The sequence below is a fragment of the Littorina saxatilis genome, linkage group LG9, assembly GCF_037325665.1.
Source record: "Littorina saxatilis isolate snail1 linkage group LG9, US_GU_Lsax_2.0, whole genome shotgun sequence".
Taxonomy (NCBI): Eukaryota; Metazoa; Mollusca; class Gastropoda; order Littorinimorpha; family Littorinidae; genus Littorina; species Littorina saxatilis.
In genome coordinates this window covers 39,056,804-39,124,299 of record NC_090253.1, presented here as the reverse complement: position 1 = coordinate 39,124,299, position 67,496 = coordinate 39,056,804, and the positions used below count along the sequence as shown (strand labels likewise).

The 67,496-nt window shown below is 44.0% G+C and overlaps 1 protein-coding gene across 4 annotated transcripts; it reads right to left on the bottom strand.

Annotated features, from left to right (window-relative positions):
- Positions 1-9,694: 9,694 nt before the first annotated feature.
- On the bottom strand, positions 9,695-61,907 carry LOC138976026 (aldehyde dehydrogenase family 3 member B1-like). 4 transcript variants are annotated; one of them, XM_070348816.1, is made up of 15 exons: positions 61,797-61,907; positions 50,424-50,567; positions 47,216-47,311; positions 45,344-45,479; positions 43,314-43,399; positions 41,644-41,807; positions 38,608-38,734; positions 29,338-29,441; positions 28,143-28,269; positions 26,747-26,817; positions 25,724-25,839; positions 23,969-24,098; positions 23,091-23,226; positions 21,052-21,083; positions 9,695-16,976 (listed from the first exon to the last, which is right to left on the bottom strand). In XM_070348816.1, exons 1-15 carry the CDS (start codon positions 61,812-61,814, stop codon positions 16,958-16,960), a joined length of 1,506 nt encoding a protein of 501 aa, XP_070204917.1. In that variant the 5' UTR covers positions 61,815-61,907; the 3' UTR covers positions 9,695-16,957. The 4 variants fall into 4 exon arrangements, with proteins under 4 accessions (XP_070204917.1, XP_070204918.1, XP_070204921.1 ...); XM_070348817.1 differs by having other exon boundaries at positions 21,052-21,068; XM_070348820.1 differs by lacking the exon at positions 21,052-21,083 and adding an exon at positions 19,206-19,244.
- Positions 61,908-67,496: the final 5,589 nt, after the last annotated feature.

The following is a 67,496-nucleotide window of genomic DNA, read 5'->3' as shown; positions in this document are numbered from 1 at the left end:
GAAAAGTGTGCATGGGGTGGCGCAGTGGTACGTAATCTCAGTGCGCCCTTTGACGCACTGAAGGCAATTCCAATGAGACATTTTGAGATGATTGGCGCAAGGCGCACTAGTAAATGAAACCCTGTATCATACATAATTTATAATCAAAAAAGGGTTCAAGAAGACTCATTCTGTAATGTATGTTTGACAGCATGGCAATGTTGAACCATTTCGGAATATTTTTCTGCTGGGGAGTAATTCGGAATATTACCCAAGAAACAAACATAAATGTGACCCACTCCAACGAAAGGATAACAAAGTCGCTGAGGCCGAACAGAGATAACAGCAATAAACCTGAGCCATTGCCAAAATTTTGGATTTTGAGATATTTGCATTTCTGCACTCTACCAAATGTGTTATATCTATTCTGTAAATATGAATTTCAGATTCGCTTTGCAAATATGATAAAAATGAGTTTTTCTTGAACTGCGGATGCAAAATAAGCACCATTTTTACCCTCAAATTAGTGGTTCTTTCTCCGCTTTTTGTACTTAAAACAATTTAAATTTCATTTTCATTGATGCATATATTGAAAACAAGTTTACATCTAATCATTATTAGTCACTTTCAGCTTTATAAGTTTAACTTAAAACCTTGTTGCTAAGGATTTTTGCAAATTTACTCCTGTTACCTTCACACCTGCTTTTCTCAAAATGGCCGCTTGAGTTTGAGCAAACTTTAAATCGCTATATCTCATCAATGCTTAACAATAGACACTTGTAGTGAAGACCACCTGAAAGCTGGTTATCTTCACTTATAAGGGATACCAAAAAGTCCAAATGTCAAAAATGACACTTTGTTATCCTTTTGTGGGAGTGGGTCACAAATTTTAAATGATAAAGGCTTTCCTTAGGCAAAAAAAAAAAAAAGGTCTGTTTACGGTAACATAGGCCAAAAAAATAGGGTCGGTAGGTCGGGATTTTTTTTTTTTCCTCCCCAAAAACCATATTTTTACGTTATTTTGCAAAAAAACCCAAAAGATTATTATTTATTTTTTTTTTTCCCCAAATGCCAAAAAAAAGTCTAGGGTCGCGCGAAAAAAATAGGGTCGGTCGGGTTACCGTAAACAGACCCATTTTTTTTTGTGGCCTTATAGCTGAGCCTAATTTTGACTTCATCAGTTCATGAAGACCTTATAAAGTATTTTTACCGACAATTCAGTGCCAAAGCTTCGTGCAGCGAGCATCGTGAAGTAGACTTTGCGAAGTCAACTTCGCTCAAATAATATCAGGCTTTACAGCATGATGTTACTGACAAAATAAGGCCAAAAAAAAAAGAGTCTGTTTACGGTAACCAGACCGACCCTAGTTTTTAGGCCCGACCCTAATCTTTTTTTTGGATCGTCTGAAAAAAAAAAAAAACGCATCCAAAATAGAGCTGTTTGCGCTCATACAGCAGACGACAGAAGGGAGGTAAGCTCAAAGTACTGTTTATAGTTATGTTGGGCAAAAACAGGGATTGATGAGAAGAAATGAACTGTGAAACATCATAGAGAGGGGAGAAAAAAAAAAAAAAAAAAATGAAAAAAGCCGACCTACCGACCCTATTTTTTCACCCTATGTTACCGTAAACAGACCTATTTTTTTTTTTTGGCCTAATGAAAAATAAAAATGAAATAATAAAATTGACAACTCACTTTTTTCTCAGTGTCAGTGAAGAGAGGACCATGATGTTGTCACGTAAGTCCTGCCAGCCTCCCCTCTTGCTGCAGTGCTGGCAAACAAAGTGACCTGCAAGGGAACATGAAACAATGGATTATGCTTTTGCTACAAATAGTTGAAATACACCTTATTTTCGGGACTAACATACACTTTATAATACAAGACGCAACCCTGCTTTAAAAAAGATTTCCCTGCAATCAGAAAGTGTTTGTAGACATAGTAATTAGTATGATTACTATGATTGGTTCGTGTCTAGCCGATGAACAAATCATTTTTAACACTAACAGAACACCAAAAAACATCTTTTTCAAACTTGCAAATAGGTAAAGGTATATCATCATAAGTCCTGTGTCAAAGCAATGTCTTCCATAAGCCAACAGTAGTTTAAAATGAGCAGAAATAAAAGCAGAGGCACCTTTTCCAACCATCAGTGCATCAATGTTTTTACATTCTCATAAGGTAATATAAAAAATCTTACTTCAGTACAAATAAGCATCTTGCTAAGGCGTGAAAGGCAGTAAGTAAGGCAACAAAAAAAAACTGTGTTTACGGTAACATAGGCAAAAAAAATAGGGTCGGTAGGTCGGGATTTTTTTTTAATAATTTTTTCTCTCCAAAAAACATATTTTTAAGTTATTTTGCCAAAAAAACAGACTTTTTTAAAAAAATTTTTCCCCAAATGCAAAAAAAAAGCCTAGGGTTGCGCGAAAAAATAGGGTCGGTCGGGATACCGTAAACAGACTTTTTTTTTTGCCTAAAGTCCAGAGCTTTTTTCTCTACACCAGTCATGCACATACCTGTTGTCATGTTGACAAACATCTGGTTAGAATCAGTACTGCTTGTAGATCGCTTGTTGGTTTGTGGAAGACGAGGGCATTTTGTAAGGAAACAAGTAAACCCCTGAGTATACTTCATGTCCATCTCTGCCAAAGTCTTAGTGATGTCCTCTGTTGACACCATTTCTTCCTCTTTGACTCTCACTGATTTCACACACCTGCGCTGCTCAGAAAAAGGCACGTGAAATCTTGATAGTAGAAGTTGTTCCCTGTCTCCTCGATGTGGAAATGAATGCAGACAGTGTTTATGTACAGTATGTGTTGTCTTTGGCCTGAGAAATGCAGTGGGATAAATCGTTGTTATCCCTGGTGGTTTCTTTCCTGAACACTCAGTTTGACGCTGGTTACTATGGCCCATGTGTTGTAGTTGTACACACATTTTATCCTTTGTTTCCCGATGAAATAGTTTTGCATCAACAGCCTCCTTTTCCCTGTTGGAATGCAGCAGTGAATCAGAAGACAAACCTGAGTGGGAGATTGCACCACGTCTCCTGTCTGACGACGTGCTTTTCGGCAAACTTCCACAGACAGCTAGGACTCTACTGTTTTGATTCTTGTATGAGGCCAACAGCAGACGAATTCTTCGTAGTGTGAACAACACCTGGCATTCATTCCTCAGCAGCTGTAGCTGTAGCCTCAGATTCTTTCTTAAGGTGTACATCGTGTAACTGTCTCTGATGGTGACGTTCAAATTTCAATGTGTGTTGTGATGTAGAGAAAAAACAGCACACGATCATACCCGCTTTTTTGTTTTTTTCTGAACACAAATGCCTTGATCGAATGTCAGCTTAAGCCTTATAAGTCAATGTAAAGAAGCTTACAGTCATCTTCGTGAAAAACGTTATGATATGAACACAGTAGTTTGACTAGATCGTGAAATATTCGACGTTAATACCATCATCTGCTCTTTCAGTTTTTGTACAGAAGAGCATGGCAATGCGTACACGTGCAAAGTGCAATCCTTGTCGAGAACGCGCCAAATGAAATTAAACAACAAGAAATACTCTAAAAGCTGTGCAGTAGTATATCGAATATTCCTTTACAGTAGCTGTCACAACTCCGGTTTATGACCAAACATCTTAATCGAGCAGACAAATAAACCCTTGCAAGGTCTTTGCACAAATTCCCGCCATGTTGTTTTGTAATGTGCATGAGAGTTGCCTTACCTTGGATTTTCGTCTTCTTACTGGACTTTAACCTAATCGTTGTGAATAGAAGGCCGATCCTCAAATAAGTAACCTAACCCATCCTCCCCCTCCGAGTGTGTTTGTGCTTCTTTATGTGTGTGTACGCGGGCTGAGTGTGTGTGTGTGTGTGTGTGTGTGTGTGTGTGTGTGTGTGTGTGAATATTATTATGTTTCACACCTTCTTTACTTTATCTTGCAACAATTTATCATGCTTCATATGCATATCATAAACCGTAACTTTTAATCCTCCAATGAACAGAATGTTTTAGTGTACACAGGGGAATGACAGTGATCTGTGTTTAATTCTTTTACTTTGAAACCGACACATATATTTACATCACTTAAGATTTTAAAAGCAAAACAAAATACATTCTTCAGCATAGTTTTGAACAGGATGATATGACAAAAAAAATCAACACACTACCGCAATATTCTCCAATTGCGTAGTTCCTTCTTTGTTGTGCTAATGAAATAAGGCCACTTGAAATTCAAACACACACTTTTTTTAAATTGAATGTTTTTCCACACAAAACCATATTCATTCAACCAAATCGATCAGCAAGATAGTACTGCCGGACTCATATATATGTCGCTATATGTTACCTGTGGTGCTACATGTAATTTTAAATGAAGCATCCATGCACTTTTGTTTTTTAGAGAGAGAGAGACACACACACACACACACACACACACACAAAGAAAGTGCCCCCAGAGAGAGAGAGAGAATCACATTTCAGAACTGGAAAGGTTTTGCTTGTTTGTTGGCAGCTTTTTTGTTTGTTTGCTTGTGGTTTTTCAGAATCCATTGATTGGCTGTCATCTTAACGTTTTTTCATGTTTGTTTGGTCATTAGTTTACCTTTACTTGAAAAAGTTGAATTCAGCCGAGCATTTAGCAAAAAGTAACTTTTTACACTCGGACATCGACTCCAGAGGCCCGAGGTCCTCGACTAAGCTATTTATCTTCTCATAAAATGCCATTAAATGGGGTATCTTCAGCGTTTCAGATCGATCTCATAGAAGCTTTAATTATAGCGTTTGGGGCAGTCTTTTGCAAAAAGTACTTTACTGTCATGTTTGATGTGTCACAGGGGAATGCAGGTGTTTGTCTGATGTGAAATTGCTCAGAGTAACTGATAGTACATTAAGAATTAACACGCTATCATCAACATCACTGATTGTTTCAAATGGCCATCAACACAACAAAATTGAAAGAAACACATCACCATGATGACGCACAAGTTTATTTACACCTTTCCATATCCATATACAGAACATAACTTTTTGTTTAACAGTTTAAAATTTGTCTGTCTTTTGTAGAAATCCATACGCTAAAAATATTTATTCAGTTTCATAGAATTACCATACGTTATGTCCACACAAAGTTTTCAAACTCTGAGGATGCAGATTGCCCTTGGTTAATTGCTACAATACAAAACAGAAATTTAGCATATAACTAAAACAGTGCAACCAATTTTTTTTCAACATTACAAAAAATGAATATGGGCAATATGTGTGGATAGTTACTCAAGTGAAGATGTTCAAATTCAGAAGGCTGTACGTTAGTCCAAGGGGGGCAACCCATCGCCCCTGGTTGAGGTCTAATCGCAGTGTTTCAGAGAAGAACGTTGAGATGTGGCCAACATCACATTAAAAACACATGTTGCACTCAGTATGTATTTTCTACCAAGTCGTGACTTAATGTATACTCACGGAATAAAATAACTTAACATTGTTTAAAATTTAATATCTCAAAATCGAAAAAGGTTACAGGAGTGATTTTTGTACCAACGTAAAGTTTGTTCAATTGCTCATTATGGGCAAAAAACCGGAATAGTCTGGCTTGTTTCGTTTTTTTGCAATTTGAGCTCAAAGACGCATGGTGTCATTTTGGAGTTTACAAACTTAGCACTGTGTGTTTGACAGCGCTGTGCGTGCACTGGTTGATCGCAGCCGCAATTAAATTACACAGGAGCAGTGAAGGTTAGCCTCAATACGTTTATTAACAAAACAAATTTCATTTCACAGTAGCCGGGTGGAATCGATTACGCAGATGCTGCACCCTAATGAAGCGGTCTTGCTGAGGATTGGTGACACGGGGCCGTCCTTGGCGAGGCAGGTCTCGAACGTTACCGTTGTTTTGCTGGTACCTTCTTCGCCACAAGGCAACTGATTGCCTGGTCACTCCGAATCTCCTAGCAACATCAGTATAAGTCATCCCTCCTCTCAACATCCCTATTGCGACGAGTCTATCGTTCACACACGTTCGTGGCATGGTGAAAGAGAAAGACAGAGTGGACAGTTTTGGGCAAAGAGAAAGAAACATTTTAGTGAGTTGTTCTCACTCACAAACAAACGGACAAACCAAAGGCAGTACTTTCATGCAATATTCGTGGATCAGCAGCAGAACTTTTGCAGGTTTCAAGTAAGGGTAGACGTGCCCCGAGAGTCAAAGAGTGCAGGCCTACCTGTTTACAGCACACACAGCGTGCACTGGCTGTCGGCAGCGTCGGCAAGCTTAGGCGTCAGTCTAGTAAACTCCAAAATGACACCATGCGTCTTTGAGGACCAATTGTGAAAAAACTAAGCAACCGAGAACATTCCGTTTTTTTTCCTCTTCTCAGGAATTGATGGTTCTATGATCGTACCACCCCGCTCTCCTGCAACTTTTTCCGATTTTGAGATATTAAATTTTAAAACATGTTAAGTTATTTTATTCCGTGAGTATAGTTGTTTGGAATTTGAGACAAGCACAGGCTTAAAATCAGTTGTCACTATCAGCGTGGGTTCGACCCCTACATTCGGCAAGATATTTATTTCCCAGAGTCAACTTTGTGCAGACTCTCATCGGTGTCCGAACAACCCAGTGTGCACGCATGCCCACGATAAAGATCCCAAGTTCACAGCGACAGTCTGAGGGCTTGGAAACACGAATACACACATGCAGGAAAAAGAACAAAAATGCCTGAATGGGAACAGCGCCCTAGTGTATATTGGCAGCTCCCTTTCCTCAGGGAGAAAGCAGCCTGAATTTCCATGAGGGTAACCTCACAGGACTATAAATGAAACCAATACCAATGCAGTATACTAATACCAATACACAAAGCCACAAGATGCACAGACAAGAGGGAAGAAGGGATTGAAAGCAACCAGACCTGTGTGCCCCAAAACCTTGACAAGAGTAATGGTCAAGCCAAAAATAGTAATCTCATGACCAAATAGTAACCCTGGAGTTACAAATGCCAACATTAGCAATATAAATCTAAGTTGAAGCACGTTTGGAAATCGTAATCCGGACTTAAATGGAGTATTTTTTCCCAAAATCCTACAAAAAATAGTAATAAATTACTCCAAAATAGTAAGGGTAAACAGGTCTGAGCAAGCCTCCTTGCCACCTACACAAGCAAGTTCACCGACACAGGACAGACCCACTACTGAACACGGTCGAAGTGACTCAGCAGAAGTGCAGTGTCATCTTCCGAGGGTAGCCCACCGCAGCGACCCGACATCCCTCCCTGGAGCGTCTGTAAAATCGGCAAGTCTGACAGCGGAACGAAATTCAGATGTGGGTGGAGCAGTGAGTGCAGGGACGGGGCGGTGTGAGAGCACAACGGGACAAAGGAACAGGTGTAAAGACGAAGAAAAAAAAAATAAAGAAAAAAAATTCACCGACACAGATCTGTCCAGGCTTTGACATCAAATCACAGCACCCCATTATGTCCACACATTTTGCCTACTGTGCAGAATGGGATGATTTTGCTGACTTTATTTAGGGACAAATTAAACCTGCGCAGTCAGCGGCACAGACGATGCACTGCAGATTATTCAGGTAAAAAAAAATTTCCCAGCCGGCTACACGTTGCGTGAAAAGAAAACAGGCCAAGTACTCGTCATAATCCCTATCGCAGCATGCAGCGCCGCTGACTCTGCGCAGGTATAATTTGCCCCTTGGCAGTTTGACATTTATATATATATATAAATAAAAGAGAGTGTCTGTCTGTCTGTGTGTGTGTGTGTGTGTCTGTCTGTCTGTGGTCGCCATACCTCAGAGATGGCAAAAGATAAGCACAAGATATTTTGCATGCACACTGCCCTGGACCCACAAATGTGCACCTGGGTTTTAGTTTCTCCAGACATTGTTTCCTTCCTCGGATAATTACCCTCCCCATCTATCAATACAGTCTATATAGTGCAAGGGAGGTAAGTCATGCTTTGTCACCCACGGAAGGGAGGTAACTCTCATCAAACCAGTATACCGTGTCATTCTCAAGGGTTACCCCCCGCCCGCTATCATCCCGCCGCCCCCCCCCCCCCCCACACACACACACACACTAACCCTGCCCCCTGCTCCCCCTCCCTGCCTTCCAGATCATCGCGAATAATGTTTACGAAACGATCGCCTCAGTGAAAGATCACGAGAATTTACAGATTTCTCTCCCCTGTTCAAAAAGGTATGACGCGCTCACTCATGAGGTATGTGTGCTTTGATCAGACGGTAACTACAGTGGGTGTGAGAAGGGGTAAACAAATCACGAAGAACACGTTGAACCAAATAGAAACTTGCCTTGCCTATACATCCAAATGTATGAGCTCACACTGTCATTTTTCTTATCCACATTGGAATAAGATTCGAGAGGTTTCTGAGAGAGGGGAGAGCAGAAACACCCGGGCAAAGCCGGGCCTGACTGCTAGTATATATATTTATTAGCCACACACACAAAAATAGTCTGTTTACGGTATCCCGACCGACCCTATTTTTTCGAGCGGCCCTAGACTTTGTTTGGCATTTGGGGGAGAAAAAAAAAAGACTTTGTTTTTTGGGCAAAATAACTTAAAAATATGGGGGTTTTTGAGAAAAAAATAACAATAAATAAAAAAATCCCGACCTACCGACCTTATTTTTTTGGCCTATGTTACCGCAAACAGACTATTTTTTTTTTGGCCTTAGGTGTCACTTAAAAAATTCATTCTACAACAAATTTCCACTCTGCAGAGCAAGTTAACTTTCTTTATTTGGTGTTTAACGTCGTTTTCAACCACGAAGGTTATATCGCGACGGGGAAAGGGGGGAGATGGGATAGAGCCACTTGTTCATTGTTTCTTGTTCACAAAAGCACTAATCAAAAAATTGCTCCAGGGGCTTGCAACGTAGTACAATATATGACCTTACTGGGAGAATGCAAGTTTCCAGTACAAAGGACTTAACATTTCTTACATACTGCTTGACTAAAATCTTTACAAACATTGACTATATTCTATACAAGAAACACTTAACAAGGGTAAAAGGAGAAATAGAATCCGTTAGTCGCCTCTTAAAACATGCTGGGGAGCATCGGGTAAATTCTTCCCCCTAACCCGCGGGGGGCTCTCCCAGTACCACAATGTATGTTAATAAATTATAAAATAATACACATTTTGCCGCCCAACTAAAAAAAATTTTTTTTTGAGAAACCGGATTTTCCAGTTTTAAAACTTTTCAAAAACCGTTTGTGGTGGTGAACATGAATCCTTATACGAGTAGGAATGTACCTCTAAAATGTAATATTTTCCCAAACATTTTGAAGTAATAAAGTCAATGAAAAGAGTTCTGATTGTCTGGTTTTATCAACAAAGTTTACCAATATCAACATATTCCACAATAAAGTGGCACGTTCTTCTTAAGTTTGACAAATGAAAAAAATTCTTAAAATCATTGAAACTGTGTGTTTATGTTAATAAATGCACAGAGTAGACAATCATGTATTCATTCATACACTGGTAAAGTACAGGTGTTGCTTTTTATACACATATTTACTGGCAGTAAAGAAGATTGAAATTAAATATCTGATTTGTTGTTGTTGCAGTACATGTTTGTTTTCTCCAAGAATTCATTCACAAAAAAACATGACAAAAGTAACTTTTCATTCTTAAAATCTAACGAAAGTCACAATTATCTTGTCATATTGACATGACAATACTCCAATGCACTCATATTATATTTAACATCCCATCAGTACATGTATGAACATTGTTTTGCACAGATGAAAGTGATTACAAAATGTATATAAAAAAAAGCTATGACTATGCTCTTGAATATTATGCACATATAACAAAATTCAACCTATTACATTTATACTGTAATACCAAATATCAAACAAATATGCACACACAATGTAATGTAATCGAAAATTTTTAATTAAATTTTCATTTGATTAATATACTTACCCGAGTCACATATTTAGCATTGACGCAGTCGAGATGCTAGGTAGACTGAAAAAACGCTATCCCGTCTATAGTATAAGGGAAGCAACCCAAGCAAAAAAGTAGCAAGCTTGCTACCCTGGGTTGCCTCCCGTAGCGTGCATCACGCCACAGCTCTCGTACCCAATACGAGACACCCTCATTCGACTTCTAGAATACAAAGAAACTAAAAGCGGGGAAGGTGGGAGGGAATTACCTATGTGACTCGGGTAAGTATATTAATCAAATGAAAATTTAATTAAAAATTTTCGATTAAATTACATATTCTTACTCCGAGTCACATATTTAGCAGATAACTCCAACAAGGTGGTGGGTAAGATCAAAAAGTTCAAACTCACTCTAAAGTTCTGGAGAGACAAAAGCCAGCTGCCGCCAAGGAAGGAATAGGCCGAGACCCATCCTGACAGAGGGCAGCAATGTCTGCAGAACCTGATAAGACAAAACCCTAGTGCCAGAAGCTGTGCGCAGGACATCATCCAAACCCCATAGGCCAAAAAGGCCAAGGAGGAGGCCCAGGCCCTGGAAAAGAGCTCGGGCCGAGCCGAGGGAAAGATAGCAAGAGCTATGACCAGGCGGAGGGCAAGAAAATCCCTTGCCAAGAAACTGGCCCACTGCCAAAAGTCAGGAAAGGATCCCGTGAGAAAGCAACCACTGACTCACTCTAAACCCTTGCCAGGAACTGGCCCACTGCCAAAGGACAGAAACGGACCGAGAACCACCCTGATTGACAGCCGAGATGTCTCTCAGGCAAGAAATGCGAAAGACACCTCAGAGAGCCAGTAAGCTGTGCCCAGCACTTCTTCCAATCTTCTGAACCGTAAAACAGTCCGGAAAAGGACCCCAGTCTTGGATAAACCCGACCAAGTAGAGGGAAGGACAAGCTGCCCCCCCCCCCCCCCCCCTTAAATGGAAGGAAATGCTAATGGCCTGGAAAAAATCCGTGCGTAAGGTTGCCGGCTAAGCCCTGAAAAGGACCGACCCTCACGGAGACCAAAAGGCAAACATGCCAAAGTAAGAAAACTTTGGGATGGAGTGAGGCCCAAAGGCCGTTGAGAGAACAGTCAGCTCCGGAAGAGTGACAAAACTCCAAACCGGAAAGAGAGAGACACCTGAGTATCAAGTACCAGGGTCCACCTCAAAACTCAAGGGAGACGGTCACCAGTCGTCCCCTGCCCATCCCTGCGCAAGCAGAGAGAGGGGTAAAAAAGGGGGACGAAGCGACCTAAGGTAGTGCCTAAGCACCGCAAATGCGGACCCGCAGTGGCCAAATCCTAATGTGACCGGAGACCGGAAACAAAATGACAAAAGCCAGCGTGATCGCAGAGCAGACTGCTTGTAGGTAATTGAAAATGAATCAAAAAAACCCGAAACAGAAAGGACGAAGCTGGTAAGAAAGACGGAAACCGTGAAGCGAACCAGCCGTCAGCATCCCAAGACCAGAGTTCTCAGTAATAGTCATAGTTGCAAGTGAAGAAGGGGTGACCAGGCCGGAAGCCCAACCCGGCAGAAATCGTCCCAACTCACATCATGCAAGCTTGATGGAGAAGAGGAAGAGACGAAATCCGCAGTCACAAGAACCAATTGCCAAAGTCGCAACACGACAGGCAGGAGACTATAACACAGGCTAAGGCCGAGAGCCTTGCTGCCCGTAGGCCGGCCATTGCACCGAAGTACTCAAAGTACACAGGCACAGTAAGCAACCAAAAGTTTCGGCCGCCGAAAAAGATGCTGGCCTAGAGGCCAGCACCGAGAAAACTGGAACATTAGCTGGACCTCTGCCCAAAAAGGGGAGGAGTAGCCAAAAACCTGAGAAAAAGTGACAAGCCAAGAATGACTTCTCAAACATGCATTGCCCAGACAATGCACCCTCAGGAAAATCTGAATGTTACTTCCGAGGCCAACTCAAGTGAACCTTAAGTTTGGACGAAACACCAGAACGCGTCTGATCGCTAGAGAAAGACAAAGTCAGACTCGGCGAAAGACAAACCTGGACCAAGTCCAGGAGCTCGTGGCAAGAGAAAACGGGGAAGCCCAAAGGCAGAAACCCCCCTTTAAACGGAAATCGACCTCTCAGCACCCATACGCTGGGCAAGAGAAAGAATGTCGAAGCCCGAAGCCACAAGCACAAGGAAAGCAACAACCGCCACCTCCAACGGATGAAATGGCTGTTGCTCCCGCCGAGGCTAAAAACCCCGAAGCCCTAAGGCCGGCTGTTGTTTCAGAAACCCAGCGTCCTATGACGGCTGTGAAAGAAACAATCTCACCTGAGCTGAGGACGTAGGCCGCTTAGGCTGAGTCCGCTTAGGTATAGCCTGCTTAGGAGCGGCCTGCTTTTGCTGCTTTCAAATTGAAGCTCAAAAGAAGGGAACCGCTGTTCTCTGTTGGTCTCAATCCCCTGCTTCTGGCATGAGAGGCCAGGCTGCCGGAGAGAGACCGTCCACCAAGGATGACGAACTGAGAATGTTCCTTGTCGACTCCTCAGAAAACCGGGAGTGGGCAAGAAACAAGTCCCTTCCGCACGAGACCGCATGGGAATAGTGCAGAGAGGACAGCCTCATCTGTGCCTCGTTCACCCTTGTAAGTGTGGAGAGGAGTGAGACGCTTCCTCCGCGTCCTGCCCTTTACTAAGGGGAAAGGGCGCCAAGGAATCTGCCAGAGCGCAAGGAAGCGCCCGCAGGAGAGCCTCGGAAATGGAACTGAGTTCCGAAAGTTGTCAGCCCCCTTCCTCAGAGAATAGGAGATTCTGCCCATAGAACGGCAGAACCGAATCCTTCCTCAACGGCTTCGTAAGAAGCGAAAGAAGTTCCGGCGTGACCGGAAACGGTGCACGCGGACGGGGAAAGGCCAACAGGCGGCGACGAGACGACCTTGGCCAAGGCAACTTCCTCTGGTCCGCTAAGGGCACGAAGGAGGAAGCCTGCGCAGGAGCGGCAAGGCATTCCGATGCCAGCTCCGAAGCAGAACCCTGAGGAACCAGCAACGAAACCGACGCCGGAGGCCACCCCCTGTCGAAGAGGGGGGCTCGGCGAAAAGGCAAAAAAGGCGAAAAGCTACTAAGGGCGATTCTTCAAACCAGAAGTAGCTGCTTCCTCTTTGCCAACCGAAGTCCTTCCTGTTGGCAATCGATTGTGCTCATTCCCTAACTGAGAGGAGGATGAGAGGGACCAAAAACCAAGGAAAGTGGGAGAGAGGAGCTAGCGGCCACCACCTGAGTGTGTGGATGCTGCTGTCCCAACAGAGGCAAGAAGCCTGTATGCCCATAGGGCAAGCCTTGTTCGAAATTCACCGGCGACCAAACGGAAGCAGCGGGAACTGAACCGGAAAATCCGGGAGGAGCCGGAAGTGCGGCAGCAACAGCAGCGCTATGCCAGAGCTGGTGCTGAGCCACCTACGAGCTGAAGCTCGGAACCCAAAGGTAGGCCGTAGGCCAGAACCGGAAGTGACAGTAACCTGTGCACTACCCGCTTGACCTACCCTCCTGCCAAGGCCGGAAGCGAAGCTGCCGGAAATGGCTGCCGTGCAAAGGGCAAAGCTCAAACCGGAAAGGGCCATGGGCTGCCCACACACCGATGAACTAACATTTCCAGCCGGAGCCGGAAGAGAAGCTGTCGCGGACGACTGCTTACGTATAGCGCAGCTCAAGCCGGATGGGATCATTATTTGTCCACGTTCCAACGAGGCACTACTTCCGTGAACCGGAAGTGCCGCTGTCGCGTACGACTGCCGACGTAAGGCAAGGCTCAAACCGGACGTGACAGTAGCCTGTGCACTAGCCAGTGAACCTACACTTCCGGTCGGAACCGGAAGAACAGCTGTCGCGGGCGACCGCTGTCATAGGACAAGGCTCGAACCAGACGTGACAGTAGTCTGTGCACTAGCAAGTGAACCTCTACTTCCGGCCGGAGCTGGAAGCGGCTGCCGCGAACGACTGCTGACGTAAATTCGGAAGCTGGCCAGAGCCGCCGAAGGCAGCTGCTCCTCGTACACGGACCCGAAGTCCGAAACGCCACCTGAAGGGGACGGCTCATAGCCAAAAGAACCCGACAAATGACGCTGCGAGGGAAGGCCGTAAGCCGAACGCCCATCCTGTTGGCCATCGATGAAACTCTCACCCCTGACTAAGAGGAAGATGAGAGTCACCAACGACCGAAGGCAGCTGAAGAGAGGAGCTAGCGGCCACCACCGAAGTGGGTGGCTGCTGCTGTCCCAACAGAGGCAAAAAGCCTGTATGCCCAGGAGAACCACCGTATTCGAAATTCACCGGCGACACAACGGAAGCAGCGGGAACCGAACCGGAAAAGCCGGGAGGAGCAGGGAGTGCAGACGCAACAGCAGAACTATGCCATAGCTGGTGCTGAGGAGTCTGCAAGCCACAACCCGGAAGCCCTAGGCCGGAACCGGAAGTGACAGATGACTGTGCACGACCCGTTTGACCTACATTTCCTGCCCAGGCAGGAAGAGCAGCTGCCGGAAACGGCTGCTGTAGCAGGGCAAGGCTCGAACCGGAAGGGACCATGGGCTGTCCGCGAACCAGTGAACCAACACTTCCGGCCGGAGCCGGAAGCGAAGCTGCCGCGGACGGCTGCTTACGTAATTCGTAGCTCAAACCGGCAGGGACCATGGTCTGTCCGCTGTCCAGTGAACCACTACTTCCGGCCGAAGCCGGAAGGGAAGCTGCCGCGGACGGCTGCTTACGTAATTCGTAGCTCAAACCGGCAGGGACCATGGTCTGTCCGCTGTCCAGTGAACCACTACTTCCGGCCGGAGCCGGAAGGGAAGCTGCCGCGGACGGCTGCTTACGTAATTCGTAGCTCAAACCGGCAGGGACCATGGTCTGTCCGCTGTCCAGTGAACCACTACTTCCGGCCGGAGCCGGAAGTGCAGCTGCCGCGGACGGCTGCTGCGAGCACATACCTTGTGACGACCGTATCCCAAAAGGGACCTGCTCAGGTGCACTCCCGCAAGCGGTAGCCACCGAGCGCCGGCCGAGAAGAGAAACGCCTCCCTGTTCACCGCCTCCAGCACCAACGCCGAAGCCAGCAGGCTGGACAGGTGATCCGGAAACAACAGGAACACAGGAAGCCAACGACCGAGGGTCGCACACCCCCGGGAGAGAGGCAGAGCTGGAAACAGGGTCCGTCCGCGCCATCTCAATTTTCTGGAAGCAAAGAGGACAAAAGGCTAGCCACAAGAGTGCCAGCCTCCGGCACAGGCGCCGGGTTCGAAACGGACGTGGTAGCGGTAATGCCCGCCGCCCGCGAGCCAGACGAAGTTTCCTCCGGCGCCGAAATGGGCACCGAAAAAACGAAGTTAGTCTTCGGGTCAGAAACGTGAACCGTGGGGTTCCTAGCCGAAGAAGTAGAAGCCGAGGGCTTAGGTTTGCCAGGGCCTTTGCCCTTACTCTCGGCCTTAGCTGCTCGCTTTTTTCTCACTATCAGACATGCTGTCACGCGAGAAAACAAACTACTGAAAATACACAAGTCTCTAGGACGTTAAAACTTCAGCAGAATAAACTAGCACAAAGTACAAGTTACAAGCAGGTAAAAGTGCTACTGGTCGACGCTAAAAGTCCGAGCACGGACCCAAACTAACCAGCAAAATACACCACGTGTAAGCGAAAAATGGCGACCAAAATGGCGGCCACAGCAACAAACTACCGAGCAAAATTCACAAGTCCGCGGACGAGAAAATTCTCAGCAGAATGGCAAAGCAAACAACAACAAAATGGAACAATCTCACCGCTAGAAACAGCTATGAGCAGACGGGGAGCCGAGGCTGGTGGGTGTCAAGCAGACAGCAAACAACAGCCTAGGAGCGAAATCAAGCACGACCTGTCTCTCTGGCTGAAAGATGTCGAATGAGGGTGTCTCGTATTGGGTACGAGAGCTGTGGCGTGATGCACGCTACGGGAGGCAACCCAGGGTAGCAAGCTTGCTACTTTTTTGCTTGGGTTGCTTCCCTTATACTATAGACGGGATAGCGTTTTTTCAGTCTACCTAGCATCTCGACTGCGTCAATGCTAAATATGTGACTCGGAGTAAGAATATGTAATTTAATGCATGTCATCGAGTTAATTTTGATTCTAACAATTCCATTCAAAACAAAAGCTCTTATAAGCATGTGTTATATACATTTTGTGTAGTGTGTGTGTGTGTGTGTGTGTGTGTGTGTGTGTGTGCGTGTGCGTGTGTGTTTGGATGTGCGAGTGCATGTGTGTGTGGATGTGTGAGTACAATGTGTGTGCGTTTGGATGTGTGTGTGTGTGTGTGTGTGTGTGTGTGTGTGTGTGTGTGTGTGTGTGTGTGTGTGTGTGTGTGTGTGTGTGTGTGTGTGTTTGGTTGGGTGGGTTAGCCTATGTCTGTCCAGTCTGTCTGTGACAGTACCCGTCGGCAATTGTTTACACATAGTGGAGTATCTGTGTAAAATATATCCTTGTTTGTGCTCTATGGAACTTACTGCCCTAAAACAACCATATCTGTGATAGGAGCTTGTAATACTTATTTTGTGAAATCCACTTCAATTTCCTTTTTTTTTTAAATTCTCCTTTATTCTCTAATCTTTCTTTATTGCTATTTTGATTTTTTTCCCTTTTTATAAAAGTGTTACTGATGCAAGATCAGGTGAGGAATGTGGGTTAAGGAATGTGCAACTATCCCAGTCGAAGTTTTGTCAAAGAGCATGCAAAGATGTCTTCTTTCTCATTCAATTGTGTCTTCATTTGTATGCCTTGATGTTTTTGTTCTGTCATGCCAGATTAAAGCCATGGGTGTGTGTCCTTGGCATGCAAGTACGTACATGTAATGCACCCTTTGACTGAATTTTTGTTCAAGTTTGCACCTGCCCCTGCCTATACCCTCTCACTGAATTTTTCTAAAAGTTTTGACTTTTCTTTCTTTCTGGATTTGTTCTTTCTTCACTGATGTTTATAGAACATGGTCATGGTAGTGCAGAAACAGGAGAAATATATTGCAGGCCGCATCATCGTAGGTTGAACTTCATTCAGACCACAACCACCTGCAACACATACAAATTATACAAATTGAATCTACAACAATAAATGTATATAATAATAATAATGATACAGCTGTAACATATGTAAATCTAGGCATATCATATTACTTATCACACCTATGCTCTAGCTTTGACCTTGTACCTCCTGATACCTCAGCCACTGAAGTTCATGTTTATTCACGAGAGCATCTCAAACGATGAACTGGTCGTTACATATATTTTGCATCTGGATGTAGAAAGGTCCATAACCTTTAACGTTCAGACGGGAGACACAAGTCATTTACAAAATGTGAAAATAAAAACAAATAACTTATGCAATGAAACATATAGTCCACATGCATGGACTATTCGATGAGCTGTCAAAGAAGAGAATGAAGAGAGAGAGAGAGAGAGAGAGAGAGAGAGAGAGAGAGAGAGAGAGAGAGAGAGAGAGAGAGAGAGAGAGAGAGAGAGAGAGAGAGAGAGAGAGAGAGAGAGAGATTAAATGTCAGAAGAGGAAGACACAATGGTTAAAAAGTGTGCATTCTTTCTTTCTTTATTTGGTGTTTAACGTCGTTTTCAACCACGAAGGTTATATCGCGACGGGGAAAGGGGGGAGATGGGATAGAGCCACTTGTCAATTGTTTCTTGTTCACAAAAGCACTAATCAAAAATTTGCTCCAGGGGCTTGCAACGTAGTACAATGTATTACCTTACTGGGAGAATGCAAGTTTCCAGTACAAAGGACTTAACATTTCTTACATACTGCTTGACTAAAATCTTTACAAAAATTGACTATATTCTATACAAGAAACACTTAACAAGGGTAAAAAGAGAAACAGAATCCATTAGTCGCCTCTTACGACATGCTGGGGAGCATCGGGTAAATTCTTCCCCCTAACCCGCGGGGGGTAAAAAGTGTGCATTAAATAATAATTTCTTTTGTCAGGGTGTGATAGTTTCCCTCAAACCAAAATGAGAATATAAAACTGAACTGACTTTCATTGTTAGAAATACATGTACTTCTACAAAGCAAAAAACAGTCAAGTTTGCATTCTCTGCGGGGTGCAATTTTACACAGCATATCCAATAAGTTATCATGCATGCAACAAGCAAACAAATAAAACATACAAGCAAACATACTACTACATAATGTTCCCAAAAAGCCATGCAGAAATGCAGCCCCACACAGTAAGAATGTCCGTGCTGACATAAACATATACAGTGGAGTCCGGGTACAACGAATCTCAAGGGAGATACATTTTAGTTCGTTATATCAGTAATTCGCTGTAGAGTTGTCAACCCTAAATGGCCTTAAGACAAGTTTTCCCACTCACCTTCAAATGATCGTCCCATCGATCTTTCCTTGGAGAGTACAATCTCTGCATGTTTTCAACAGCTTCATAATATAATCCAAGAGGCATAGTTCAAATGTTCACTTTACTGTCACAATTTTAGAAGTAAAATTTAAAAAGTCGAGTAAAAGCATGTACATGTACATTCTGATCAATCTCCGATTTCATGGTGTCCACCAGTTCCGGTGCATGTACTAGACCCTGGCCAAGTTTCCTCTCAAGACTTTTTAGAGCACAGTCATAGCTTAGCAGCTGATTGGAATAGTGAAAACACAGCGGCGGTGGCTGTTCCGTGCACCTCCCGCTGTTTGTTCAGAGTTCGCTCATCACGCGATGTGCACTTGTGTTTGTGTATTTTTGTCTTTGGAGACAATTATTGACATCAGTTCGTTGTAGCCTTGTGACTTTTAGAGACAAAACGGCTCTGGGGCGATGAAAACGTGTTTGTTATAAGAGGGGTTCGTTATGCAAATGAGTTCAAAAGGTTCGTTGTAGCCGGAAAGTAACAAGTAAGAAATAGAAGGCTGTCTGCCGGGAAATCAATGGCAGTTCGTTAAAAGCGGGATTTCGTTATACCCAGGTTCGTTATAGCTGGACTCCACTGTACACTGTTTCCTGTTTCTGTAAAACGCACTCACGCACGCACGCACGCATGCACACACACACACATACATACACACACACACACACACACACACACACAAACATATATATATACCAAATTCCTTCACCCAAATGTACAAACGTACAAATGAACATAGTGCTTTGAAAGAAATGCATTTCCAGGTTTGTTAGTATTCTAAAAAGCTACTCAGCACAGCTAAAATCAAGACACCAAGTTGTTTTCAAAAGTATATTAGGTGAAAAAGATATGTTAGGTCAATTGCGTCGCGGGTACCTGCATTCAAAGACTGTCTTCAAATTACCAATTTATTTTCTGAAACAAGGGAAATAAACAGCACATGAAACCTAGCCAATGCAAACCGACATGCAAAAATAAATCGTGCTCAAACAAGAAAAATAACACACTGAATCAGTACCACAAAGGAAAATAGACAGCTCACAAAACGTAGCTAATGCAAATGGGCATGCTAACCAAAACATGCTCTAATATGTCTGCAAATAGTAAAAAAAAGTCCCTTGTATGTAATGCATTAAAATTTGAAGATGAATTAGACTGTAATTAGTTGAAATGGACAACCAGATAAAGAAAACAAGTCGCGTAAGGCGAAAATACAACATTTAGTCAAGTAGCTGTCGAACTCACAGAATGAAACTGAACGCAACGCAACGCAGCAAGACCGTATACTCGTAGCATCGTCAGTCCACCGCGCACGGCAAAGGCAGTGAAATTGACAAGAAGAGCGGGGTAGTACTTGCGCTGAGAAGGATAGCACGCTTTTCTGTACCTCTCTTCGTTTTAACTTTCTGAGCGTGTTTTTAATCCAAACATATCATATCTATATGTTTTTGGAATCAGGAACCGACAAGGAATAAGATGAAGGTGTTTTTAAATTGATTTGGACAATTTAATTTTGATAATAATTTTTATATTTTTAATTTTCAGAGCTTGTTTTTAATCCAAATATAACATATTTATATATTTTTGGAATCAAAAAATGATAAAGAATGAGATGTACGTAAATTTGGATCGTTTTATACAAAAAATATTTTGTTTACAATTTTCAGATTTTTAATGACCAAACTCACTCATTAGTTTTTAAGCCACCAAGCTGAAATGCAATACCAAACCCCGGCCTTCGTCGAAGATTACTTGACCAAAATTTCAACCAATTTGGTTGAAAAATGAGAGCGTGACAGTGCCGCCTCAACTTTCACGAAAAGCCGGATATGACGTCATAAAAGACATTTATCAAAAAAATGAAAAAAACGTCTGGGGATTTCATACCCAGGAACTCTCATGTCAAATTTCATAAAGATCGGTCCAGTAGTTTGGTCTGAATCGCTCTACACGCACGCACACACGCACGCACACACGCACGCACACACATACACCACGACCCTCGTCTCGATTTCCCCCTCTACGTTAAAACATTTAGTCAAAACTTGACTAAATGTAATGACAGTAAAGGCCTTCCTCAACGTACTGAGCCTGAAGTTGACTTTGCAAAGTCTTTTCAGTTAGCGAAAACTCATGCAGTGGCAAAACACTGTGCAGTGTGCTTCGTGAAGTGAGCTTTGCAAGTCAACTTTGTTCTAGTTATATCAGGCTTTAGCTGCATTTACAGCATGCTGAATTCAGATAAATTCAGGATAGTGACAATGGGTCTTTTAAACAGGGCTAGTAGCAGTACACATGAGGATGTGAAACTGTACAGGCCCTCATGCACAGACAGGCATACACAAGTCCACACACACTCTCTCTCTCTCTCTCTCTCTTTTCCTCTCCCTCGATGCACTCAAGGAGCTAAAAAAAATAGATGATCCTATAGGTCCACAAACAAACCCAAACACAACAAAACAAAGTCAAATAAAACAAAACAAAACAAAATACAAGCCAGAAAACCCCGCGTATAGCTTGCACAGTATATTAACCAAATGTCACAGAAAATTCTTTTTTTTAGAAAACAAGCCACATCTTCAACAAGGCAACTGCATGTGGGAGTCAAATAAATCTGTACAATAAAGAATGAAGAAGGGGAATAACTTTCAACCCATGAATGTACAAAGAAGTTGGATCCAGAATAAATAATCCACAGGACAAACCCCCTCCACATAGTCACCTTGACAGCATATTCTTCTGTGGGTACAAGAGCTAGAGATGGAAAATAACAGATCAAAGATAGCAGCGGCTGACACATGTCAATAACCATTATGAGGGAATGCCTTGACAGGGGTATCAAAGTGGACAAAGTGACAGCTATCAGGCAAGTTACACTTCAACTAACTGCAGGTAACTGTGACCGTTACAAGCACTGTGTAACTCGCAAGACAAACACATGAAAGTGTGTTGCTACTGGACATAATAGCCCATGAGCTGCAGCACTGCACCCCCCCCCCCTCCCCCCTTTTAAGACCTCTGAAAATCTGACGAAATTGGGTCTCAAAAGGGAGGGAGTGTTAACTAGGAGGTAAATTTACATACATGAAGTACAGAAAATCAGAAAAGCAAGGCCTAAAAAAAGGGGGAAGTAGGTCTTCAAATTTGATTTCCACTGGATTTGTACACTAAAAACACACATGCACACTAAAGCAGCTAGTGCTCTCTTTTACCCGAGACAGGGGAAATATGGACCCTTTACCAGTAAAGACTTGTTCAACCTTGCTTACGAAATAATCTGTCCACATCTTTTAAAACAAGAAGGGCAAAGCCCATACGACTCACATGCTTGACCTTGACCTTTACATGACCTTGACCTTCAGAGTCAAGGTCAAATAACTAAACCTAGCAATGACATCATTCACTAAGAACTGCTTTACACATTTTTCCTACCAAAATACATGTGACCTTGACCCAAGGTCAAGGTCATCCAAGGTCATGCAACACAAAGCTGTTAATTCAAGACATAGGAAGTACAATGGTGCTTATTGGCTCTTTCTACCATGAGATATGGTCACGTTTAGTGGTTCACTACCTTATTTTGGTCACATTTCATAAGGGTCAAAGTGACCTTGACCTTGATCATATGTGACCAAATGTGTCTCATGATGAAAGCATAACATGTGCCCCACATAATTTTTAAGTTTGAAACAGTTATCTTCCATAGTTCAGGGTCAAGGTCACTTCAAAATATGTATACAATCCAACTTTGAAGAGCTCCTGTGACCTTGACCTTGAAGCAAGGTAAACCAAACTGGTATCAAAAGATGGGGCTTACTTTGCCCTATATATCATATATAGGTGAGGTATTCAATCTCAAAAACTTCAGAGAAAATGGGAAAAATGGGAAAAATAGCTGTTTTTTAGACAACATTTATGGCCCTTGTGACCTTGACCTTGAAGCAAGGTCAAGATGTTATGTATGTTTTTTGGGGCCTTGTCATCATACACCATCTTGCCAAATTTGGTACTGATAGACTGAATAGTGTCCAAGAAATATCCAACGTTAAAGTTTTCCGGACGGACGGACGGACGGACGGACGGACGGACAACTCGGGTGAGTACATAGACTCACTTTTGCTTCGCATGTGAGTCAAAAACTAAAGTCTGTGGCTAAGACTAATACTAATAGCTCACTGTGCTGTGTTCTTTATGTAGCTAATCTATTTGATCTTGTTTTTAAAGACCCATAAATTAACACCCTTTTGTTATATATATTATATTGAGAATCAAATTCAACGTCACATTCCCCAGTTAGTTCTCAAACAAAGCACGAGAAGACATAGAACACAAACAAGTTCAATTGCAAACACTTAAAACAGCAAATACATCAACCACAAAAGAGAAGCAACTTTAGAGGTATCCACTGAGGTATCCACATTTGATCATCATGGTACAGTGGAAATCACAAGACATCTCAGTTTCAACCAATCCAACACAGCGAGTGACTTTCTTTCTTTCTTTATTTGGTGTCGTTTTCAACCGTTCAATGTTATATCGCGACGGGGAAAGGGGGGGGATGGGATAGAGCCACTTGTTAATTGTTTCTTGTTCACAAAAGCACTAATCAAAAAATTGCTCCAGACTCCTGTTTGGGTGTCAACTTCCACGTGCACCCCAGCCCAGGACTCTATTGCTGCTAGCTTTCCATTGGGTGGAAAGCGACCCGAATTTCCCAGCGATGGGACCGTATAGTACTGAAATCAAATGAAATCAACTCACCTTCATAAAGATGGCGAGCAAAGCTCCGAGAATGAGGAAGGGGAAGAAGCCCAGAATGCCACCGCGGCGCGGTTTCTTGACCGTCAGCCACTGGATCCAGCTCAGCTTCTTGTCTGTGTACGGTGGGTAACGCAGGCTGAAAGTACAACATGTGATGATGCAGGAATGTTAGCAAACATTCTTCAGTTCAATTTCCAGGTCAGCTAAATTCAATTTACGACGGTTTGACAAAATAACCCCAAATGTATCGATTGAACATTGGATTGCCCTTCTTTGAGCCATGTGACGTCAGGGGCCGATAAAACTTCAAATTAAGGCGGCCAGCCGAGACTACTACATAGTGCATGTTTGTGTCCGTTTAAAAAGGAATTCTAACCAGAATCGATCAATACATAAATATTTTATGTAGTTTTGGTCATTCAGCACAGAGAAGCTGACAATACAGTGGAAGCTCCCTTTTAAGACCTAAAACAAAAATGAGAAAATTAGGTTCTTAAAAGGAGGGAGTCTTAACATGGAGGTAAATTTACAGGGGTGATATGAACAGAAAGTTTGTAGAAATAAGGTCTTAAAAGGGGGAGGTCTTAAATTTGGGGGGGGGGTGTCTTAAAAGGGGGCTTCCACTGAACAACCATGAGGAAAATTAGCACAAAGAGAAGCAAGCTTGAGCAGCCTTGCTCTAGAACTTCAACTTCTTGCATACTTCTGCAAAATGGCCGAAAAATTTACACTGTCCTCTTTCTACTTCTAATTTCCTTTCAGTGGCCCGATATACATACAAAACCCCTTAGTTTGTCACTGAAATTCTCTTTGGATACTTTAAAAAAATTCTCTGTCAACCACTGGCAGCAAGCAGGAAGACAAAACTAACAACTTACGCATTGACAGCCTCCATGCCAAGGCTCTTCTCCATGACGGCACGTTTGTGGCTGAACGCGTCAAAGCTAAACTTTCCATGGTAGGCACCCATCCCACTGTTGCCCACACCACCGAATGGCAGAGTGCACACTGAACACAAAACAAGAAAACTTTGCTATTGGAGCATTTAATCATTGACAAAACAAAACATTTCTGCTTTTCCATTTTTTATCAGTGGGTAGAGCACTGGACTTGTGATCCGAGGGTCACGGGTTCGAATCCAGGCCGGGACGGACAAGGGTCAACTTTATGTGCAGACTCAGATCCATGTCCCACCCCCTTGTCACCACAGTGGCACGTAAAAGACCTCAGTCACTCAGCCATACGTGCAGGTGGCTCTGTTTACACCTAAACAAGCAAACACCTGGGTAGCGTGGCTCTTGTTGCTGCTAGCTTTCTATGGGGAGGAAGCGACCTGAATTTCCCAGCAATGGAATAATAAAGTAAATGGAATTGAAATTTATTTTGGAACATTAGCAGCCTATCTGTTTTGGACTTGTTAAAGAATCACAAAGTAACTGAAGAGATCTCCACACAGGCAAGAAGACAAACATGCCTTCTGTGAATATATTTATGGTAAAAGGCATTGCCTGGGAGAAAAGGGCAATGGGACATTTGTCCCCCTCAACCAAATTCCGATGGGACATATAATCAAAGGCAAGAAGCACAAAAGAGGCCTGTACGCGTTTTGACCAAAGATGCAAAATGGTGCAACATGGTGCCATCTGAGAATTAGCCGCTATATCATGTTATCTCTGTATGTATGTGTGTGTGTGTGTGTGTGTGTGTGCGTGTGTGTGTAATCCGATGTAAAGTGTACATTCGGTGGCGCAGTGGTAAGTAATCTCAATGCGCCCTTTGACGCACTGAAGGGAATTGTGATGGGACATTTTCAGATTCAATGCGCCAATGGCGCAGGGCGCACTAGTAAATGAAATCCTGCATTGAAAATAAACTAATGTGATGCTTAATTGTTACTTTAAGACCAAGACTTACCGCAAAGTGCAAAAAATGCACTTTCGAACAACATGAAAGCACTGAAATGGCTCCATTTGCATTCCATTCCATTTGACGTTACTTAGCAAATCATGCAATTACGTACTCTGTCACTAAACAATAAGCACCTCCATGTGCATTCTGTTGCCTCTTTTTTCACTTTTTTTTTTTAATAATGGTTTCCGTGACTTACAACAGGCATCACTGCATTTTGTTCCAAGTTTTGTTTAAAAAAAAAACTTTGAAAAACATAAGCATGTTTTCTGTAACTTACAAGCATTCTCTTTTTGCATTCTGTTGCGATTTCACCTTATATTGTAAGATGCCAGACAGGCGCAGTGGCCAAGTGAATAAATCATCGGCCTCTTTATCAGAGGATCGTGAGTTCAAATCCTGGCCGCGGCCGCCTGCTGGATTAAGGGTGGAGATTTCTCCAATCTTCTAGGTCAACTAATGTGCAGACCTGCTATTGTCTTATTCCCCTTCGCAAGCACAAGACCAAGTGAGCACAGAAAAGATCATGTAATCCATGTCAGAGTTTGGTGGGTTATAGAAACATAAAAATACCAAGCATGTTTCCCCGGAAAGGAGCCTATGACTGCCTGAAACGGTCATAAACGTAAAAACCCTATCGTGCAAAACCATGAGTGAACTAGGGAGTTTCAGCCCATGAACGAAGAAGAAGAAGAAAAGATGCCAATAAAGTGCAATACACTTACACCCAGCCTGCACCACTGTGTCGTTCACCAACAGTGAGCCGCTGCTCGTGCCTTCCTTCAGGTCGCGAATCACGTCTTTGTCATTGGAAAAGATGTACATTGCAAGGGGCTTCTCCCTAAAAAAAAAAAAAAAGTTATTATTATATTATTAATATACATGTATGTGCTGTAAACAAGCACAAATGACAAAGTAAAAGAACCAACACACTATCACACAGATTCAGCTTAAACAGAATGATTTTTACAAATATTTTTAGTCAATCTGTCGGCGTGAAACTAAATTAAGGACACTCAAAAATTGGGATTAGTCATAGTCCAGGCTATTAAAACCTGGTTAGCCGAAACGGGTAAACCCAAACGGGTCAAGCTGGTCTCAGTGAAGTATGCCAATTAACATAAGACCTAATTTGCATAAACAGATTTTCTTTATTTCTGAGCACATTTTTAGAGTAAGCATATCATATCTATGCATTTTTGGATTAAGGAAATGGTAAGGAATACAATGCAATCTTTTTCAAATTTGTTTGTACAAAATTCAATAAATGACATCTTTAAAGAACAAACAAATTAATACATTTTCAGCTTCTAACCTGAAATGCAATACCATAGTCCAGACTCAGTAAAAGTTTCAATCAATTCACTTAAAAAAAATGAGGTCACCACAGTGCAGCCTTAACTTTTGCAAAAAGCCAAATATAATGTCATCAAAGACCATTATCGAAAAAATAAAAAAACATGTGCCTGGGTATTATCTGGAACAAGTTCTATGTACAGTTTCATGAGGATCTGTCCGGTAGTTTTCCTGGAATTGCTTTACACATACATACATACGTTCACCACCACCCTCGTCTCGATTCCTGGTACCTATCTGAAAACATTTAGTCAACACTTGACTGCATGTAACAAAACCACCATAACATACAGAAAACCACAGAAACAAACAACAGTAATGACACACTCGAAAAAAAGACTGACTGGTGCAAAACTTAGGAAAAACCAGTGTTATGTCTTCATTTCACTTACCGATCGTTGATAATGTTGAGGGCCTCGTTGTGGTCTCTCACTGTCACAATGGGCATCAGGGGACCAAACACCTGATATAGAATAACAAACACACAGAAGATTAAAGAATTCCTATAATGATGATACAGTTGAAACCCCTCCTCCCTCTCCCCTTTTAAGATGTCGAAAACCTGAGAAAATCAGGCCTTAAAAAGACAGAAGTCTTAAAATGGGGGTAAATTTACAGAGGTTATGAACCAAAAGTCTGAAAAAACAGGGTCCTTAAAGGGAGGAAGTCTTAATTTGGAGTATCTTAAAGGAAGTGTGGGGGGGGGGGGGGGGGTTCTGCTGTAATTATAGTAATCCTGTTATTTCAGTTATTAATATCACAATTGACTAAATGTAAAAAGCACATCCATGGGTTACAGCACTAGCTGACCTGTTTTCAAAGATTCGAAGTTTTTTTGCACAATATGACGTATCAATCTACTGTTATAAAAACGTACATGTTACGTGTGTAGCTTAAAGCTCCAGCATACTGTGACAACACAGAGAGAGAGAGAGAGAGAGAGAGAGAGAGAGAGAGAGAGAGAGAGAGAGAGAGAGAGAGAGAGAGAGAGAAAGAGAGAGACAGACAGACAGACAGAGAGAGAGAGAGAGACAGAGAGAGAGAGAGAGAGAGAGAGAGAGAGAGAGAGAGAGAGAGAGAGAGAGAGAGAGAGAGAGAGACAGAGAGAGAGAGAGAGACAAAGAGAGAGAGACAGAGAGAGAGAGAGAGAGAGAGAGAGACAGAGACAGAGAGACGGAGACAGAGACAGAGAGAAAGATTGTCAGTCACAAACAGACGGAGATGGACACCAGAGAAGACGCAACACCAACACCCAACAATTTGAACATATCTTCACTCAAATCCAATATGACATTTGACACAAACAGACAGTGAAAGAGAGAGAGAGAGAGAGAGAGAGAGAGAGAGAGAGAGAGAGAGAGAGAGAGAGAGAGTGTGTGGGAGAGAAAGAACAAGAGAGAAAGAGACTAAACTGAACTGAAGAGAGAGAGACAGAGAGAGAGAAAGAGAGAGTGAAAGTGAAAGAAAGAGAGAGATAGAGAGAGAAGAGAAGAGAGAGAGAAAGAGACTGAACTGAAGAGAGAAAGAGAAAGAGAGAGAGAGAAAGAGAGAGAGAAAGAGAGAAAGAGAGAGAGAGAGAGAGAGAGAGAGCTAAACTTAACTGAAGAGAGAGCGAGAGAAAGAGAGAGAGGGGACTTAACTTACCTGAAGAGAGAGAGAGAGAGAGAGAGAGAGAGAGAGAGAGAAAGAGAGAGAGAGAGAGAGAGAGAGAGAGAGAGAGAGAGAGAGAGAGAGAGAGAGAGAGAGAGAGAGAGAACGAGAGAGATCAACAAACAGGTCTTGGCTCACCTCTTCCTGCATGACAATGTCGGTCAGTTTGCAGTCCCTCAGTACGGTGGGCGCGATGTATTTCTCCCCCTCATCCACCTCACCCCCTACGGCCACTGTCGCCCCTTCCATCAGTTTCTTCACACGCCTGCAAATCAAACACCCCCAATTTCAGACTCCCTCCCTTTTAAGACCCTCATCTCAGACTTTCTCTTCATCAACTTTGTAAATTTACCCCCATCTTAAGACTCCCTCCTTTTCAAGACCCTCTTTTCTTTGACTTTCTCCTCATCAACGTTGTAAATTTACCCTCATCTTAAGACTCCCTTCTTTTTAAGACCCTCTTATCTCAGACTTTCTCTTCATCAACGTTGTAAATTTACCCCCATCTTAAGACTCCCTCCTTTTCAAGACCCTCTTTTCTTTGACTTTCTCCTCATAGTCTTTGAAAATGTACCCCCATTTTAAGACTCCTTCCTTTTTAAGACCTGATTATCTCAGATTGTTGGAGGTCTTAAAAGGGGGGTTCCACTGTAGTACAAATGCACATGCGGAGACAGAGACACAGAAAGATAGACAGAGAGACACACACACACACACACATACACAGAGACAGAATAACATAGACATACACACATACATAGATTGTGTAACAGTTTACGTATTAATTGAACATTCTGTTAGATTTCTTTTCTTTCACTTTGAACCATGTGACAACAGAGTCCAACTAAATCTCACATTTAGGCGGCTGACCGAGACCACAAAAGTTGCAAGTTGTCTGCGTTTAATCGTAAAGAAATAAAAGGAATTCTAAAATGGACTGACACATGTTATTTTTATTTTTGAATGATATTTGAATTTTTGACCAAAAAATGGCACAGATCTCGACAGCCATTGTTCACATCGACCATTAGCACAGTCTTGGATAACAACTGTCTCGATCTGTGTAAAGTGCAACAAATGTTGTCCTCCGCAGTGTTTGACTATGATCTTCATTGTCTTATATAATCCTAATTTGCAAAAGCATATAGCCATTTGAAATGTATCTGCAGAAAGTTGATCACACACACATACCCATTCCCCCCCACACACACACACCATCCCCCATCCCCCTCCCCCCCCCCCCCCCCCCATACACACACACAGGAGACGGACAGACAGATTAACAGATACTGATAGGAAAACGATGATCATCTTGAGAAAAACAACAACCAACTGGAAATGTCTTTCGTTGATGATGCGGCCATAGCTGTCTGAGGTTTTGGGGTTTTCCCCGAAGAATTCTTTGAGGACGTCCTTCACTTTTTCAATCAACTTTTCCTGTAACAAAGAGATAAATGTTCCACACTGAGCCACCCATTCTTAAATTCAACGTCTTCACAGATGAAAGGTAGTGTTGTTCCCAGCCTCAGATGACAAAAAGTGATTTGGACCTGTGTATACTGGTCACTGCCGGCTCCTAGCGCACATGCACAGAATGAAAATCTCCCACACGGATGAATGCCCGTGTGGAACAGGCACTCAGACTCCAGAGCATGTTCTCCAGACATGCCCAACTTTTGCGGGCCTGAGAAGTGAATTCTGGCCACAGATGGTTGACATACAGGAGAAACTGTGGGGCCCAGCGGAGTCCCTGCGGCGAACTGCAAACTTCGTCATGTCAACGAACCTGACAAGTGTAGCATGGCAACGGGAAACGCAGAAGAAGAAAGACCTGCGTTGAAAATATGTGTAGATCCAAATGTCCTGGCTTTGTCCGCGCTTGTTAGGAACATTGATTGTCAGAAGACCTCATACATATCAAAACTATCGGACGGTCAACCAGTACAGTGGAACCCCTTTTAAGACTCCCTCTCTTTTAAGACTCCCTCTCTTTTAAGACCTGATTTTCTCTAACTTTTGAAGGTCTTAGACGGGCGGGGATGTAGCTCAGTCGGCAGTGCGCTGGATTTGTATCCAGTTGGCCGCTGTCAGCGTGAGTTCGTCCCCACGTTCGGCGAGAGATTTATTTCTCAGAGTCAACTTTGTGTGCAGACTCTCCTCGGTGTCCGAACACCCCCCGTGTGTACACGCAAGCACAAGACCAAGTGCGCACGAAAAAGATCCTGTAATCCATGTCAGAGTTCGGTGGGTTATAGAAACACGAAAATACCCAGCATGCTTCCTCCGAAAACGGCGTATGGCTGCCTAAATGGCGGGGTAAAAAACGGTCATACACGTAAAATTCCACTCATGCAAAAAACACGAGTGTACGTGGGAGTTTCAGCCCACGAACGCAGAAGAAGAAGGTCTTAGAAGGGGGGTTCCACTGTATGAGGTCAGACCAATGCATCAGATCAAAAAAATATGCCCCAATGACCGCAGACCAAGGCCTGTGAACAACACTGGAAAGGGAAAAAGATTTATTGAGCTTCTGATCAACCCGTCAATGATGCCTCAATAGTTGAACAACAGTGTTAGTCGAAACTAGATATAAGACCTCTGATTATCTTAAATTATGTACACTGATGTGCATTTGCTTGTAAAACATTGTATGTTACACATTTTTTCACAGAACCCGCTTAAGCCTGCTACCAACTACAGCTGAACCAAGCCGAACTAGGTTCGGCGAATGTTACACCGTGCCTTGTTCGGTGTACTAACTAGCGGCAAATGTTCTGGTGACAACGGTCACATGATCAAGAAATATCACGTGAGAAGACTCGTGATCAGTTGACAGCGTTTCATTATTGTCACACTTCAAGGATGAAGATACACAAATATCCAACCAATGAAAAGTCAGTTCGTCTAAGGTTACAGTGACGCGCTGCAAGGTTTGCAGGAGTGAATCGGCGAACCTCGAACGTTGCAGCTGCAACCCAAAAATAGGGAAATCCCCTGATTTGATGGCGTTGTGCAACGTTCGCCGAACCTAGTTCGGCTTGGTTCGGCTGAAGTTAGTAGCGGGTTTTAACACTATTGTGACTAGCACTGCCACGGCGTTTACGTCCCGCCTGCCCAAGCTTGCCACCAAGAAACTTCCCAAAAATCAGTAACTGTAAAGAAATCTGTCTAGCAAGCTTGAATTAAGTCCAATCACCACCAAATTTTGTGTACTAATTCAAAAATGGATGCCCAGTTCAGTCGTGCTATTTATAAGTTTGTCACGCGATTTGTTTTAGCAAAGGGGGGTGAAAGGGGGGTGAAAGGGGGATAATGGAAAATTTCCTAGATAAATTTTCATTTAATTAATATACTTACCCGAATCACATTAGCATTGAGTCACCTGAGATGCTTATCACTGAAAAACGCTTACCCGGCTAAAAATTTTAAAGGGAAGCAACCCCATCACCAAAACGAAAGTGAAAGTAGCTTGGTAATGGGCCAGCACACTGGGAGTTACCTCCCATACGGGTGTGTGCCACGTCACTTCCTCTAGGAACACGTGCCTATTCTCATACGGCTTTAAAAATCTTAAAACCATACGCGGGGCAGGTGGGAGGGAATACAGTATGTGATTCGGGTAAGTATATTAATTAAATGAAAATTTATCTAGGAAATTTTCCATTAAATAACATATTCTTACTCCGAATCACATTAGCAGATAACATCAACAAGGCGGTGGGCTAGAAATGAATCAAAACTCACCATCAAGTTCTGGACAGGAACTGACCTGCTGCTATGAGAGCTGGAAGGCCTCTGGAGCCATCCTGTCGAAGAGCCGAGACGTCCCGAAGATAAAAGTTTATGAAAACATCTTCAGAACGCCAAAACGCAATTGTCAGCACCTCCTCTAGACATCTGGAGCGCAGTACTGCCAGAGAGGATGCCCACGCCCTCATTTCATGGGCTCGGGCCGAGTCAAGTGGCAAGGAGGGCATGACCCCCCCCCTCTTTGTGCGACTCCACTCATAAGCTTGCTTAATGAGCGAGGACACCCACCGGGCCAACGATACCTTCGACAAATCTTACTCGCGCCTAGAAAAGGGCGAGATAAACAGCAACTTCTGAGAACTAGACCGAAACGGCTGAGTCCGGGCTAAGTACAGACGAAGAGCCCTCACAGGGCAATTGACCGAATCAAGGTCATCCGGGGCCAACGCGCTGATCAGAGCCTTGACTCTAACCAGCGGAGAGGCCTGCCCCGGAGACTGATTCTTGGCCAGGAAATCGGGCCGGAAACGCAAAGATGCGGAACCGTCCGACTAAAAGGAGATATCTCCAGGCTGACCCGACAGGGCGTGGACCTCGCTACCCCGTCGGGCCGTTGCCAACAAAAGAAGAACCAGCGCTTTGCGAGTGACATTGAACAGAATGGCCTCGCTCAAAGGCTCAAAATCCGCAGAACGTAGGAATTCCAGGATTAAAAACAAGTCCCACTTGGGAGCGGGCAAACGAGCTTTCGCTTCCTTAAGAGCAGCCCTTTTAATGACTGCAGCTATAACGCCCCCGACTCGAACAGACCGACCGATCTGCTTAAGAGTCGCCGAGATAGCGAAGCGCCGGACCCTCAACGAGGAGCCTGAGGCGCCCTGCGAAGACATGAAAGAGAGGCGGTTGGCGACCTGAATAGAGCGCGGAGCCACCGAACTCACCCCTGTAGCTGAACACCAGGCAGTCCATGCCTTCCAGTGGGAAGCATAAACTGACGAGGTGGACGCTCTATGCGAGCGAGCCACCAAGTCCAGACGGATGGAAGCCATCAGGAGAGGCAAAGTGGAGCAAATCTGAGCTTGGAGCTTGTGCACCCTTCTCTGAGAAGGCTGGACCGTCCACGCGACCGTGTCGAAAGACATACCCAGATAAGTGAATGTCTGTGACGGGGTCAGCTCCGACTTTCCCTGGTTGATCGAGAACGCCAACAAGTTGGATTCTCGAAGAACCATCAGGGTATCTTGCGAACAGCCGCTCTGGGACTGGTTCATGATGAATCAGTCGTCCAGATAAGCCCGCAGGCGGATACCCTAGGACCTCACCAGTGCACAGACCTGTCTCACCACCATGGTGAAAATCCATGGTGCGAGAGACAGCCCGAAAGGGAGTGCGCGAAACTGGTAGATCTGATCTCCCCACCGGAAACAAAGCCATTTCCGGTCGGCCGGATGCATAAGAATGAAAGTATGCGTCCGTGAGATCGATCGAGGTCACCCAGTCTCCTGGGCGGAGAGAGTCTCGGACCGAGGCTGGCGTCTCCATCTTGTCTTTTATCTCACTCAAGAAAGTGTTGAGGAGAGATAAATCCAACACGGGACGCCGTCCTCCTGACGCTTTGGGAACGGCGAAAAGACGCCCTAAAATCCCAGGGAGCTATGGACCCGAACTCTCTCCACCGCGCCCTTCTGCTCCAGGGAGGCAATTTCCGACTGCAAGACGGAACATGCTTCCTGCGAGCAGATGGGCTTGAACCGCGGTGGCACTCGGGTAAGAGGCGCCTTTTCCTCCCGCCAGAGCAGGCGGAAGCCCGATCTCACCACTCCCACAATCCATTGGCTGTCTACTACCGACATCCAATGAGAAAGCGCACGGGAGGGGCCTCCCGCCATCACCAAGGTGGAAGGCGGGAGGGGGGTGAGATCGGGAGCGCTTCATTGGGGGTGTGGCTTACTCCCAGAGCCGCCACACCCCCTCCCCGATGCCGTCCTCTTCTTCCTGCCACGAGCGACCGGCAGAGCCTGCCGCTTCTGAGCTGGCTTGAGGTTCGACAATGTCTGAGCCTGCTTTTGCTTAGAAGGCTTAGACTGTTTCACCCCCTGCAGAGTGAAGTCGAGGAACTGACTGTCCTTGTTCGACTGAATCTCCTTCTGTCTGGCATCCATTGCCAGAGAACAGAAGCGAGATTCCTCTGAGACCGGGGAGACTCTCAAGGTCTCCCTAGTAGCCAGCTCCGTGAACTGGGACTGCGAGAGGAAGAGATCCCTCCTACAGAGGACCGCTTGGGTGTACTGTAGAGAGGAAAGACGCAATTGTTCCTCATTGACCTTGGCCATGGCGGTAAAAAGCGCAGAGACATCGTCCGCATTTTGTTCTTCACTGAGAGTGAAAGGAACCAGCGAATCGATCAATGCCCGATACAGAGTCCGAACAAGAGTCTCCGCAACGGAGGACAGTTCGATCTGCCGACGTCCAACCTCCTCAGCAGAGAGGAGGGAAGCCTCAGAAACCGGCAGAACCAGATCAAGCTTGATCGGTTTAGCCAGAAGAGGCAGCAATTCCCGGGGAACCGGAAGGGTAGCCCTAGGGAGTGCAAAAGACGCCAGCCAGCTCTGGCTCTGAGTGGGCAAGCTAAGCTTCCTATTGCCCGTAGGCACAAAGGAAGAGGCTTGAGAAGCCGACGCCACCCACTGCTGAGCTGATTCCGGAACTGGACCAAAAGGAAGCAGTAACGGAACAGGCACTGGCCGAATACCACTCCCCGCATGTGCTGGACGAACCAGCGAATGCGAAAGTTGGTAAACCACTGACGGAGACTCGGCGAACCGGAAGGAAGAAACATCTTCCTGTGCCGGCCGGAAGTCCGTCATGGCCGAAGGATCGAACGGAGCGGAAGAGTCCGCAGCCACCACCCCTTCGGGGAAAAAACGAGACGCTACTTCCGCCGCGATGTCAAGAACAGACTTGAGCTTCGACGGAAACACGCCCCGAGATTCCTCGTTGACCACTGATGGAGCATCAGAATAGTCACACATGGAACCATGACCAAAACCACCAGTTCCGGAAGCAGAAGCATGCCCTGGCAAACCGGAAACCGGAATGCCTGTGCACGAACATTATCCTGCAACCCAGAACCTTGTGAAGGTAAGGGTAGGCAGGACGACCATCCGAAAAAACCGGAGCTGGATGAGCTGACGTCACTCCCCCATCCGAGTGGAGTGATGCCTGCTCAAGCCTAGGCACTAAATGGCCGGAAGGCGTACGCTGGAATCCACCCTCTGATATCCGGAAGGAAGCACCAGAAGAGGAAGCAGCGTGTCCGGCCGAAACCGGAAGTGTAGACGACGAAACCGCGCAATGCGGAATTGAAGGCTGCACTGGTTGACTTCGTGATCCGGAAGGACCGGAAGTCAGTGAAAACTCCATACTGCCGCAGCCGCCGTAGCGTGCCTGCGTGGACGGATCATCACCTCCGGCGAGTGCCGGTAGTGCAGCCGACAGAACCGCGCAATGCGGAAGCGAAGGCTGCACTGAAACCAAAAACACCAGTTCCGGAAGCAGAAGCATGCCCTGGCAAACCGGAAACCGGAAATGCCTGTGCACGAACATCATCCTGCAGCCCAGAACCTTGTGAAGGTAAAGGGTAGGCAGGACGACTATCCGGAAAAACCGGAGCTGGATGAGCTGACGTCACTCCCCCATCAGAGTGGAGTGATGCCTGCTCAAGCCTAGGCACTAACAGGCCAGAAGGCGTACGCTGGAATCCACCCACTGGTATCCGGAAGGAAGCACCAGAAGAGGAAGCAGCGTGTCCGGCCGAAACCGGAAGTGTAGCCGTCGGAAACCGCGCAATGCGGAAGTGAAGGCTGCACTGGTTGACTTCGTGATCCGGAAGGACCGGAAGTCAGTGAATACTCCATCCTGCCGCAGCCGCCGTAGCGTGCCTGCGTGGACGAATCATCACTTCCGGCGAGAGCCGGTAGTGTAGCCGACGGAACCGCGCAATGCGGAAACGAAGGCTGCACTGGTTGACTTCGCGATCCGGAAGGACCGGAAGTCAGTGAATACTCCATCCTGCCGCGACCGCCGTGGCGTGCCGGAGCGGACGGATCATCACTTCCGGCAAGTGCCGGAAATGCGGCAGCCGAAACCGACTGCCGCCGCTGTTCGATCAAATCCGGGGCCTCGTAGGTTATCGCCGGAAATGAAAGATCAGCATGGTATCGGTCGTGACCCGAAGCGAAAGAGCTGTCTCCCGAGAGAGAACGTCCAGGCGCCTCACGAGGGCTATCGGACCAGCTCTGCTTACCAGCCGCAGCTGAAGAGGGAGGACGCTGCTCCAAACCGGAAATGGAAGGCAAAGACACGGAAGCCAACGCCCGGACGTCACTGCCAGATGCCGGAAACGCCAAACAACTGGCGACGGAACGCTGGAACTCTGCCTGCACCAAGCTGCGGATTTCCGGAACCAGTGTCTAAAACAGAAAGGAACCAACGCACCCTGCACAGGTGCTAACAACGAGGACGAAGTCTCCGTAGTAGAGAACCGGAGCAGACGTAACAGTAGCGCTAGGCGCCGCAAAAGATAGCAGAAGTAGTAACAGCGCAAGGCGCCGAAATAGGTACAGACAACCAAGTGCTACGTTCTTGGTCTGTACAAGTAAAACTGCTTCAGAAGAAGCCTAAGGCTTAAATTTCCCCTTGGGGTCCGACTTGCCACAGCGCTTGTCTGAATCAGACATGCTGTCAAATCCATGTAAACAACACGAAAACATTTTACTGAACGTAAGTCTAAACGACTGAAAACTCAGTAAAAACACACACTTTCGCGTCAACAAAATACGATAGCTACACTTGCCTAACAAAAACAGAGGCACGTAGAGCTACAAACAAAGTCACACGAGCTAGTAAACTAACTCACACAACAAAATGGCGAAACACGCAAGTAACTGACACACAAGTCAACAACACGTGGCAACGCGAAAAAATTTACTGACACGTAAGTCTAAACGACTGAAAACACAGTAAACACACACTCTTTCGCGTCGACAAAATACGATAGCTAAACTTGCCCCACAAAAACAGAGGCACGTAGAGCTACAAACAAAGTCACACGAGCCAGAAAACTAACTCACACAACAAAATGGCGAAACACGCAAGTCACTGACACGCCGGTCAACAACACGTGGCAACGCGAAAAAATTTACTGAAACGTAAGTCTAAACGACTGAAAACACAGTAAACACACACACTTTCGCGTCAACAAAATACTATAGCTACACTTGCCCAACACAGAAAGGGGCACGCAGAGCTACGAGCAAAGTCATACGAGCTAGCTAACTAACTCACACAACAAAATGGCGAAACACGCAAGTCACTGACACACAAGTCCGCAAAAAACGGACAACGTACAGTAACGAAAACAGCGCAAACAACCAAAAACAAACGGGAACGAGCTCACCAAACTGAAGGCAAGGCGAGCAGAAAAGCTGGGTAACGTGGCCGGCGGGTGTCACTCAAACACACAAGGTCAGCCACAGAGCGTCAAAAAGTGAACCGTCCTCTCCGAGGTGAAAAAGACGTATGAGAATAGGCACGTGTTCCTAGAGGAAGTGACGTGGCACACACCCGTATGGGAGGTAACTCCCAGTGTGCTGGCCCATTACCAAGCTACTTTCACTTTCGTTTTGGTGATGGGGTTGCTTCCCTTTAAAATTTTTAGCCGGGTAAGCGTTTTTCAGTGATAAGCATTTCAGGTGACTCAATGCTAATGTGATTCGGAGTAAGAATATGTTATTTAATTTGTGTTTTTTAACGTTTTTTTGTGTGTGTTTTATTTTCTACTGCTTTTTTTAAAAGTTATTTTTTAACAGAAAGTATTATAAATAATGTTATAACCAAACAAGGTGTAAAACCTATGAATTAGCTGAAATATTGTTAACATTGTACACAGAAATAAGGAGACAGTACAAAGAAAAAAACAAGCAAATCACGCATTCACTCACAGCATCCTGACTCAAATGAAACAAAACTGTAGATCTAACACTCACCAAATGATGTCTAGGTAATCCATATTGAATATAAGTCACATTTTCACAACAAAGTACCAACTGTACACCTATGAACAATTCCAAAAGGATTTGAAGGCTCCAGCCATCCATTGTTATCAGTGCTGCCACGCCCCCATAGCTCCTGCACGATTCCGAGATACATGTTCGTCTAGCAGTATCACCGCCAACCACGTGTAGTTTGCCGACTCGTACTAGCAACAACGGGACTGTTTCTTCCTCACTTTCACTGCTTGTATCGCTTTCGTGAGGCGAAAACGATACGTCCGAATCATGCTCTACGGGATCCTCTAGGTCCAACATCCGGAGAATCTCCTCCCGAGACAAGGCTCGCCTTTGATTCATTTTTTTTCCTCAAAAACGCACACAAATCAGGCGGATTTGCAAATGGCAGAAGGGGACGCCAAGTGTATCAAGGGAAACAACTCAATTTATTTGCAAGCTTCAAAAACCGGGAAGCAATCACGAGTCGTGTACCCTCTATGGCTGGTACTGAAAAATGCGCTTCCCGTCCATGGGCGTGTCAGCGCTGGTACTGATTTATCAGTGTCCCGTCGCGAAAGTGTTAAGGGTGAGGGGGACTGGCAGAGTGAGGGTTCAAGCCACAGAAATAAAGACCGATTCCATCCCCCTTCTACGAAATTCTTACATGACACAAAACAATAAACCAGCACCCCCTTCTTTTTATTAAACATTTGTATATGGCACAAAAACCAGAATACATACACACAAGAAGTCACACATGTGTGCTACTGAAGATAAAACACTCTGCGACGTCAAGCACTAACCTGTGTCTCTGGTGAGCACATAACATAGTCGGGAGCAATGCACGTCTGGCCTGCGTTGCAGTACTTGCCCCACAGCAAGCGTCGCGCCACCACCTCTATGTCAGCTCCCGTGTCAATGTACACCGGGCTGAAACAGACAGCCACGTGTAAAGAGAATGCCAGTTTTAAGACTCCCTCCTTGCATTTTCAGATGTTCTGCCCACACATAACCTTCCCCCTTCCAGGACCTTACATTTTCAGATTTTCTGCTCAGAACCTCTGTAAATTTACCTCCATTTTTATAATCCCCCCCCCCCCCCCCCCCTTTCAAGACCTTCCATTTTCAGATTTTCTGCTGGCGGGGATGTAGCTCAGTCGGTAGCGCGCTGGATTTGTATCCAGTTGGCCGCTGCCAGCGTGAGTTCGTCCCCACGTTCGGCGAGAGATTTATTTCTCAGAGTCAACTTTGTGTGCAGACTCTCCTCGGTGTCCGAACACCCCCGTGTGTACACGCAAGCACAAGACCAAGTGCGCACGAAAAAGATCCTGTAATCCATGTCTGAGATCGGTGGGTTATAGAAACACGAAAATACCCAGCATGCTTCCTCCGAAAACGGCGTATGGCTGCCTAAATGGCGGGGTAAAAAACGGTCATACACGTAAAATTCCACTCGTGCAAAAAAACCACGAGTGTACGTGGGAGTTTCAGCCCGCGAACGCAGAAGAAGAAGAAGATTTTCTGCTCAGAACCTCTGTAAATTTACCTCCATTTTTATAATCCCCCCCCCCCCCCCTTGCGGCCCACACATACCCATTCTAAGACTTCCCCCTTCTAAGACCTTACATTTTAAGATTATCCACTCATAACCTGTGTAAATGGACCTCCATTTTAAGTCTTCACCCGGCTAAGACCTTACATTTTAAGATTATCCACTCATAACCTGTGTAAATGTACCTCCATTCTAAGACTTCCCCCGGCTAAGACCTTACATTTTAAGATTATCCACTCATAACCTGTGTAAATGTACCTCCATTTTAAGACTTCCCCCGGCTAAGACCTTACATTTTAAGATTATCCACTCATAACCTGTGTAAATGTACCTCCATTTTAAGACTTCCCCCGGCTAAGAGCTTACATTTTAAGATTGTCCACTCATAACCTGTGTAAATGTACCTCCATTTTAAGACTTCCCCCGGCTAAGAGCTTACATTTTAAGATTGTCCACTCATAACCTGTGTAAATGTACCTCCATTTTAAGACTTCCCCCGGCTAAGACCTTACATTTTAAGATTATCCACTCATAACCTGTGTAAATGTACCTACATTTTAAGACTTCCCCCGGCTAAGACCTTACATTTTAAGATTATCCACTCATAACCTGTGTAAATGTACCTCCATTTTAAGACTTCCCCCGGCTAAGACCTTACATTTTAAGATTATCCACTCATAACCTGTGTAAATGTAGCTCCATTCTAAGACTTCCCCTGGCTAAGACCTTACATTTTAAGATTATCCACTCATAACCTGTGTAAATGTACCTCCATTTTAAGACTTCCCCCGGCTAAGAGCTTACATTTTAAGATTGTCCACTCATAACCTGTGTAAATGTACCTCCATTTTAAGACTTCCCCCGGCTAAGAGCTTACATTTTAAGATTGTCCACTCATAACCTGTGTAAATGTACCTCCATTTTAAGACTTCCCCCTTCTAAGACCTTACATTTTAAGATTATCCACTCATAACCTGTGTAAATGTACCTCCATTCTAAGACTTCCCCCGGCTAAGACCTTACATTTTAAGATTATTCACTCATAACCTGTGTAAATGTACCTCCATTTTAAGACTTCCCCCGGCTAAGACCTTACATTTTAAGATTATCCACTCATAACCTGTGTAAATGTACCTCCATTTTAAGACTTCCCCCGGCTAAGACCTTACATTTTAAGATTATCCACTCATAACCTGTGTAAATGTACCTCCATTTTAAGACTTCCCCCGGCTAAGACCTTACATTTTAAGACTCTTTCTCTTTAAGGACACGATTTTCTCAGGTCCTCGGAGGTCTCTTAGAACGGGGGTTCCATAATGATTCTTTCTAACCAAGGTAGCATCATAATCTTTATGTGGTTTGTGTAATCACATGACATTCTGCAAAGGGAAAAAAATACACACACAAAAACAGTAACAACCCAAACAAAAGGAAATGTACCATATTTCATCATTTCCTTTGTATAAAAACTCAAAAACAAAGGGATACCATTCTAACAAGAGGCGAAGTCTTCAAGGCTCCCGTAAGAAATCGACAAACAGTAACACAAACTCAATCACTCCGTCAAACATACACACACACACAGTAAGCATAGACACGGTGCAAGAGTGGGAGACGCTAGATCTAGATCTGTCTGTCTGTAGCCTACTTACGAGTTACGGGGACACGACTGCCACTGAGATAGACACTGCCCTTTCGACAGCGCTTCCTCGCGCAGACACTGAAAACACGCTGTGCAGATCAACCTGTAGGAAATCTCCTTTGGTATCTTCTTTATCTATTTTTTCTGGAGCCGCTACGAAACCGAACAATGTGAAATCGTCTTCCCCTAATCGGCGAATGCAGCTCGGTTAGAACTGAGAAGTGAATCTATACCACAATCCTTCACGCGATCTAACCTAACCTTGACCCCTGACCTGGTCTACATACCACACACAACACAAATCAGTCACCTGTTTTTACCCCCCCAAAACCCACCACCTCCCGTTTTCTTTGGATACACACTTTATCTACAACGAAATGTTGATCATTGCTTCAATACTTTGAAGCTGTTGCTTGGATAATAACCCGGTAAAATTAGTATTTCGGTGTTCAGTCAAATGTTAAAGTTTCTATCACACACGCACACACGCACGCACAGACAGACAAAAGTTAGCATCGCATAGGCTACACTTACGTGAGCCAATGAGCTGATGAAAAATGTTAAAAAAAATAAAAACGAAAAGACAAGAGAGACAACTTTCATCTCAGGCAAGCAAATATTGGCTGCACATTAACCATAGCTCACCTTTTACCACCCAACTCCAAGACAACGGGGGTGAGATATTTGGCGGCGGCAGCCATGACGATACGAGCCACGCTGGAGTTGCCTGTGTAGAAGACCAAATCAAAGCGCTCGGTCAGCAGGGCCGTTGTTTCAGGGATCCCACCGTTCACCACCTTAATACACTCCTGCAACAAACCAGCATAACTTAATGATACGATACTGATACATGCACACCCTAGCGGTGACCTTACAAGGGATTTTCTACAGCTGGTATGATGAAGAAACTGAGACAAACTTGTGGTCTAGAAATGTTCAACATGGAAGGCTGACACCCTAACCACTTGGCTAAGTGCCCGTTTTTACATTTAGTCAAGTTTTGACTAAATGTTTTAACGTAGAGGGGGGAATCGAGACGAGGGTCGTGGTGTATGTGCGTGTGTGTGTGTGTGTCTGTGTGTGTGTGTGTGTGTGTAGAGCGATTCAGACTAAACTACTGGACCGATCTTTATGAAATTTGACATGAGAGTTCCTGGGTATGAAATCCCCGAACGTTTTTTTCCTTTTTTTGATAAATGTCTTTTATGACGTCATATCCGGCTTTTCGTGAAAGTTGAGGCGGCACTGTCACGCCCTCATTTTTCAACCAAATTGGTTCAAATTTTGGTCAAGTAATCTTCGACGAAGCCCGGACTTCGGTATTGCATTTCAGCTTGGTGGCTTAAAAATTAATTAATGACTTTGGTCATTAAAAATCGGAAAATTGTAAAAAAAAATAAAAATTTATAAAACGATCCAAATGTACGTTCATCTTATTCTCCATCATTTTCTGATTCCAAAAACATATAAATATGTTATATGGGGATTAAAAACAAGCTCTGAAAATTAAATATATAAAAATTATTATCAAAATTAAATTGTCGAAATCAATTTAAAAACACTTTCATCTTATTCCTTGTCGGTTCCTGATTCCAAAAACACATAGATATGATATGTTTGGATTCAAAACACGCTCAGAAAGTTAAAACAAAGAGAGGTACAGAAAAGCGTGCTATCCTTCTTAGCGCAACTACTACCCCGCTCTTCTTGTCAATTTCACTGCCTTTGCCATGAGCGGTGGACTGACGATGCTACGAGTATACGGTCTTGCTGAAAAATGGCATTGCGTTCAGTTTCATTCTGTGAGTTCGACAGCTACTTGACTAAATGTTGTATTTTCGCCTTACGCGACTTGTTATTCTTATCAGATTAAAGAAAGGATTCTTAAAATTGTTTTCATGAATAAAACCCTGGACCGAAGACACCACAATGCAAAAAATTGACCTCTAGGACACTGAACCCTCTCATTTTAAGCCATCAAAAAATGTACGCTTGAGTTAGCAACTGGACAAATGTCTTATTCCTAATGAGCTCTTCTGGGGTGATAACGCGAGACAACTCCTGTGATCTTGCCGCGAGGTGGCGCCAGTTACCAGCTGAAAGAAAGAAGGGGCATAACCTCACCAGAACCGACCATTGTCCGTTTACCGTATAAAATGCACGACTTACACACGAACTGTTACCAAACTGATACGCTATTTGGGACCAATGCAAGTTTTTTTTTTCTTTCTCGTGTGATCTTGCCACGAGGTGGCGCCAGTTACCAGCCGAAAGAAAGAGGGGGCATAACCTCACCAGAACCGCCCGTTACTTACCTGGTCCATGTATTTGGGAATCAGCTCCTCCACCATTGTGGCCACATTGGCTGCCATCTCTGAAGGCTTCAGGATGCAGCAGTTACCTGGAGCACAGTGCAACAGTCCCACACCTCAGATTAAAACAGTGTATAAGAATCACTTCATAATAATATGTGACCCTCCACCACGGAATGAGTCGCATGTCACCTTGCGCGGTTCTGCGCTAGGCTTAATATAAGTCCGGGGGGTGTCTGGTAACAGTGTGAGGGTCACCTTAGTCACAGGCTCATAACTCAAAAAGTGTTCGCTCTTTCCTAAAACGGTTTTCACCACTGGATAGAGCATAAAAAACTCTTTAGGAAAATTAAAAAATATGAAAATCATGCAAAGGTGACATGGGACTCATTCCGTAGTGGAGGGTCACATATCTTCCTTTTTTTTAGTGCAGCCCTGATGAAAAGCTCACAAAAACGACACAATGATGTGCATGAGCAGGAACTGGTGATAAAATGTATTCAAATCAAGGACAATGTCTTTATACCCTTCAATATAAGTGGGGGTTTCTGACTGCTAATCATCACCCCATCCCCACCCATTATCTAAGTAAATTTATTACCATTGTAAGACTCCCTTTTTTTTTAAACTTGATTTTCTCAAATTTTGGGAGGCTTTCCACTGTATTGATAAAAGAAAACAAGTCGCGTAAGGCGAAAATACAATATTTAGTCAAGTAGCTGTCGAACTCACAGAATGAAACTGGGTAGTAGTTGCGCTAAGAAGGATAGCACGCTGTTCTGTACCTCTCTTTGTTTTAACTTTCTGAGCGTGTTTTTAATCCAAACATATCATATCTATATGTTTTTGGAATTAGGAACCGACAAGGAATAAGATGAAAGTGTTTTTAAATTGATTTGGACAATTTAATTTTGATAATAATTTTTATATATTTAATTTTCAGAGCTTGTTTTTAATCCGAATATAACATATTTATATGTTTTTGGAATCAGCAAATGATGGAGAATAAGATAAACGTAAATTTGGATCGTTTTATAAATTTTTATTTTTTTTTACAATTTTCCGATTTTTAATGACCAAAGTCATTAATTAATTTTTAAGCCACCAAGCTGAAATGCAATACCGAACCCCGGGCTTTGTCGAAGATTACTTGACCAAAATTTGAACCAATTTGGTTGAAAAATGAGGGCGTGACAGTGCCGCCTCAACTTTCACGAAAAGCCGGATATGACGTCATCAAAGACATTTATCAAACAAGAAGAGCAAACGCTCGATCGAGTCACTTTCGCAGTTCTGAATATTATATGAGGCATCAGATGGACAGGAAGAAATTGCTATTCACAACACAATGAGTCACGTTCACATAAAATTTGAGCCCGGTCACTTTTATAGTTTCCGAGAAAAGCCCAACGTTAAGTTGTGTGTTGCCGAACAGAAAAGGCTAGTTATCTCCCTTGTTTTTCTGATAACGTTCGTAAAAGGCTACAGATGTAAATACTTTGATGTAAAGAATAATCCTACAAAGTTTCAATCACATCCGATGAACTTTGTCAAAGATATAAAATGTCTAATTTTTCCTTTGACGCTGACCTGTGACCTTGAAAAAGGTCAAAGGTCAACGAAACCATCGTTAAAGTGTAGAGGTCATTGGAGGTCACGACTAAACAAAATATGAGCCCGATCGCTTTGATAGTTTCCGAGAAAAGTCCAACGTTAAGGTGGTGTCTACGGACGGCCGGCCGGACGGCCGGACAGACTAACACTGACCGATTACATAGTCACATTTTCTCAAGTGACTCAAAAAATGAAAAAAACGTCTGGGGATTTCATACCCAGGAACTCTCATGTCAAATTTCATAAAGATCGGTCCAGTAGTTTAGTCTGAATTGCTCTACACACACACACAGACAGACACACACACACACACACGCACGCACATACACCACGACCCTCGTTTCGATTCCCCCTCGATGTTAAAATATTTAGTCAAAACTTGACTAAATATAAAAACCCAGACACACGGCACAACTTACCAGCAGCAATGGCTCCCACCAGCGGCAGGAAAATGAGCTGCACGGGGTAGTTCCAGGCCCCCACTACCAGGGTGACGCCCATGGGTTCGTAACGGACGTAGGCGCTGTTCGTCTTGTTGATCAAGTCTCTGTCCACCTGTTGAGCACAATCTACATTCAGGGAGTTTATCCTTCAAAAAATTCATATTTATATTCAAGGATGATGGACTGAGTGTGTGTGGGGTGAGGGAGTCTGTGTGCAGGGGTTATATTAAACTGCTTGGGTTTATTTCATTCAGCAATTCTGATCAAATAGCCAGAACAGTTTCAGCAGTTTTTGGAAGTCTTAGGCAGTCTCCTGTGTCACCTTTCTCAAACATCGTGCGCATGTATTCTTTTCCACCGACTTGTATTAATTTATAATAAAAAGAGGCTCTTGTACTGAATAGCCTGTGAATCAAAGCAGTAAGTCAAACTTTCTTTTCTTTCTTTATTCGGTGTTTAACGTCGTTTTCAACCACGAAGGTTATATCGCGACGGGGAAAGGGGGGAGATGGGATAGAGCCACTTGTCAATTGTTTCTTGTTCACAAAAGCACTACCGTATTTGACGGACTACAAGCTGCGATTTTTTTTTGAATCGGCTTATAAAAAGATGCGGCTAAAACGTTACCTAAACTTGAATAGCATTCACCTAATGGAAGTCGCCGCGGATTTTCATTTCGCTCGATTAGCGATACTTTATTAGCTCTCTACTCAAGACTCGGCGCTTTTCTCTTTCTTTCGCGAATCTTCGTTTGTCAACAAGTCGTCGTGACAAGATAGCGTACAGAGAAACACCGGATGTATCAGGATCTCGCGCGCGCGAGATTTAATTTTTTTGTGTCTCGCGATAGTTGGAGGAGCGAGAGCCGCCATGTTGTGTTTTCGTCTGCTCGAAATGTGCGCAAAAGTCGTAAATCATCCCAAAAAAGCTTATTCCGGGCGGGACTACATGTGTGTGTTGGTTACAAATTGTGTGTGTGATATTTTTCTTCAAACTTTTTCACTTTTCTTCTTTGTTTCACTTGTTTATTCTCGGAGCCGATTTCGCCAAATACTGTACTTTCGTTTGCCTGGTTGTTTTGATTGATTGACACGATCTGATTATAGTTTTTTCAACGGCGGCTAATATAGTGACGCGGCCTATACGTGGCTCGTCCCAATTGTTTTGTTAAAAGTCGGGGGTGCGGCTTATAATCCGTCAAATACGGTAATCAAAAATTTGCTCCAGGGGCTTGCAACGTAGTACAATATATTACCTTACTGGGAGAATGCAAGTTTCCAGTACAAAGGACTTAACATTTCTTACATACTGCTTGACTAAAATCTTTACAAAAATTGACTATATTCTATACAAGAAACACTTAACAAGGGTAAAAAGAGAAACAGAATCCGTTAGTCACCTCTTACGACATGCTGGGGAGCATCGGGTAAATTCTTCCCCCTAACCCGCGGGGGGTATATAAGTCAAACTGAGCACAACCGTTTGAAGATATGTGCACAAAAAAAAATTTCTGGAAAAAAATAAGGGGCTGACAGTTTGATTTCTGGTGTCTTCTAACTTCAACCCAACTCCAACTCTGATGCAAGACCACAAGCAACTCTAACAACAAAACAAAGAGAAAGAGGACTAACACTACTTTAATGCTCAAGCAAACTGGAATCATAACATCACACACAGAAGATACAGTGGAACCCTTGCTGTAAGATCTCCCTCTTTTCAGAACCCAGTTTTTTTCCAATTTTCTGTTAACAATATCTGTAAATTTAGCTCTGTTTGAAGACTTTTTGCCTTTATTTTTGGAAGCCTTTCAACAGAGGTTCCACTGTAATTTTTCGATAAATATTCAACCTGTGCAGGCTTCATCCAGTTGTGTATGTTGTTGAGAGCCAACACAATGTCGTTTTTCGTCACGTTCATCTCCATTATAGCTGACTCCATCTTGTGCTGAAAACAGACGCAGAAAACAATCTTACCCACAAGGTAAAAACAAACAAGAAGCAAAAAGCAGAGCACAAAACCTGAATCAAAGTTAGAACAATCAACCTTCTTCTTCTTCGTTCATGGGCTGAAACTCCCTCGTTCACTGATGTTTTTGCACAAGTGGATTTGTACGTGTATGACCATTTTTACCCTGCCATTCGGGCAGCATACGCCAATTTCCGGGGAAGCTTGCTGGGTATTTTCTTGTGTTTCTATAACCCACCGAACTCTGACATGGATTACAGGATCTTTTCCAATCAATCCACATACACACACACACACAAATATATGAATACATAAAAATCAAAAAGAATCAAAGAAGAAATTCAAAAAAATGATGTACCGTATTTGACGGATTACAAGACGCACCGTTTCATAAGCCGCACCCCCGACTTTTAACCAAAAAAATTGGGACGAGCCACGTGTAAGCCGCATCACTATATTAGCCGCCGTCAAAAAAAATATAATCAGATCGTGTCAATCAGGTAGGTGGATTTCACTCTATGATTCCTAGGATCATTTGCTAGTTAATCAAAAACCAAAAGAATTCATCAACTTCAAACATTAATCTTAAAAAGCTACTCCTCGAACTGCCCAGTTGAAAGTAAAACTGTGTATTTTCAAAAATATTTGATGCAAAAGTGATACTGTCCCCTTTAAAAACAAATATATATATCACATAAAAATGTTGGTCACTTAGGCAACTTTGATGCCAAGTATCTGAGACAAGGTATGTCAACTCAAAGGATTAAAGACACATATCATCGCTGTAATTCACAAACCTTGTATCTCAATTTTTGAGGTTTTGGAACTAAAACAATAGCAAGCTCCCTTATTTTGTTGCCCCTGTTGTGAGAAAAGCTTGTATCTCAACCAATGAATTGAAGTTGTATTTGAAGCAGTGATTTTTCAGAACAGTTTTTTGGTTTTTTTCTCAAAACAGCAAAACTTGATACAAGGGTTTTGAATTACAGCGACGATATATGGCAAATGCACGTCTTTACTGTGCCCGCATGTGCAATTTCCCTTTAAAGGTAAGTCATTGTTGTTTCAACATTTTCAATTTCATTTTGCATTATTACTTACAAATTCCTGCATGGTACTTGCTTCTATTAGCAAATCTTTAACAACACACACAAACACACACACACACACACACACACACACACACACACACACACACACACACACACACACACATTAAAGCAACAACAAACAAGAGGCGAAGCCTTCAAGGCTCACATAAGAAATAGACAAACAGTAACACAAACTCAATCACTCCGTCACACATACACACACACACAGAAACCATAGGTGACACGGTGCAAGAGTGCGAGACACTAGATCTAGATCTGTCTGTCTGTAGCCTACTTACGGGGACACGACTGCCAGATGGCCAGATCGACACTGCGCTTTCGACAGCGCTTCCTCGCGCAGACACTGGAAACACACTGTGCAGATTAACCTGCAGGAAATCTCCTTTGGTATCTTCTTTATCTATTTTTCATAACGGTCATACACGTAAAAGCCGTGGGAGTTTCAGCCCATGAACGAAACAAACAAACAAATCTATTTTTCTGGAGCTACGAAACCGAACAATGTGAAATCGTCTTCTCCGAATCGGCGAACTGCAGCTCGGTGATAACTGTATCTATACCACAATCCTTCACGCGATCTGACCTAACCTTGACCCCTGACCTGGTCTACATACCACACACGACACAAACCAGTCACCTGTTTTTACCCCCCCAAAACCCCCCACCACCCGTTTTCTTTGGATACACACTTTAACTACATACGTGCCGACGAAATGTTGATCATTGCTTCAATATTTTAAAGCTGTTGCTTGGATAATAACCAGGTAAAATTAGTATTTCGGTGTTTAGTCAAATGTTAAAGTTTCTATCACACACATACACACACACATACAGACAAAGTTTAGCATCGCATAGGCTACACTTACGTGAGCCAAAAATAACTCCACTCAACACCACTTCTTCCTAATAATAATAATAAACACTCATGAATCGCCCCTTCTCGTCAGAGGTCACGGCGATGTACAACAGCAACAAGAAGGGCAAAGCCCATACGACTCACATGCTTGACCTTGACCTTTACATGACCTTGACCTTCAGGGTCAAGGTCAAATAACTAAACCTAGCAATGACATCATACACTAAGAACTGCTTTACACATTTTTCCTACCAAAATACATGTGACCTTGACCCAAGGTCAAGGTCATCCAAGGTCATGCAACACAAAGCTGTTAATTCAAGACATAGGAAGTACAATGGTGCTTATTGGCTCTTTCTACCATGAGATATGGTCACTTTTAGTGGTTCACTACCTTATTTTGGTCACATTTCATAAGGGTCAAAGTGACCTTGACCTTGATCATATGTGACCAAATGTGTCTCATGATGAAAGCATAACATGTGCCCCACATAATTTTTAAGTTTGAAACAGTTATCTTCCATAGTTCAGGGTCAAGGTCACTTCAAAATATGTATACAATCCAACTTTAAAGGACCCTTGCGACCTTGACCTTGAAGCAAGGTCAACCAAACTGGTGTCCAAAGATAGGGCTTACATTGCCCTGTATAGCATACATAGCTAAGGTTGCCATTCTCGATAACTTCAGAAAAAAATGCGAAAATGTGAAAAATGGTCGTTTTTAAGACAACAATTACGGCCCCTGTGACCTTGAACTTGAAATGAGGTCAAGTTGCCGCACATGTTTTTTGAGATCTTGTAACCATACACCATCAGGCCACATCAGGTGTTGATAGACTTAATAGTGTCCAAGAAATATCCAACGTTAAAGTTTTCCGGACGGACGGACGGACGGACGACTCGGGTGAGTACATAGACTCACTTTTGCTTCGCATGTGAGTCAAAAAACATCAGAGCACACACACACGATTGAAATCCAATTAATACAGATAAATAAAACTTCTATCCTCTCATAACCATATTGGTCTACAACCATTGATATACAAACATTCACCAAGTTATACCACATACGTATATGTACATTAATATACACACACACACACACAAAAATGAGTGTACCAACCTTGCGCAAGTCTTTGTAGAGAGCATCACACAGGTTGTCTGTGTTGTCGTCCAGGAGTTTCAGCAAAGCTGTCAGCTGTGCCACACGCCACTCCACGCCCTTCGTACGGCCCGAGCGGAACACTACTCGCATGTCGCTGATCATCTAAATTTTTAAAAAAAGTACATGGAAATATAAAATTAAGTCTAAACAACAAAGTGACTGTGGGTGAGATGAATAATGTTTAAAAAAACAAAAGAATTCTGTACTCACCAATACAAGGATAGCACATACAATACTAAATCAAATTTTTGCTTACGGAACCTTCTTCAGGACTAAAAAAACAAACAAACAAACACAAAGGAAAACAAAAAGCAAGGGCAGCACGGATAATAGTAAATATAGATGATGAAATGGAAAGCTGTTAAAGGGCAGCTGTCGGGTTGTGGCTCTCAAAATCTGTTCCTTAGAATGAGTTATCATGTAACTGAAACTATACTTAAAAGTTACTTGGTGATTTTGACAGCTTGATAACACAAGTCCGAAAACTTTAGACATGCTACAATGTCTTTAATCGAAGAAAGTTTGCATTCTTGGCCGAGTCAATGCAGCCGGCTCGAAAATTACTTCCCTTGGACGCGTGACGTCAGCCGCGGAATCGGCCGGGTTGAACGGTGCTCTCTTTATGCCGTGTAATGGGCGCAATCGGGTTGTCTAGTCAAGCCCTCAAGCATACTTCACGGGTAGGTGAAGAGAAACTTAGGATGGAGTGACTTCTCCCAGGCCAAAATTTCGCAGTAAAAAACGGAGTTCATAACATGTCTTCCGTCCCCCTCCTGCTTTTGTTCCACTTGAACCCTGTTTTTGTTCAACTTATTGGCAGATATTGTCACGCGTCGAGGAACACAAACACACACACACACAAACACACTCACACACAGACACACACACACATGTGTTATCACACATATACACAGACACACACACACATACGTGTTATCACACACACACACACACACACACACACACACACACACACACACACACACACACACACACACACACACACACACACACACACACACACACACACACACACACACACACACACACACACACACACACACACACACACACACACACACACACACACACACACACACACACACACACACACACACACACACACACACACACACACACACACACACACACACACACACACACACACACACACACACACACACACACACACACACACACACACACACACACACACACACACACACACACACACACACACACACACACACACACACACACACACACACACACACACACACACACACACACACACACACACACACACACACACACACACACACACACACACACACACACACACACACACGATAACCATCACAAACACAGTTTGACAAATTCATCTTTGATTTTTTGCGGCCGAACCCCCCTCCCCCATTTTCCACACTAGATCCACTGTTTCATCTTTGTCTCCGTCTCTCTTCCCTTTATCTTATCTCGTCTATCTACTTGAGTGAGTAACTGAAGATGTATTATCATCATCTCTTTCCTAGATTTTCCCACCGACAGAGTTGGCTTTTGTCTTGAATTCAGTACCTCACACATACACGGTAATTGGTGTGACACCTCAAGCGGACATTCTTCATAAGTGTACAGTGTCTGCTGACAAGGGACACGAGGGTCTGTGGTTGAGCAACTTTATGGTTTAACCGGGTGGACTGGAGGAGTAGCAACAGCATGTGAACCACTTTAGAAATGACTTGTAAAGGTTGCAGTCGGTCAGATCAAAGAAGAGAAAATGGGAACGTGGGTCTTGAGAAGATACCACCATCCTAATACTTTACTTTGTGCAAGAATCAATCACGCGTACAGCATTACAGATGTCCAGCTGTAGTCTACATTGTACTGTAAACTTCACAGCGGCCTTATCGGCTTCCTCGAGTGACGTCACAGCAAGGCTAACGCTGCGGCGTCTTTCTTGTGCTGACAGAGTTGTCGGTCGCGGATTTTGAGTCGTTTCGGCCTGCCAACTGCTTCGTTTTTTTGCGGATTGTGAGAACTAGCAGAAAGTTTCACGCATTTTAATGGTTTCAAACTAATGATGAAAGTGTCTTCTTCTGGACCAAATCAACAGTCTTTAGTTGAATCAACTCGGAAAACTCTTAAACGCGTTTTTGCACGCGACTCCGCGCATTTTTGAGACCAGGCAACCCGACAGCTGCCCTTTAAGTGTGGTATGACTGAATAGTGGTTTGCTTAGGCCAAAAAGAAAAATATGTCTGTTTCCGGTAACATCGCCAAAAAAAATAGGGTCGGTCGGTCAGTTTTGTTATTTTTATTTTTATTTTTATTTAAAAAAACAAAAAACTTTTTCTTACGTTTTGTTAACGTCTTTTTATGTTTTTGTTTGTTTTTTTAAACGCTTCCTTAGTTTACTTACAAGTATTTAGCACATGTTTTTGACCTAGATATATTGAAACTAAATAAAGTATACTTGACTTCATTTTTTTTGTGTGTTTTTTTTGCGAAAAGCGAAAAAAACCTTTAGGGTCGGCGCTTAAAAATAGGGTCGGTCGGGTTACCGGAAACAGACATATTTTTCTTTTTGGCCTTACGGAAGCTTCTTTAGGACTAACAAACAAACACAAAGAGAAACAACAAGAAGAGCAAACGCTCGATCGAGTCACTTTCGCAGTTCTGAATATTATATGAGGCATCAGATGGACAGGAAGAAATTGCTATTCACAACACAATGAGTCACGTTCACATAAAATTTGAGCCCGGTCACTTTTATAGTTTCCGAGAAAAGCCCAACGTTAAGTTGTGTGTTGCCGAACAGAAAAGGCTAGTTATCTCCCTTGTTTTTCTGATAACGTTCGTAAAAGGCTACAGATGTAAATACTTTGATGTAAAGAATAATCCTACAAAGTTTCAATCACATCCGATGAACTTTGTCAAAGATATAAAATGTCTAATTTTTCCTTTGACGCTGACCTGTGACCTTGAAAAAGGTCAAAGGTCAACGAAACCATCGTTAAAGTGTAGAGGTCATTGGAGGTCACGACTAAACAAAATATGAGCCCGATCGCTTTGATAGTTTCCGAGAAAAGTCCAACGTTAAGGTGGTGTCTACGGACGGCCGGCCGGACGGCCGGCCGGACAGACTAACACTGACCGATTACATAGAGTCACTTTTTCTCAAGTGACTCAAAAAGCAAAAGCTGCACAGATAAAATTAAATATATATACACGATGAAATGAAAAGCTGTCACATGTGGTACGACAGAATAATGGTTCTTGTGATGTAAGGCCCCTCCTATGACAGGACACCTCCAAAGAAAGGACACATTTTTTCCCCTTGTCAAAAAGTTGAACTTGTCTAAAATGACCACCCAAAGGAGTAGATTGGTTGTAGACAGGTGGTTGTTATAGACGGGTGAATTATTTAGTACACACACAAAAACTTATGTGGGGTTGTTGTCATCCTGAACTCAGGTAAAATGAGTTACTTCCCTTCGGGTCTCATTTATCCCTGACAGGATGTCTTTGTTTTCCTTCTTTGGAGAGGAAATCAAATTTTTTGTAATTTTTTTTTTTAAACATATTTAGAGCTTTTCGTAATCTATATCTATATCCATATATATATATATATACGACTTGTGTCTGTCTGTGTATGTGTGTGTGTGTGTTCGCGATGCACGGCCAAGGTTCTCGATGGATCTGCTTCAAATTTGGTGGGCATATTCAGGTAGACCCCGGACACAACCTGGTCGATGAGAATTTTCAACACGTGCTCTCAGCGCGCAGCGCTGAACCGATTTTGGTTTTTCTGTTCATCTTCCCAGATCCATTCCCAGTAACTCTTCCTTATCTTCTCCAGTGTTTTGCGTTTATCTCCCTTCCTTCGTGTGGCGTCAATCCATATTCCCGTTACTACGTTACTATTTTTAGAATGTCACTGCACTGTCCAGAACGCTTTCCTTGCACCCGTAAGTTGTCCTCACTGTAAAAGTGCAAAGGTCGAATCAATTTATAGCCACGCGAAAAATACACTGTCATCTATCTCTATATATTTATAGATATAGATATATATACGGCTTCTGTGTGTGTGTGTGTGTGTGTGTGGGCAACACCTGTGGATTGTAGAGTTCTGTTTGTGATGTGGTCTGGCGGATTTGGTGTGTCTGTATGTTCGGGCCTTCCTTTGAGAAGCCATAACAGTTATTATAGGGCTTAGAAATAAGCTCTAAAATTCTCAATCCCGTTTGAGAGGACTTCGCCTTCAAAGGTGATTGTGGTGAACCGCCACGCTGTCTGTCTCTGTCTCGCGATTCACCCCGGCGAAGCCGGGTATTCCTCTAGTGCATATATATATACATATACATGTTATCTATCTATATATACTGTTCAAAAAAAGAAACGCATAGCTTGTAATATTTGGTTAATTTAGTTATATGGCTACAAGGATATCCACCAAACTGCAGAAAATGTTTATCTGGTCGTCGACCTTTCGTCCATTGCCACAAGTGAGCTCTGCACGTGACGCATGCGTTATCAGTGGCTACAATGTCAAAATTGCTCATTTGGCATGACCACTCGTCATGCTTCAGTGTAATCTCGTGAAACTCGGGGAATATTGAGCTCTCACCATGTCTTCCAAAACCCATAAAAGTGGATTGTTCGCCACAAAGAAATCAGACGACAATTCAGCGACGAAAGATGGCCCGATTGAGCAGAGAAGACCGCCAAATTGCATTGGGTCGTTTACAAGCAGGCCAAAGTCAAAGTGCAATCGCCAGGCACTTCCACGTGTCCCAGAGCACCATCAGTAGACTGTGGGTCAGGTTTCAAGCCACTGGCTCCGTTGCTGACTTGCCACGAGCGGGAAGACCAAGGGCGACAACTGCTGCTCACGACCGCTTCATACGGCTCCGCCACCTCCGGAATCGTTTCCTGTCGGCCTCATCTTCTGTCCAGGCTCTCCCCGGGCCACACCGATTATCGGACCAGACCGTGCGGAACCGTCTGCATGAAGCTGGTTTGAGAGCTCGCAGACCTCACAGAGGAGCTGTCCTCATCCGCCGCCATCGCCAGAACCGAGTGCAGTGGGGCAACCAGCACCTTCGCTGGACCGTCCGGAATCACTGGAGACACGTGTGGTTCAGCGACGAGTCCTACTTCCTGCTCCAGCGACATGATGGTCGGAGGAGGGTCTACCGGAGAGTAAACGAACGTTACGCGCCCAACTGTGTGGATGAGGCACCCGTTCATGGTGGTGGAGGCGTCATGGTGTGGGGGGCGATCAATACCGCTGGAAGGAGCACCCTGGTGCACGTCCAAGGGCGCATAACTGCCCAGCGATACGTGGAGGAAATTCTGCGCCCACACGCCCTTCCTCTTCTGGCTGACCAGGATGCCATATTCCAGCAGGACAACGCTCGCCCGCACACAGCACGACTCACCACCCAGTTCCTCACCGACCACCATGTCCAGGTGCTTCCCTGGCCATCCATGTCGCCAGACATGAACCCGATAGAACACCTCTGGGATGAATTGGACAGACGTGTGCGCAGGCGAGAAGAAGCGCCGGCAAATCACCGCGATCTATTGCAGGCACTTCAGGAGGAGTGGGACACCATCCCACAGCAAGATATCCGGCATCTGATCCAGTCCATGCCCAGAAGGTGCCGGGCAGTTGTTGCTGCTCAAGGCAGTCACACCCCCTACTGACTTGACAGCCTCGGCACCCAATCGTATTGATTGACTGATTGATTTGAAGATGCAAATGAACTGTGTGTGCATTCAACTGTGTCCATACCAAATTTCAAACAAATAATCTAAATATTGGATTTTCTGTTAATTTTTTCGAAAAATAAAACAAATTTGGCAAGTAGCAACTATGCGTTTCTTTTTTTGAACAGTATATATGTGAATATAACACACTAGAGGAATATAACACACTACGTATATATATGAATATAACACACTAGGTATATATATATATGAATATAACACACTAGGTACAGCTTCGCCGGGAAGAAGTCAAGCCAAATACTCGGCTGCGCCGGGGACCCAGCCGGCGCACCGCACGAAGGAAGGGAGATAAACGCGCCAAACACTGGAGAAGATAAGGAAGAGTAATACCCGGCTTCGCCGGGACAGTGACCTTCTAAAAATAGTATAACGAGAATATGGATTGAGCGTTGTCGACAGTGACCTTCTAAAAATAGAAACGGGAATATGGATTGACGCCACATGAAGGAAGGGAGATAAACGCAAAACACTGAAGAAGATAAGGAAGAGTTACTGGGAATGGATCTGGGAAGATGAACAGAAAAAACAAAATCGGTTCAGCACTGCACGCTGAGAGCACGTGTTGAAAATTCTCATCGACCAGGTTGTGCCCGGGGTGTACCTGAAGATGCCCACCAAATTTGAAGCAGATCCATCGAGAACTCTGGCCGCGCATCGCGAACACACACACACACAGACAGACACAAGTCGTATATATATATAGATAGATAGATAGAAGCAGATTCGCGATCGTCGATAATGATTTTTCATGGTGGTGTGTAATTTTTAAATGACAAAAGAATTGTTATGTAAGACAGTCCGGGAACAGACTAATTCCAATTCAGTAGGGGGGCGATAGGGGAACGGCCCCCAGATATGGGTGCCAGCTGCGAATATAGAATACTAGATGATTACCCGCTTCGCCGGGTACCGGCTTCGCCGGGAAGAAGTAGAGCCGAATACCAGGCTGCGCCTGGGACCCGGGCTTCGCCGGCACACGAAGGAAAGGAGATAAACGCGCAAAACACTGGAGACCTTCTAAAAATAGTAACGTGCAGTGACCTTCTAAAAATAGTAACGTAGTAACGGGAATATGAATTGACGCCACACGGAGGAAGGGAGATAATCGCGGCTGAAAACACTGGAGAAGATAAGGAAGAGTTACTGGTAGTGGATCCCGACAACAACAACAACAACAAAAAATCGGTTCAGCGCGCACAGCGCTGCGCGCTGAGAGCACGTGTTGAAATATCTCATCGATGAGGTTGTGTCCGGGGTGTAGCTGAATACGGTGTCCAAATTTGAAAAAGATCCACCGAGAACTTTGGCCGTGCATCGCGAACAGACAGACAGACAGACAGACACTAGTCGTATATATATATATAGAAGCAGTCCCGGACCAACTAGCGGTGTCTCTACCAGGACAGGGTAGGTTGGCAGATGGCACTGACTACCCTATAAATGCCCTACGTGTCTGATGAAGGTTACACCATGCGAGTAAGAGCCGCATTAACAGCTCTAGCCCCGGGGTGGGACCCCCCGGTAAGAAATCCCCCATGTGTTCCCAGGGTTAGGTTTTTGAGCAAGGAACTAAGGGCGGGATAACCCTGAAAGAAACCTAAGGGCTGAAGTCGGAGGATCTGGGCTAACAGGCGCACCTTAACCAACCACAGATCCACGCTAATCGCAAAAATGAAATGTCGACAGTCCGAAATACACGCGATGATGCTCACCCTGTGTTACTCTCCCTGCAGTCCTGACTGACGATCTAACAGCGAACGACTAGAAGAAAAGATGTGAGACAGTTTCAAGCGAGCTATCTTTCGCGGATGTATTTACTGTGCAAACAACTCTAAATATGGCAAAAGTGTCACGTGATAATCAACTTTGACACGTGATCAACCAAAATGGCTACGGAGCGGACGAAACTTTTTGCAGTCACAACAGAGTGATCGAGGTCCATCATTGATTAAAATCATAGCAGTCTTAACCCCTTGACTGCCTGCTACGTGTGTCACTCATAGGTACACTTGATATCCCGGACGCATATCAACGAGTCACATTCGTACTTAGCGCGTCGTTGGTTTATGAGAAGCACACACACGATTAAAGGGAGGCAAGTGCTCCCAGTGTTGGAAGAAACACTGGGGAGGAGTTGCACACCTTTAACAATCTGGTTTCAGTTTATTTTTTCGCGAACTGAACGTGATTTCTCGAGATTACCAAAACAAAGTTATCAATGCGACCAAAGATGGCGGACCTCGGTGGATGTTCGAATTCTGGTGGAAGAAAACGGCCCTTCCAGCGCTAATATCAGCTCTAGAAGTTTTGAATGAGATTATGAACGATGATGACAGTGTTGATGGGGATCTATATGATGATGGAGAGTCTTCAGGTTCGAGTGACGAAGATGAAAGAAGTGGTCACCATATCCTCTTGTTGTGAGAAACGTCGTAGGTGCATCAGGTGATGGGGATTTTATACCAGGCTTGTGTCTGTCCGAGTGCTTCAGGGCCTACCACACAAAGTTTGTGTTCTGGCAGTGACTTGGTGAGTAAACAGCTAATGTTAACCTCCCATCTTTTTGTCTTGGACATAATGTGACATATGAAAACGCTGATTTTCATACACAATGCACACGCTTTCAAGCACAATGCACACGTTTCAAGCAGAATCACACTTTTAGTAATGTGTTAATTTTATTTGATTTTATTTTCTAAAAGTTACATATCTGATGAACATTTGTGTCAAATTTGACATCTCTAATTCAAAAAATAAAAAAGTTATAGCACTTTTAGTAACAGTATGTCAGTATACTGTGTTATGACTTTCGTCCCTGGCAAATAGAATGCAGCAAATGAAAAAAATCGCGGCAGTCAAGGGGTTAATAGTATCAACAATGGCCAGAGTATCATTTTTAAGTATTAGAGAGCAAAGAAGTACACATCTTTAAAGAAGCTTATAGCTTTTGACTGAATATAGCATATGTGCAACTGAAATAGTCACAGTGATGCATGCATCATGTGCTTCTATCTCATGTCTATGGTACAGTACTGCTAGTGTGTGCCATTCAGTACCTTCAAGACAACTTGTGTTTGCATGTTTCCCAGTGCAAATCTTTTTTCCACAAGCACTAAAGGATTTCCTACTACAGTGCATCTGTAATTATCACTATCAGAACTATGCAGATGCACTAATACGTACACTTCAGTTCAAGACTGAGAGCTGTCATTCAATGATCGAGAAGTTATGCACCAATACTGATATCAGGGGTGAGTTTTGGCGCTCGCCCGCTCGCCCCCGGCGACTTCAAATCGCGTCGGGCGGGTTCGAAATTCCTCTAAAATCGCCCGCCTGGCGAGTTCAAATTTCGCTGAAGCACAAAGTTGTTAGGCAACGTAGTCAATCGGAACGGCCGGCGAACAAATATCTCTGCGGGCGATCTCAAAATCTGTCACTTCTCTACTGCCCACTCATCCCCCCCCCTTCCTCCACTTTCAGAAGGACTCAGGACTACCACCAATCAAGGCCAGACACATTGGCTAGACAGCTACCCCCTCCGCCTCATTTGACCGTGTCATCACCCCTCCAGTGCCACGAGCCGCTGGCGATTGCATCAGCAGTCAAAATAGTTAAACCCCCCTTCGTCCCACCTCTTTGCGCTATTCACTTCACCCCCTCTCTTATATCTTATCCTGCGCTCACCAATCCTTCAGAGACTTTCACATGTTGTAAAACCGTTTCCTCTCAGATAAAAACTCGGTCATTGACCCCGAGTAAGAAGGTCAGTGTCTCGACAGGCAGCTGTGTTCAGGTTGCAAGTACCGGTCATTGACCCAGGTCTCAAGGCCAACCAGCTTTTACAATGCATCTGCCTTTGATCTGACCGCCCATCCAGAGCAAACATATTCCCCCTAGCCCTCTGTATTTTTCCTTTGATGTGCCTGCTATGTACCACTGATCCAGTTTCTGGGAAATGTATAATTATGTCATTGACTGCAGGGATACTCATTGAGACCATTTTCCAAAATATGTTAACACCAGCTTTGCTGACCAACTTAGTACAAGTAGTGACAGTACTACTGCTGTCAATTATTTCCCTTCAACTAAGGAAGTAAAAAAACCAACCCGATCCACTATATGTGATAAAGAAGAAAAGACAGACCTTCAACAATAGGACAAGGGATGCAACTCTGCTGAATCAAAAGCATAAAGATCACTGAACAATTCTAGGATCAGGAAATCTGAACATCTGTTTGTTTTCATTAGGAAATAGAAATGAAATATAATGCTTTTGATTATTTATGACTTAAGCTGTGGTAAATTTGGCTGGTATGCAACTTTTATACTTCTGCTTGATCTAACAGTAATATTAATAACACAGACATAAAGAAAAAGAAACAAAACAAGAAAGCAACTTAGAATTTTTTTTTTGTAGTCAGCTTTTTATACTTGGTTTTACACAACAAAAAACATAATTTAAATTTTAAAAAATGCTGATTTACTCTTTTGTAGTGTGTGTTTATGTGGTAAGTAGAGTTCCATAGTAAATTACTTTGTAAATTGTGTGGTAGGGGGTACATAAAGGGGGTAACTTTTAGTGAGGTTTAGTGTGTGATTGTGTGACAGGGTGTGAATGTGGTTTTGATTTCTTGTTTCTTTGTGGCGGCTTTTATTTTAAATTCTTTATAAAAACAAGGTTAATTATCATTATATTAAAACATAGCACTTTAGTCATCAATTTTTGTGTGTGTTTGTGGTAGTTATTAGTAGTGCAAATCCACATGTATGCATTATATGTGGTTAGCACGCGACGAGCCGCTGGGGCGGTTGTAAGAAATCCCGGCAGGTTGGGGGCCGGTTGGGATTTTGGGGGGCCGGTTCAATTTTTGACTTACCGGCCCCCCTGGCCGGTAGCAAAAAAAGTTAAGGTACACCCCTGTGATATTACTATTAGTGATAATGCACATTCATTTTTTAAACACACACACACACACACCCCACTCTGGTCATTTTGAGACCTACAACCTACAAAATTCTGACAATTTATCAAATACAATCTCGGTCACAAGAGATGCTATTAAAATCGAGGTATATATGTATAGGGAGGGGGTAGTGTTTGTGTGGGTAAGTGGGTGGGTGGGCTTACAGCAGCAGCTAACACTAACAATGCTCTCAGCACAAAGACAGGTGATTAAGCCACGTAATGGCTCATCAGCTGTTTACCGTACGTCGCTCTGCTTAAGCCTTATCAACGCATTTTGCAAACAAATTACATGCCAAAACGTGCAGTGAACGACAGCACACAACAGAGAAACGTAATCAACTTAAAATGGCTCATGCATATTTCGTGGGCATTAGGGCGAACCCTGTACAAATGGACTGCAGTAAGTTGAGTAACAAGACTTGTTACGTCGTCAGCTTATTTTCAAGTTACCAAGACTGAGTCACGAGTCGACGTGAAAGAACAATAAACTGCCTAATGAACTCGCCTTACTTAGCACAAAAAAAATGCAAAGGGGCATTTCCTGTATACAACTTCTTACATGAGCACAGTACCTTTCCGAAGTTTCCCATTGTGGACGAAAATATTTGCAAAACAGCTTGGCATGCGAACTTCTGCGAACAAACCAGCGAAACAGGGAGGTCAAAGGGCAGAAGATAGACAACTCTAACTATAGTCTCGGATAACTCAATCATTCCATTAGCTAGCCGAGACTTTGGGGGAACACAGGCACACGGAGCAGATTGCGGTGGGGTTGCATCAGTCACAGACTTCGGAAAATGAGCCATTTATATTCATGATGAATAGTTTTGAAATTATCTTGTCATCCGTGAACTAACATATTTTGATTCATCGCTTTGCTTATTTCTAATTTGATAAGTTTGAAATTAATAGCAAATTTGTTTTTTTATCATACCATATTATTCTACATACACTCTTCAAAAAAAGTTAAGGATCACTTTTTTACAAGCACGCCACACAAAACAGACAAGACCGAATTCTTTCATTTAAAAAAAATTATATAATTGAACAACCAAGGAGTAATAACAAACAAAGCAAAGCTAAGATCGAACGCGGCAGCGACAATTTAGCTAGAGTGTGTCAAACGTGACAACCCTCAAAAATGGAATTCACAACAATGTGAATCAGTGTCAATAACGCGTGTGCCCTCCGTTGTGTGCTAGGCATTCAACACATCGTTGGCGCACGGAGTGGATCAGGTTGCATATGAATGCTCTGGGAATTCCATTCCACTCCTGCTGGAGCCATTGCAGCAGTTGACCCAGATTGGCAGGAGGAGGGTGATGTTGCAGTACCTGACGACAAAGCTCGTCCCACATGTGCTCTATGGGGTTCAGGTCCGGGCTGTTGGCTGGCCACAGCATCCTGTTGACCCTGGCCTGCTGGATGAAGGTGTTTACAGCTGCAGAGCGATGGGGAGGTGCGTTGTCATCCTGAAGAATCGCACGAGGGCCGATCGCTTGGAGGGCTGGAACGACCAGGGGTTGCAGGATCTCATTCTGGTAGCGGACACCCGTCAAGTTGCCCACTACATGGTACAGAGGTGTCTTTAGACGTGTGCTGATCCCTCCCCAGACCATCACAGAGCCTCCGCCAAAACGCTGTCGTTCCAGAACAGCGCCTTCTGCGAAGCGCTCTTCGCGACGCCTCCACACTCGGATGCGACTATCAGCAGGTTCCAAGCAAAAGCGGGACTCATCTGTAAACAACACCTGAGCCCACTGCTGACGTTGCCACCTCACATGTTGAGTGCACCAGGCTCGGCGAGCTGCTCGGTGATTAGCAGTCAGGGTTGTTCCTCGGACTGGACGCCTTGCACGCAAGCCAAAGTACGATAAGCGGTTTCGGATTGTCTGACCACTAACAACAGTGTTGGTGGTAGCTTGTAGGCGTTGCCTAATGTTGTTTGCCGTAGCCATTCTTTGTTGCATGGCCTGCCTCTGAATGAAGCGATCCTCTCTTTGTGTGGTGACTCTGGGCCGACCAGAACGTTGTCGCTCCTGCACTCTTCCAGTTGCATGGAATCTCTGTTTTAGTCTGATGATGACAGAGGGAGCCACTGCAAGCCTCTGGGCCACTTGCCTGGCAGCAACACCGTCTTGTAGCCATCCTATTGCCCTTCCTCTATCCAAATCGCTCATTTTTCTTCGTGGGGGCATGTTGCTACTGTGCATAATTGTGTCAGCGTGTCAATCTTTAAACACAAGCTGGTGAGCGATGTTCATAGCCAGGACACTGTTGTAGCACGTGCATCACATGCCCTGGCATGCGTTCCGCAAATTTCATGGGGCTATAAAAAACATCCTTTTTGAGTCACTTGAGAAAAAGTGACTCTATGTAATCGGTCAGTGTTAGTCTGTCCGGCCGGCCGTCCGTAGACACCACCTTAACGTTGGACTTTTCTCGGAAACTATCAAAGCGATCGGGCTCATATTTTGTTTAGTCGTGACCTCCAATGACCTCTACACTTTAACGATGGTTTCGTTGACCTTTGACCTTTTTCAAGGTCACAGGTCAGCGTCAAAGGAAAAATTAGACATTTTATATCTTTTCTCGGAAACTATCAAAGCGATCGGGCTCATATTTTGTTTAGTCGTGACCTCCAATGACCTCTACACTTTAACGATGGTTTCGTTGACCTTTGACCTTTTTCAAGGTCACAGGTCAGCGTCAAAGGAAAAATTAGACATTTTATATCTTTGACAAAGTTCATCGGATGTGATTGAAACTTTGTAGGATTATTCTTTACATCAAAGTATTTACATCTGTAGCCTTTTACGAACGTTATCAGAAAAACAAGGGAGATAACTAGCCTTTTCTGTTCGGCAACACACAACTTAACGTTGGGCTTTTCTCGGAAACTATAAAAGTGACCGGGCTCAAATTTTATGTGAACGTGACTCATTGTGTTGTGAATAGCAATTTCTTCCTGTCCATCTGATGCCTCATATAATATTCAGAACTGCGAAAGTGACTCGATCGAGCGTTTGCTCTTCTTGTTCTTCCAAAATGCAGAAGCTTTTGAGAAGTCCCACAAAGGGAAATAACTCTGCCTGCCAAAAAAATTCTAGGTCAAGACTCATTGTTCATTTGTTAATTCAAACACATTAATCTTTTAATTATTATGTCGATGTTTAATTTTTTGGCAATTTTTTATAATTAGATCCTTTTTTTCAACCGATCCTTAACTTTTTTTGAAGAGTGTACATTAAAGCAAATGCAAACCAAATTTTAACACACACAGTTCTGTTTTGAATGTCGTGGTCAAATGACTTGAAGAGAAAAACTCCTCCCCAGCAACAAACAAACAAAACTCCACTTCTTCTTCTGCTGCGTTCGTGGGCTGAAACTCCCATGTACACTCGTGTTTTTGCACGAGTGGAATTTTACGTGTATGACCGTTTTTACCCCGCCATTAAGGCAGCCATACGCCGCTTTCGGAGGAAGCATGCTGGGTATTTTCGTGTTTCTATAACCCACCGAACTCTGACATGGATTACAGGATCTTTTCCGTGCGCACTTGGTCTTGTGCTTGCGTGTACACACGAAGGGGGATAAGCCACTAGCAGGTCTGCACATAAGTTGACCTGGGAGATCGGAAAAATCTCCACACTTAACCCACCAGGCGGCCGCGGCCGGGATTCGAACCCTCGACCTTCCGATTAAGAGGCCGACGTCTTACCACCCCGCCACAGCGCCCGTCCAAAACTCCACTCAACACCACTTCTTCCCAATCAGTGTTACGAAATTCAATAGCGGCATAATCATAGTGTAAAGTTCTGCATATTGGCCGAAAAAACAACGCAAAAGAGTTATATATGATGGACTAGAGGAATACCCGGCTTCGCCGGGGTGAATCGCGAGACAGAGACAGACAGCGTGGCGGTTCACCACAATCACCTTTGAAGGCGAAGTCCTCTCAAACGGGATTGAGAATTTTTAGAGCTTATTTCTAAGCCCTATATTATCTGTCACGTATGGCTTCACTCTGTAAAAACATTGGCGACATTTGTCTTAGATTAAAAACACACACAGGCGCGCACACAAACTTTCCCTTTATGTACAGTGGTTCACCACCCTCCCACCCCCCGCAAGACAGACAAAAGCCGCCAGACCCCATCACAAACAGAACTCTACAATCCACAGGTGTTGCCTCCACACATACACACACACACACACACACACACACACACACACACACACACACACACACACACACACACACACACACACACAGAAGCCGTATATATCTATGTAAATATATAGTGATAGATGACAGTGGACTTTTCGATAAATAGATTCGACCTTTGCACTTTTACAGTGAGGACAACTTACGGGTACATGCAAGGAAAGACCGGCAACTTCTAAGGCGAACAACTGTGCAGAGTCTGCTGTGAAGGGCGACGGTAGTCTCCCTGTCACACTCGATCCCCTTTGAATGAACTTTGTCCCCAAAGTTCCAAACTATGGACCCGCCAAGCTTAGGTCCCTCCCAAGTGGAATGGGAACAGCACGAAAATGATTCAGTGGCCTGAACATTTCATGTCGAGTCCCATCGCAGTCGACGACACCAAATGTAACCGAGTGCCGAAACACCACAATCACCTTTGAAGGCAAAGTCCACTCAAACGGGATTGAGAATAACTGTTATGGCTTCTCGAAGGAAGGCCTGAACATACACACACCAAAGCCGCCAGACCACATCGCAAACAGAACTCTACAACCCACAGGTGTTGCCCACACACACACACAAACACACACACACACAGAGAAGCCGTATATATATATCTATAAATATATAGAGATAGATGACAGTGTATTTTTCGCGTGGCTATAAATTGATTCGACCTTTTCACTTTTACACTAAGGACAACTTACGGGTCCAAGTCTCAATCCTCAGGGGCTGGGGGTTCCTGCAATCCTTTAATTAATTAAGATGTGGGCTGCATCTTGTTTTGCTCTCCACAGGGGCACATGGGGCCTGGAAGGGGGCCCGTGTAGCTCAGTCATGTGGTCATTGGACTTGTGATCCTAGGATCGCGGGTTCGAACTTTGACTGATGTTCAGACCCAGAGACGGTATCCATGTCCAACCCCCGTGTCACCACACCCATATATGCAGATGGCTGATACCACCCTGTGACACGCACACACTTGTGTATCTCATCTAAAGTCGGGGTAAAACCCAGGAACATGCCCCGAATGGCTTTGCCGCCGTGAGAGCGTAATACTTGAATTTCTCTCGCACATGGGGGAGGGCACGTACGGCACGCGATTTCTTGTGTAGATGTTGGTGGAGTCTGTTATGCCCTGTGCTCTTGATTAGTATATGGCGCTCTGTCGATCCAACCGGAGTCCGGGAGAATCTGTCGCAGGCATTAGACATAGACATAGACATAGACTAGAACACTGTATTATCTCAACGAGGAGAAACTCAGGTGTGGTAAGGATTACAATAAACAACATAAAACGTAAGAACATAATAATAAAACTATCGAGGCGCAAATAGTCCACTCACAATAGTCAAGATTAGGACGACAATATCAAAACAAATCTCTCTCTCTCTCTCTCTCTCTCTCTCTCTCTCTCTCTCTCTCTCTCTTTCTACCCTCTCTCTCTCTCTGACCCTCTCTCTCTGACCCTCTCTCTCTGACCCTCTCTCTCTCTCTCTCTCTCTCTCTCTCTCTCTCTCAGTCTCTCAGTCTCTCCGTTTACAAAGGCCTGAATCTTGTTGGACTGAGCTGGTTTCGGTGACTCGCCAAATTTCAGATCCGTACAGCAGGACAGATGTTTATGTTGGACAGATGTTGTTTGCAGCATTTCACACAAAATGGCATCAAATTATCGGATTGCAAACAAAGACAACCCGGAAAGAACATAATTACAGTTATAGGGAAAAACATGATAGGGGGGTCGCTTTTTTGCCGGTCCAAGTTATAACAGAAATTAAGAAATTGACTAGGTCATGAATATTACCATGCTATTCCGAAGACTATAATTGCGATAATAAAACATAAATACTGAATAATGATTTCTCTTAAAGGCACAGTGCAGCTCACAGCCTTCGTTTTGCGTTTTTGTTGCAGCTGAGTGCATTTACAGTTCAAAAATCCTCCTATGGTAGTAAAACAAACCCAAAACTACCCAACGACGACATCTGTGAAGCTCGACAGTTTCTTGTTCACGCGAGTGCATAAATTAACCTAGTTATTACGTGGTGTTTGGTCGGAGTTC

What these genes read in the sequence shown, in the direction of transcription:
- LOC138976026 (XM_070348816.1), bottom strand. An exon ending in ATCAACGAAAGACATTTCCA is followed by an intron (nt 28,270 to 29,337) that starts GTTGGTTGTTGT and finishes TTTGATTTGCAG; the next exon opens with GCGTGTGAAGAAACTGATGG. An exon ending in CACAGTGGTGCAGGCTGGGT is followed by an intron (nt 24,099 to 25,723) that starts GTAAGTGTATTG and finishes TTTTGTGTTCAG; the next exon opens with TGTGCACTCTGCCATTCGGT.